Source organism: Odontesthes bonariensis, chromosome 20 (assembly GCF_027942865.1).
Source record: "Odontesthes bonariensis isolate fOdoBon6 chromosome 20, fOdoBon6.hap1, whole genome shotgun sequence".
In the NCBI taxonomy this organism is placed as follows: domain Eukaryota; kingdom Metazoa; phylum Chordata; class Actinopteri; order Atheriniformes; family Atherinopsidae; genus Odontesthes; species Odontesthes bonariensis.
The window spans coordinates 21612151-21683343 of NC_134525.1; the positions used below are offsets into that span (position 1 = coordinate 21612151).

General features: G+C 40.0%; 4 protein-coding genes across 8 annotated transcripts; 2 read left to right on the forward strand and 2 right to left on the reverse strand.

Moving 5' to 3' along the window:
* Positions 1–686: 686 nt before the first annotated feature.
* Positions 687–4575, forward strand: tyms (thymidylate synthetase). Its single transcript, XM_075452058.1, has 7 exons — positions 687–1405; positions 2137–2210; positions 2293–2467; positions 2675–2776; positions 3468–3643; positions 3746–3817; positions 3916–4575. Exons 1-7 carry the CDS (start codon positions 1180–1182, stop codon positions 4051–4053), a joined length of 963 nt encoding a protein of 320 aa, XP_075308173.1. The 5' UTR covers positions 687–1179; the 3' UTR covers positions 4054–4575.
* Positions 4381–8690, reverse strand: enosf1 (enolase superfamily member 1). Its single transcript, XM_075452057.1, has 15 exons — positions 8551–8690; positions 8359–8461; positions 7467–7582; positions 6995–7081; positions 6878–6904; positions 6720–6792; positions 6594–6632; positions 6340–6422; positions 6139–6261; positions 5924–6058; positions 5714–5755; positions 5476–5605; positions 5001–5100; positions 4829–4910; positions 4381–4730 (listed from the first exon to the last, which is right to left on the reverse strand). Exons 1-15 carry the CDS (start codon positions 8629–8631, stop codon positions 4638–4640), a joined length of 1314 nt encoding a protein of 437 aa, XP_075308172.1. The 5' UTR covers positions 8632–8690; the 3' UTR covers positions 4381–4637.
* Positions 8691–8804: 114 nt separating this feature from the next.
* On the reverse strand, positions 8805–34774 carry LOC142369775 (tyrosine-protein kinase yes-like). 2 transcript variants are annotated; one of them, XM_075452149.1, is made up of 12 exons: positions 34207–34774; positions 19982–20285; positions 18521–18620; positions 17895–17993; positions 17488–17591; positions 16338–16487; positions 15744–15899; positions 15107–15286; positions 14318–14394; positions 13937–14090; positions 11992–12123; positions 8805–10325 (listed from the first exon to the last, which is right to left on the reverse strand). In XM_075452149.1, exons 2-12 carry the CDS (start codon positions 20274–20276, stop codon positions 10117–10119), a joined length of 1656 nt encoding a protein of 551 aa, XP_075308264.1. In that variant the 5' UTR covers positions 20277–20285; positions 34207–34774; the 3' UTR covers positions 8805–10116. The 2 variants fall into 2 exon arrangements, with proteins under 2 accessions (XP_075308264.1, XP_075308263.1); XM_075452148.1 differs by having other exon boundaries at positions 19982–20288.
* A 5982-nt stretch (positions 34775–40756) lies between these two features.
* adcyap1a (adenylate cyclase activating polypeptide 1a) lies at positions 40757–46133 on the forward strand. Of its 4 annotated transcripts, XM_075452082.1 has the most exons (7): positions 40757–41031; positions 41287–41391; positions 41915–42040; positions 42573–42677; positions 43505–43639; positions 44154–44274; positions 45569–46133. In XM_075452082.1, the coding sequence occupies exons 2-7, from the start codon at positions 41294–41296 to the stop codon at positions 45575–45577; spliced, it is 594 nt and encodes a 197-aa protein (XP_075308197.1). In that variant the 5' UTR covers positions 40757–41031; positions 41287–41293; the 3' UTR covers positions 45578–46133. The 4 variants fall into 4 exon arrangements, with proteins under 4 accessions (XP_075308197.1, XP_075308194.1, XP_075308196.1 ...); XM_075452079.1 differs by having other exon boundaries at positions 44154–46133; XM_075452080.1 differs by lacking the exon at positions 40757–41031 and adding an exon at positions 41049–41132 and having other exon boundaries at positions 44154–46133.
* Positions 46134–71193: the final 25060 nt, after the last annotated feature.

The window sequence follows — 71193 nt, forward strand, 5'->3', positions numbered from 1 at the left end:
AGTAGGATACTCTGAATAGGTCGTGGAAAGAACAGTTCAAACGTTGACTTTATGTCTTGGGCGTGTGACACAGCGTATCTAGTAGGCCCTGGAGTCATTCTGAGGATGTTCTCCGTCGGTGCCCTGGCTTGGGTTTGAGGAGGGTTTGATAACCATGAAATGTCACCTTTTTTTGACTTGAAGACCTCTCCTTGAACATCTGTGACATCTGGGTCCTCCTCATCAGATGTTTGGTCTTGTTCAGGGTCATACTGAACATCATCCTCCTCAGACACATCCTCCTCAGCTTCACATTCCTCTCTCTCCTCAGGATCACCATCATTACCAAAGATATGATCTAGCGCCGCATGAACAGAATACCTTTTTCTCATGTTGACTGATGCTCCCACAGAATTCAAATAATAATATCCCACCCAAACCCTCTTTATATGTGCCGATGTTTATAAACAATGTATCAATATGCTGTGAGAAAGTTTTAGTTCACATGGGGGGTGGTGTGTGTGTGCCTGTATGCGTTTTCTATATGTCTCTGTCTGTGCCTGTGAAAGAAGCCTGTGTGTGTGTGTGTGTGTGTGTGTGTGTGTGTATGTGGGCCATAAATGGGCATATTGGGCCACAATTGATCCTCAGAGCAACCCATAGCTTTTAGGTGATGCATAAAACAGCCAGTATTCTCTGCTGGGTCAATTTTGACCCATAACACCACAAATGTAACTTTTTTTTTTCTTTAAAATTTACTAAAATGGTGAAAATGGATATTTCTGCATTCAATCGGGTGTGTCTGAGGATTAGATGAAGCCTCATTCCAGAGCAAAAAAGCAAATGGTAATTTTTACACATTTAAACTTGAAAACGGGTCAATTTTGACCCGAACACAATAGAATGGTTAAAAACAACCGTTTAGTTGTGCCTGTTGTGGTTACTATAATACATCCGAAAGGAAAAAAGGGAAAAGCAGTTCGCGCTTTTATCGGTACTCGCGCCCTATTTTAAAATCTAACGTATAGGCTTAGAGGCGTAAAAAAAGCAGCTGTCTCTGTAAAGGCACTGGCTGGCAGAGCTACAGAGTCTGTTCTAGCATATCCATGGGGCGTGGCCTGTAAGGGATGTGACGTCAAACAACCCGCCAAAAACAAAATTAATACGCGAGTTTCATTTCATTTCGTACATTTCGCTACAATGCCCGCGACTGCTGGGATACACACGGATGAGCTGCGGAGAGAGGCGGCATGTATGAAGGAGGAGAAGGAAGAGAAGCCGAAGAAAAAGTTCAGTATATTGTGCGATGAACGCGGGTATGTTGATCTGGTCGAGCACATCATGCACAACGGCCTCAGGAAAGGAGACAGAACCGGTACAGGAGTCCTGTCTTTGTTCGGTGCTCAAGTCAGATACAGTTTGCGAGGTAAAGTGTTCAGCTTTTAAAAAAAAAAAAATTTATGTGTATTAGAGGTGAAAGTGGCGGTAACAAACGTAAAGTAAAAGTCCTCCTGAATTAGAACGTGTTAAAGCAATGCGCCTTAAGATTTGGAGGGAAACCGTTAATGTATGGACGATGTTAGTCGTTTATTAAACAATGTTTACGTATTAAAGTGCACTAAGTGTCACTTTTTTTTTTCCACCAGAGATTTATTCATCACAAACATGACTTAGACTTAGACTTTCTTTTATTGTCATTGCACAAAAATCACAAGTGAGTTTTGACAACGAAATGTCGTTCCTCGGCTTCCGGTCAACATTGCTAGATATTCAAGCTATACAGACTGTACAATATAAAAACGGTATGGAAGTGCTATGTGCCAGCACTCGGAATAAAGAATATAAAAAATAAATAAAATGCACGTGCAAAAGTGTTGCTAAAATATTGCACTCAGCCTAAGGGAAATTGCACAAACAGAAGTGTGTAAAGTACACTTTGATTTATGATCAATCTAAATTCCAAATAAACAAACAGAAAAGCTGCGTTAGCTTTCAATTGTAATTAATTCAAATGTCAATATTGCTGACATTCTGAGAAACTCGTGTTTATTGGGGTATGAAATGTACTTTTTGGCATGATATCAGCAGAAGCAGTTGCTGTGCTTTGACAATCTTAATCTGTAGTAATGACAAGTGGCCCTTTGTTTGTGTTTGTAGACCAGTTTCCCTTGCTGACAACAAAGAGAGTGTTCTGGAAGGGCATCCTCGAGGAACTGCTGTGGTTCGTCAAGGTGGGGCTAATGCAAAAGCGCACCCATTTCAGCAGGGAAGCCTACATGTGTTCAGCTCTGATGTTACTCTGTCGTGTCGCAGGGATCAACAAACGCTAAGGAGCTGTCAGAGAAAGGTGTAAAGATTTGGGATGCCAACGGCTCTCGCGCCTTCCTGGACAACCTCGGCTTCACAGACAGAGAAGAGGGCGACCTCGGACCTGTGTATGGTTTCCAGTGGAGGCACTTTGGTGCGGAGTATAAAAACATGCATACAGGTAAAATTCAAAGAAGCGTCAAAGCTTCCCCCAGTGTTCTCCAAGGACAAAGTTTTTTGTTTATTGCACACGATCGTTGTGGTTCTACATTTTGTTTCAGCTTAACTTGCCTTTGACCCCATTTCATTCTTAGATTCCTCCTGTTTGTAGTGGGCCTGTTGAGCAACTGAACACACAAAGTTATTGTTTTCACACTTATTTCGGCAGATTACACCGGACAGGGTGTCGACCAGCTGCAGAACATCATCGACACCATCAAGAAAAATCCTGAGGACCGGCGGATCATCATGTGTGCTTGGAACCCCAAAGGTGAGCCAAGTTAACGTCGCCTTAAAGGGATAGTTCGCCTCTTTTGACATGAAGCTGTATGACATCCCATATTAGCAACATCATTTATGACCATTGACTTACCCCCCGCTGCGTCCTGTGAGCCGAGTTCCAGCCTCGTTTTGGCGTTAACGAAGGTAGTCCGGCTAGTTGGCTGGGGTCCCGAAAATAAAGCGTCTTGCTTCTCAAAACAATATGCGTTCAAAAGAGTAATACATTTGCATCACAAAATCGTCCATCCAGAAAAAGTCAGACCTCACACTCGCTTGGCGCTATTTCTCGCTACCTTTGTATCACTACGGGCTGTGTAAACCGTGCAGACTGAGCAGTCCCCTGCTTCCGAGCAGTAAACACCGTAACAGGTGCAGCTATCGGCAGGTGGCTGCAAATGTATTACTTTTTTGAACGCATATTGTTTTGAGAAGCAAGATGCTTTATTTTCGGGACCCCAGCAAACTAGCCGGGCTACCTTCGTCAACGCCAAAACTCGGCTGGAACTCGGCTCACAGGACGCAGCGGGGGGTAAGTCAATGTCCATAAATGATATTGGTAATATGGGATGTCATACAGCTTCATGTCAAAAGAGGCGAACTATCCCTTTAAACCACCTCGATGTGTCACAGACGTCCGATTTAGTGAAGAATTCTAACATTTATGTCCTCTTACGTTGCAGACCTGCCCCTCATGGCTCTGCCCCCCTGCCACGCTCTGTGTCAGTTCTACGTGTGCGACGGCGAGCTGTCGTGTCAGCTGTACCAGCGCTCAGCTGATATGGGTCTGGGAGTACCATTCAACATCGCCAGCTATGCACTTCTTACCTACATGATCGCACACCTTGCAGGACTGAAGGTTTGGGCACTGCTTTAGTCATAACTCTTGTCCTTTTTGTCCAGAGGTGTGTCATCCATCGTCTCACATGACCTCTTTTTTTGTGTCTGTTCTGTCTTTCAGCCTGGGGACTTTGTTCACACTCTGGGAGACGCTCACATCTACGTCAACCATATCGAGCCCCTAAAAGTGCAGGTGGGTTAGTTGTACACGTTTAAAAAAAAAAAAAAAAAAAAAAAATCTCTGTTCTATTTATTTTAAACTCACACCAGTTCGTGTGTCTAAATGTGCAGCTGCAGAGGGAGATCCGTCCCTTCCCCAAGCTGAAGATCAAGAGAAACGTGGAAAACATTAATGACTTCTGCGCAGAGGACTTTGAGATTTCTGACTACAACCCACATCCCACCATCAAGATGCAGATGGCTGTGTGAAACCCTAAATTACAAGATGACTCTGGATAACTGTGGCTCATTCTCTGCTTTAGATGTGTTATCTGCTTGACTTGAACATATTTTTAAAATTTTATTTTATTTGTACATATTTAAAAAAAATCCCTTTACCTCAATCACTAAAAGTGGCTTACGATGAGGTTTGTTTGGGTGAAAGTTCCTTGAAACTTGCTTTAATTTTTACAGAGTCTTTCATCCTCGACGTAACCGTAGAGAAGTTTTTTTTTTTTTTTTTTAAATGTCTTTTCACCAATAAATGATCTATATCTGTAAATAAAGATGGATGTTGTATAGAGAAAAATGACAAGAGCCGTCTGTTGCAGTTTAATATTCAATACAAGAAAATCAGAAGTTTGCATTACTGCGTAAGTAGGTGGTTTACAGGAAGCTTAATATACACATAAATTAATGCACATGTGGTTGTTGCACACATACTCATTCACAGTATTTGAAAAATATTACTTAAATGTACGTAAACCTCCTGAATGTCTTTGATATATAAATGTGGCTTTGCTGATTCAGGTGAAATAATTTCTTCTGAACTCAACATGTTTAGGAGGCTGTACTTATTTCTTCATGTTCGATTCCCATATGTCTCCTTCAGGGTATTGGTGCCTTTTCACTGATAACTCCAGCATCTCACAAGAGTAGCCTGGATCCTAAAATCAGGAGGCTCAGATTACTCAGTTACAGTGAACCATTTAGAATGTGCCTTTTATAATAAGGAAGGTTTAGTTGGTCTTAGTATACGTCTTACCCTGGGGGGCATGTAGCGGGCATTCTTTATCACCACAGGACTGGTGAAGTGCTCGTGAAGGTGGTCTACATATTCACACATTCTGCAATTTTAAAGAAAAAAAAGATGTCGAGTATCACACTTGATTCGGTAAATGGTAAATAGTGAAAGCAAAAATAAACCCCGCTCTTACCGGTCGCTGAGGTTTGCTGATACACGGATGAAGTCGAACAGAATCAGGTGCTGGATGAGCTCACACAGACCGACTCCTCCGGCATGAGGACACACGGGCACTAAAGAAAATCACAGACGTGTTTCCAGCACGACCCAAAACTGTTAAAATACTACAGTTGATGAGCGATGCACCAACGTCTAATTAACTGAAACAGCTTCACTCGATGATTGATCTTAAGACTATTTTCCTAATTTCCTCAAGGCTCTCATGGCAGTGTAAATGGAAGGAACTGGTTCTGAAAATAAATGGTGCGCAGACGAGTGGTGCCAAAAACCCACAATTTTGATTGTGAAACAAACTTTGTAATCAACTCGTGTAATCACTTATATTTTGCCGCTGGTTGCTTATCAAGTGAAAAAACACAAAAACAGATGTATGATGCTGCTGTGGGGCTCCATATGGTGCATGCTTATGGTCATTCCTTCGATTTTACCTCTGAACTTGTGGGCCATCAGCAGCACTGCCAGGTTCTCGTTGATGCTGCCCAGCCGACAGCTGTCTATTTGGACAAACTGCAACGCAGAAGCCTGAAGGAACTGCTTGAACATCACTCTGTTGTGACACTGCAAAGAAAACTATGACTACGACTATGACCCACAATAAGCACCAGTTGACAGATCTACTTTAATCGGTAACACTGTGTAAATGTGAAAAAAAACTTGAGCTCTGACCTGCTCCCCTGTTGCCACTCCAATCCCGAGCGGAGCCAACGCCTGCAACAAGAAATCTACTGATTCTTCAACCATGGTTGACTGTGTGCAAGTGCAATATTTATTTTTGAAGAGGCAATCAAATGACTCTCTAGACTATCTAAATGGATTCCTGATTTCATCCCCGACACGTGACAGACTTGGAAAATTAAAAAAAAAAATCTATCTCACCTTAGAAATCGCAGCATGACCCAGGATGTCGTCTGGAGACGTGGGCTCTTCGATCCATAGAGGTTTGACTTCAGCCAGCCTGGACACCCAGCTGATGGCCTCGGCTACATCCCATCTCTGGTTGGCATCGATCATCTAAAAAATATAAATAAATAAAAAGGCTTAATCAACACTGCCTCACTTAGATACAAGAGCGGGGGCAAAGGCGGCTTTACCAAGGTGTTACTGGGTCCAATCATTTGTCTGATGAGACGGCATCTGCGCAAGTCGTCCTCTAGATCTGCACCAACCTTCACCTTAAACTTGGTCCAACCACTTTTAAGTGCCTCTGTGCAAAGCTTGAGAAAACACAGCAGTGTTTAAAAGAAAGAGATGAGAAGGGCTTTGTTATGTGGTGTGCCTTATAGTCCAGAGACCTGTTTGAGCTGCTGGTCCGAGTATCCGAGCCAAGCGCAGGAGGTGGTGTACGCAGGATAACCCTCGCTCAGCATCTGATCCTCTGCCAGGTGAGAGAAACCATCCACATAGATAATACATCTTTAGGGAGAAATTCGCTTCAACAGAGCAAAGCTGGATCTATTTAAAACACTCAAGTTAGCTTCTAAAGAGGCTATTTATTTCAGCAAAGTCCCAGCCAAAGCTTTAATTAAAGACACTTGAGTGTACTTACCTCTTTGCTGCTTGCCCTCCTGTGCTTTCACAAGTATGTCTGAATAAAAAAAAGAGAAGTAGAGGGAGTTAGCTAGTTGGACAAAACTGTGCCCGACATATCTTTAACATCATGAACCAGTCTCACCCAGAGCTTCCTCCTCAGTGAGCACGTCAGTGATGTATCTGAAGTCAATGCATGAGACAATCTGCTTTGGATCCTGGATTGACCACACACAAGACAAGATATTCCCTCATCATCGCATCGTGGACATAAATCGATGATCTATTTGATCTGTGACTCACCATATCGACAAGCAGCTTCCACAGCGGCTACGGGAAAATGATGGCAACAGGTTGTGAGTCATGAGATGTCGAGGGAAATTTTGCTTTTCCAACACTGCCTCAAATGTTAAGTCCCACCTTGCCTTCGGCTCGTGCCCACAGGTCCCACACAGCATTCAGCAGAGCAGCAGTAGCCAGCTGGATCACTCCTTTCTCTGGGCCCAACTGTGTCAGAGAAGAATGGATTCAGCCACAAGTGGACGCACTTTAACGGGTGTGTGCAGCAGGTTATTTTTCTTTCAGTCACTAATAGGGTTTCTATTCACCGGCAGAGTGAATCTGAAGCGATCTTTCGAAAAGCCTCTAAAACGAAATGTGACTCAGACGTGTTTCCATAGCTGTTTTGAGGCGAATAAACTAGGCTGTGTAGTGACATGGTGGCAGAGTGGCCTTCGCTGCAAGTGGTTTTAATTCAGCAGAATCAACTCCCTTCTTGAACGAGGAAGTATTATAATTCATAACGTTCAACAAGAGGAGAAGCAAGGACCAGATTATCATGCTTCAGTTTTATCCATGTTTACATCATTCATTACCGAGTACCTGCTCTTACCCATCTCATCTGTCCATCACTGGTCAGCAAGCGGTAAAACCCACGGAAGTTGTTCACAATCTCCTGCAAAGATTTCCCAACAACCAGTCCTGCCAGGGCCTGGACAGCACACACCACTGCAGGGTTCCAGTCAATAACAACCATTAAACAGGATGAAAGCTTCCAGACAGCCTAATTAATCTATCAAAATTCATCTAAAAAGAGGTCTTGTTTGACTGCCCTCTTTGGTATATATGGGCAGAATAACAGAAACATCCATAAGTATAACGCAATAAAGTTCAGCAGCAACATAAACTGCTGCCTCTAGAACACAATACCCAACATGAAGGTACAGTTTACAAACAGGGCTGCCGTATGATGTTCCTTAAAAACCTGCCAGCTGAGTCTGTGGAAGGTTTGCTGTGACACTCTCTGACAGATCTCAAGTCAAGTCAAGTTTATTTGTGTAGCACATTTCATTTACAAAACAATTCAAATGCTTTACATTTGCATGCTTCCCATGCAAATATACTGAAGATACAGACTGACCACTAGATGGCAGTATAAGGTTTGTAAACCAACAAAGAAAAAGGAAACATTCCGAAATAAGGGAACTTCTCTGATATCGGCATGCAATTTTTATTGCAATGTCAAGGTCTTAGTTTTCATTGTTTTGTTTTTCATTTGATTTGTCTTTTTCTGTTTCACTTAACATCTTATTAAGTGCTGTGTTGTGTCTCTGTTTCTGACTATGCGTCACATTTGGTCATTTTCCATCTCTAAAGTCGTATTGATTTTCTGAGTTTCTCAGGCGCACCTGAACGCCTCACCAAGTTAGTGTTGTTGTGGTGTTCTTGAGAAGCTCCCCCGAGATTTCATTTCAAAGTGCACTGCCTCGGTGTGGAACTCTTACCAATTTCAGTGCCTTTCCCTAAAGTGAACGTGAGGCCGAAAGCTTTCAATCCGCTGTCCGTGTCCAGGACCACATATGCAGCTGAATAATCCGGGTCTGTGTGCTGCAGCCATGGGCAGATAAGAGGAAAGGCCTCAGAACGAGTGCGTCAATTAATAAAAATGCAACACAAACAAATCTGCAGGATCCTACCATCGCATCTGAGCCATGCTGCTCCAGAGATGTCGGGAATCTCACATCCCTCACTGACAAATTAATAATCTTGTGCGACATGTTGACAAAGATTAGTACATGTTTGAAGTTTGTTTCCTGTCGAAGTTGATCCCACCCACTTCACGTGGTCATTGGTTTAAACGTCGCCAAAAACAAGAGAACACTTTTAAGAGAAAAAACATCAAACCATGGCATTTGTAAAAAAAAAAAAAAAAAAAGAACAATAGACAGTGTAAAATCACGTTTTTTTTATTGTACAAATTTTTTTCTTTTCTGTTTTTCTTTTTTAATCAATAATCATATATAAAATGAGGATTTCATAATATACAAAGCCCTTCTTTACAAGCTCTGTGATGAATTCCCATTATCGTGCCGTCCTGATGAGTCCATACAGGAGCAAAATGCAAAGATAAATCACTTTTTTTTAAAAAAAGAAAAAAACTGCCATTCACTGCCTGCAAATGCTTTTTTTTTTGCAGAGAATGACTTTGATCACATGATCATGAGAGTCCCAGGGTTCTTCAGCGGTCACATTGTAGTGGATAAGAAAAGGTCGTTTCCAGCTTATATGGTAGCTTTGTTCACTTAAAAAGTAGCCGTTTTGACAGTAAAGTCCTCCTTCATGCTTGGCTGGAACAACAAGTCACGCTGACTTGGCAGGAGGCCACAAGCCCACGAGTTTCATCACTGGTTCTTTGTTGTAAAAACCAAGCCAGTGATACGTTATATATGGCGGTGAGCTGCAGTGATTGCAGTGAGATTATAATAACCAGAGGCAGTGAGGGACACAAGCGCAAAGTATCAAAGATGAGAGTTTGTTTGATGAGAGTGGACAGGAGGCAAAGTTTTTAAATGAGGCTGTAAGACAACATCCATGTCATATGAATAAAGTCTTACCATAATAAATTCTTGGGAGTTTTTTTTAAAAAGAGCACACACACACACAAAGGGCACTCCAAAGGATGAAATGTAAATAAAGTGAAGCTGTGTGGGATTTGCTTTTAAATTATCACCCCAAACGGACAGTGATAATAACCACCAACCCCCCTGAGAACTTTTCCTTACAAGGAAAATATATAATTTTTCTCAATAATTAAACGCCTCAATGCATAACTCACTAATATAAAACAGAAACTACAATTTGGAGGCAAATGAGCGTGGACTTTCCTCAGAGAACCACATGAAAGGTCAGCTTTTCTAAACGATGGGTTTTTCTTCTTTGGTGGCTTAATCAAAGCTTATTTCACAAAAAAAGCACAAGACTGTGTAGTAAAAATGCCACATGTAGTGCATTCAAAACATGAATGTGTGTGCCCACAACCGCAGTCATTTTCAACACGTTGAATAAATCAACATGGAGCGTTAAAAATTCACACAGCTAACAGTGGTGTGTAGTACCAGAAGTGAGAACTAAAGCTATAAAAAAAAAAAAAAACATGTGGATGGACGCTGGAAAGGGACACAAATTAAAGGGAAAGTAAGTCGTGGTGAGTGTGACTGACAGACTTTTGTAGACTTGTCTGTCTTTAAACAGGCCTCCTCTGGCTATAGGTTTTCTCCAGGCTGGTACTGTGGCTCCGTGGAGGTGAAATAGTCCTCCAGGAAGGACTGCAGATACTCAAACGTTGGTCTCTCGTCAGGCTCCTTCTTCCAACAGAGCTTCATCATCTCATGCAGGGACTCGGGGCAGCCCTGCGGGCAGGGCATGCGGTAGCCTCGCTCTACCTGCTCCAGCACCTCCCGGTTCACCATGCCTGAGGAGGAAATTGGACAAAAGGTGGAAATCCCACCTGGCTGCTTATTCATTCATTAACCTCGAGAGAAATAAGACTGAAGTTCTAACAACTTCCTGCTCAATATGAGATTATGGCTGCAACTTCTATTTTTAATGTAGCTTGTATTTTCAATCAATTATTCAATTGTTTTGAATATTATGTATCAAAAGGAGTGAAATATGCACTAAATTAGTGGGACCCATCCAAAAATCATTATTAGTTTTACACTCCTGGAAGTCCAGAATTATTGAGAGGCCTGAATTAACAGTACACATTTTAAATGTCCCTGGTATCTCAGCAATACAAACACAAAAAGAAAACTTGCACAACAGCCTCTACGTCTTTCTTGGAGCCATCTAGAAGCTTCTTGCACCTATTTGTTGGCGAATTCTGCCAACGTTCAAGCCATTTTGATTTTGAATAAGCACTTTTAACAATGCCAGATTTCAGCACTACCCAAAGTTTCACTGCATGTCATCTCAAAACAGTCCATCTTTTTCTTTTTAATCATTCTTCTGTGCTGTTGGCTGCGAAATTCAAGTCCTTGTGCTGCTAAACCTTCCCCTAAAACCTAGTCTTCTGACAATAGGTGACACATTTTGCTCTAAAATGCTTTGATGATCCTCTAATGTAATAATTTCTTTGATACATACAGCTGCAAAGCAGCTCCACAGAATGATAGAACCTCTGACATGTCTTACTGTGACCTGCCTGAACACACTGCATTACCAAAGAGCTCTACTGTGGTTTCTTCTGTCCATCGAACAATATAACGGAAAGACTGAACTATCTATAAAAAGGTTTTTCAAACATAATTATTTTCCTTTTGTCCCTCTATCTGTGAAGTAGTAACTGGTAATGAGCTCTTTTTATGCATGAAAAACATAATTAATTGGCTAACATTTTCTAAATTTAGAATCCAATCTCAAATCTCATCTAAATTCATTAAAGCCACTGATAATTCTGCTGATCATTCTCAGTGAAATACAAATACTGTGTGAGAGCCTTTTTTTGCTGTTGTTGGTGTTCAATCATTCCAGACATATTCAAAAGAATATTTTCATGATACAGAACCGGTTCATTTGCATGCATTTCTGTATATAGTCTTAATTCTGTGCCTTTCTTATAATGTTAATAATGAGCCAAATATGTAATTTTTTCTTGGCATTCAGTGGAAAAAACAAATGTGTTCTTAAAAAAAGACCGACTGTAAATGACTTCAATGTAAATTCCTTCTTTTAGTTCATTTTTTGTAGCTGAACCAAACTATCAATTGCGTCAGCGCTACATAAGATGTAGAGACGAGCCGAGTGAAGGTAGCACAGAAAACTAGAGGCACTGCTCCCCAGGGCAGTATTGTTATGGCAGATGGCTATAAACAAGAGTGGTGTTCAATCTCCTGATCGTCTCCCACCAGATGGTCTCTTCTAATCTCAAATCTGCCTCTGTGTGTGTGTGTGTGTGTGTGTGCCTGTCAGTATTCCGCCTGTAGAGGCATAAACAACGAGCATAGACAATGTCAGACAGCTTCACTTCATCCTCTGACATTAACGACCAGGCCAGCTTCATGTCAACTGACAGACTCTGGTTCTGAATCAAAGCAGGTGTGTGTAGAGTGTGTGTCGGTGTCGACCCTGTCGCTTACCTGGGTAGGGCACCCTGCCTTTGGTGACAAGCTCGGTGAGCAGGATGCCAAAAGACCAGACGTCGGACTTGATGGTGAAGCGACCGTACAGTGCGGCCTCAGGCGCCGTCCATTTGATGGGGAATTTGGCTCCTGTGTGCGTGTTGGAGAGGAGAGAGGCGAGGTGTTTCTATTAGTGTGTTGTTTCATTCTTTTTTTTTTTTTTAAATCCCTATCATTAAATTTCTCTGTATCATTAAATCTGCCTCCCGAATCCATGTTTCTATTACTTAAATGCTAATAGGCTGTAGCTTTTTTGATGGTTCAACTAAGATCAGCAGGTCTTATGCATATTAATTCAAGTTCAATAATAATCTAATGTGTTGTCTTTATAGTTATTTAAACATTCTCTTTTTTTTGCATGCTTACATTCATACAATGACTTTTTGAAAGACCACTTCTGTAGATTTTGATATTATGGGGTACCAGTGATGAGGTCTACCTGGACTCCACAGGGACGTTCACGTGCACCGCCAAACCGCCCAGAGTTATAATATAATATAATATATATAATATAATATTGTTTGTTTTAGTAACCCATTCAGACCAGACTCAACATCAGTGTTTATTCTGCATTTCAGACCTGGAGCAACATTTGCCTGCTGAACAATGATTTTAATAAACATACTGACAAACACAAGGGAAAAGACAATAGTTTACAACAAAAGTAGAAGGTTTAACATTTCAAGAGTTTTTTATGAAAGTTTATAGTTTTTTTGCGAAAATTAATAGTAACAAGAAATAATGAATTTTATTTAAAAAGGTCTGAATGGATTATAGCATTGAAAAGTCTCATAAAAAGATACCAATTATATACCAATGTCTCTTTTAGGACACAATATACAACATTTACAAGCTCTTTTATTAGTTATACCACCTAAAAATAAGGTTGTTTCCCTATTTTCTTAAAGAACTAATTCATGATTCATGGTGTCAACGGCATTCCTCAGAGTTTTTGCTCTCCACGGACATCCTGTCATCACACAAATGTGTCAGATTTGTGGGTCACAGCTTTGTCATGGAAACTTTGTCTTGTTCCACATCCCAAAAACCCTCAATTTGGTTCAGGTCTGGTGAGCCTGGAAGCCATGCGAACCCAGGGAAATCTGTTATATAACTGGAAGTGGCAATAAGAAGGGGGACATGGTCTGGGTCAATACTTAAATGAAGCTCAGTTGGTGCAGAGGGACTCAAAGTGAACCAAATAAATATCTGTTATGGCAATGCAGAACGGATTCATGTGTTCAGGTTGTTTATCCCAAATTGTGGCTCCCACATGTGATCGTTGCAGCAAATCAAGATTAACATGCAATGTTTGCCAGTCTTATTATGCCTGTTTAACATTAGCACGTTAACAGTGTAAATGGGAGCAAACCACACTGGCCTTGTACAGCCTCTCTGAACCATTAAGATGGGTGTTTTTGTTACAATACCTTTGGTTTAGCACATGTTTAGGCATCTCTTCCTTTCTAATTAGTCTACAATTCAGTGATTAAATATTTCCACAGTTTGACAAATATTTCCACTATAAACCTCAAAAGCAAACTGTGGTATTCAGCATTCACTGGAAGTGCGTCTGGCTTGCTGCACAGATGTGCTGGCAAAAAAAACATGAGGGCAAAACATGCACAAATGAAACTAAATCAACATGGGAAGATGAAAAAGATGGTGTTTTTAGTTGCTGATCCTTGACGAAGAAGACACGGCAGAGAGATGATTTCTCCCAGAGTGTGAAGAACACTACTAATCAGAGTGAATAGAAGGATCTGGTTTCCATTGTTACCCTAATTCACCACGATGGGAGACAACGGGGAGTCATCTGCGAGGTCACTGCGCTTTTCATTTCTATTCCGACACCTCAATTACCTGTGACTTACACAGTCTCTGTGTGTGTGTGCAGACCAACCTTGTCTGGCTGTGTACTCGTTGTCTTCTATCAACCTAGCCAGACCGAAGTCGGCGATCTTGCACACCAGGTTCTCGCCCACAAGGATGTTGGCCGCGCGCAGGTCTCTGTGAATGTAGTTCATCCTCTCGATGAAAGCCATCCCGTCAGCGATCTGAAATCAAAACATTTGACAGCATTTCATCGTCCTCCCTTTAGGAAATTATTTTTAGCTTCTCACTTTGAACATCTGTCAGGCATAAAAGGTAAAGGAACAGGCAGGGGGAAACGTGTCAGCTTGAGGCCGTGCTTCTTTTTATAAAACTCAGAGGCTTAAAATAGAGCTCTAAACTTAACAAAAAAATCTGTATTTGAGGAGAAGCATGCAGTTATTTGTCTTACCTTTGCAGCCATGTCCACCAGCATGACAAGATTCAAGAATTTGCCATCACCTTCTTTGATGAAGTCAAGCAGGCTTCCTGTAAAAGCAGAGAGGCTGTGAATGCAGGGCGGTCATGATGTGAGTGAGCAGAATACCGATATAATGCTATAGTGTGCGTACTGGTAATTTATGCATTAAGCCCGACTAATTTATTATTCAATTCACAGTGAGAGCGAATCCAGTTTTCCCTTTTGGTGTCTGTGGAAAATATTTGAACAGTTGCTTTCATGAAATCACGACACACCATGGATCAACAAACTGCAGGCTTTTAGACACGCACAGGGGCGTACGTCACATAGTTAACATTTACCCTCACATAAATCTAATTACTCATAAAACCCCAAGAAAAATGCGTTGCAGCTGAAGCTACAAAAAACCTCCCACAAAACTGCTGCAGTTTTCAACTAAACATCCGTGTTTCAGGCTTCGGGGAACCACAAGGGACTTCCAAGGACTTTCGATCCGTACAGCGTATTAATTAAAATGTCCATAAAATTTACATTTTTCCTTCAAAGAAATCTCCATCCAGAAATCTGACTTCGTTGCTGTGCTGACAAAATTTGTGCCCACAAAAGTCTTCAGTGTCGGACCTGATGTTTTGGTTTTCTTTTAAAAATAGATTTCATCGGTATTGTGTAACAGGAAACTGCTGAGTTTTCTTGCTCTCTGGGGATGAAAGCTCTTAGAAACTCTGTTTAATTGCTCAACAAATATGCCAGTCTACATCTTTTCAATTGGCTGTCAGGTACCTTTGGACATGTACTCTGTCACAATGTAGATGGGCTCCTCAGACACCACTGCATAAAGAGGCACCAGTTTGTCATGCCTGAGCTTCTTCATTATCTGAGCCTCCTGGAGGAATGCCTCAGGCGACATCGTCCCCGGCTTAAGCGTCTTTATGGCCACCTTAGTGGTTCCGTTCCACGTGCCTGCAGACAAAGACAGGGAGAAAAAAAAGCCCAGAGGCCACAGGGGGAATCAGTGTAGTTAATAGCCTGGGAGCAAGACAATATAATTAATTAGGTCTTGTAATTGCTCAGACATGTGCTGTCATGCGTGCAATCACTGCAAAAAAAAAAAAAAAAAGAATAAAAGACCTGGGATGAGCACCCAGTAGAAAAACTAGCAAATAAATTCAGAGGCGATCTCTGAGGATAAAGAGGATACAACAAACAAAGGAAGCAACTGCAGGAAGTGATTTCTCACCAGTTTGGACAGAGACAAACACAATAAATATAGACACATGGTCTCTGCATTTCCTACATAAATATGGACTTATTTTAAACATCCCCTTCGGGATAATTACAACGAAACACTAAACAGTTTAAGAGATCACAAAGCAATTTCCTAATGTTTTCATGCATGTCTCGTGTGTCTTGCTCTTACCCATCCAGACCTCTCCAAAGCAACCCTGGCCCAGTTTGAGCTCCAGTTGCAGTGACTCCCTGGGAATCTCCCATGCATCTTTAGCAAGCCCCTGGGTCTGAGGCTTGACTGTGGGGCAAACTGTGGTCAGCCTGTGGCAAAGTCCATCGGCATGCTCTGTGATACAGATAAACAGATTAAAAAATGCCACTCAGACAGACCATGATGGGTTTCTGAAGCAAACGTTTTTTTATTGCCAGCCTCTTTCACGCCTCATCTCTATCCATTTGATGAGGATGGATTGAGATACTCTTGTACCAGCTGTGGTAAAAAATAAATGAGGTGAAAGGACTTTTAAGCACAGCAAAGCCCTCTCTAGAGTCACACTGAAATTAAGCTGAATCACAAACACTTAACCTCAACCCTCCTCTGGATGAGAACGAGATGGGAGGCACAAAATCCTAAATTCACCATCAATTATGATCAAAATTAAAGACCATTCATCTCCCTTGGTAACACAGCAAACTGCATAGCATGGAGCAGCAGGTGTGACAGAGTCATTTTAACAATAATTCCTCGAGATGAGAAGAAGAATGAGATGAGTTGCTGACATACCTGTGTAGTGTTTGACGAGCTTCTGTAATGTGTCAAACTGTGCCCGTGTGGTGATGTAGTATCCGCCATTATCAAGCTTGCGGATCTTGTAATGTTTCACATTGTCTCCTTTGGCTTCATCCCAGTCTCGTATGGAAAGAGAATAAGCACCTGCAGGAAGATGAGGATATATTCTTCATCTGTGTCAGTGATTTTGACTGTGTGGTGCCTTAATATTTTTCAGAGTTGCAAAGTGGGATGAGAGGCTGATTTCCTGAGCAGTTTTCACAGAAGAATTATTTTGAAAATGCCAAAGACATAAGTCTCCTCATTCTTTTCTGAATGGTTGCGCTCTTTTGTCCATCTGTATACTTCAGTAAGATAAAACAGAGAGAAAGCCAAGATCAGACAAGATCAGTGGAAATGATGCACTGGCATGAAAACTGAAGGATTTGTAATAATCTTGATAATCCCTTTCCATCAATGCGTTCCTTTTTGATCGCCCTTAAACTTCTTATTAGAAAAGTGCTGCTCCAGTGATGGTTCCATGCTCTCTTGCCTGCTCTGAAAGCTGCAAACCTTGAACCTTCATCCAGATCTAGCTATTGATAAGAAGTCAGTCACAGAAGGAAATATAATAGGAGATATGATATGATAATTTATTTATTTCTACATCACAGCAGTGATGTAGCAAAATCCATCACCATTGACCAGAATCTAAAATTATGTAAAAATCTATTTCCTCTATCATTAATGAGTGTGAAACAGCAAATGAAAAAAAAAAAATAAATAAAATTTCTGCATCATGTAATCACAGCACACCACTTTTACACTAAAACACTTTTAAGAGCTTAAAATGTTATTGAGTTTTAGGATTTTTGCACAATGTCACACCATGTTGTCTCCATCTTAAATATCTTATAAATTGCCATCAGCATTCAGGGTTAAACTGAGTCAATACATCATTTATTCTTCAACTGCAAGATTGGCATTTAAATTCCCAGTGCCAGCCACTCCAGATGGAAAACTGGTATTTTCATTTGAGGTCTCACCGATTTAACTTTTCCAACGAAAGTGATCCAACTGCTGAAAATGAAAGCGACTTTAACTCATGCATGCCTGAAAACAACTCATCCAACTTTGCTGCTCTGTTCATGAAGAAGATCGTCACCTTTAGTCGTTTCACTTTCTCGTACCAGGAAAGTGCCCCGATTATTCCCAGGATTCAGCAGCAACCGCTCAGCATCTTTGCGTCCCATTTTACCAAAGTACCACCTGTGAAGAGATTGTACGTGATTAAAAAGAAGAACTCTTGGAAACACAAGCGCAATCCTCCCCCCCGGGCCAGTGCCATATCTTGCAAATTCAAAGGAAGTCTTTTGGATCTGCCCCGAAAATCAATTGACAAATGGCACTCAAAATAACACATTTGCCTGCTTAGACCACCCTAGCCCCATTATAAAGCTTCCCAGGTTGTGAATCTGTCAGTGTTCCTCTGGACTGAGCTATGAGCCACGTGAGACAAGATCATTCTACTGCCTTTGTACAGAGTAACAAGGTTTTTAGAAGCAGTCTTACTCTTCAGCCTGAATGGAGTCAGCAGGGGCCACATAATTACTGGGGATGTAGCCTTTCTTTCCTGTGTTGATGGAGCGAGCCTCCCACCAGTCCCCTTCCCTGCAGGAGGACAATGACACAAGAAAAACAAGATGGATGATTTCTTCATTTCAACTGTCAGCCAAGGACTGGTGCTCATATATATGGTTGCAGAATTGATACCAGGGAGGAAGCACTGTTACTGTTGGTTGATAATCTACAGGTCACCCCAGTCTGAAATGATCAATATTTTATGATTTACGAAAAGGGTTTGGAATTAAATCACTGAAAATCTTATTTGTTCAGTTAGACCTCCAGATTTGACTCAGAATTGGTACATGAAAGGTCTTTTTTTGGATTAAATGCAGCCATTAGAACGAAAACCAAATGAAAGCAATCGATTTAGCATTACAATGCTGCAATCTCAAGTGACATCTCTGCCATCGCTTAAACTCGTGCAGAAAGCCAGCATCAGCACACAAGCGTCAATCTAACTCATTCATGAAGTCATGAAACACACTGACAGGTGCTGAGGGATAGAAATGCAGCTCGTAATCGCTGAGCTGCTCCCGAGGACACGTTTATAAAAAGAGTAAATAGATTTTTACGTGTTGTTGATGATCTGGAAGCGATCTCCCTTTTTAAACGTGAGATCATCTGATGTTCGGGCTTCGTAGTCGAACAAGGCCACAAAGAAGGTAACACCGCCTGAAAATAAAGGAACAAGACACAAATGCATAAATAAATATAATGCGAGTTTGTGACAACAGACAGTGCAGTTTAGGATGCTATAATGCTGCTGCCAGTTTAAGCCAGTTTGGATAGATTAATTTGTCTCGCCATGGTCAGCATTGATTTCCTTTACTCGTAATTCTATTATACATGTACTTAGGCTGCAGGGAAATATGACTAGATAGTAATATTCATACATAAGCCAAAGAAGAGTCAGTATATCAACAGTTTCTAATAGGATCCTCTCTCTTAATGCCATCATTCTGCCAGATTAGGCTACTGGCAGCAAATTACTGGAGCATGAGCTCTAATGAATCATTAAAAGCCATAGTTTACTAATTTATGAGTAAACTGGGGATGTTAACATGGGATGGAATGAGCTCATCTTTCCATCCCGTGTTAACATCCTGTAAAACAGCACGCCTACTGTGCAGCCACATCTCCAGACAGATTACTTTCGCGTTCCCACTGACAACAATGCTGTCAACAATAATCCTATTATCACCTGCAGAAAGCAAACACCCCAGAAGGGCCACCTTCATCCCCCTCTGAGCAGATAATCCAACACTGAGGAGGATTACAACCTAAATCCCACCTAAACAGGAGGGTTCAATCCCGGCTCTTTGCTCTCAGGATCACAGTTGATAGCAGGACTTGTGCTAAATGTAACAACTTAAAATCACAATGACTAGCCTTAGCTGTTACGCAGAGAACCAGATCAGTGAGCTGATAATGCTGGGCTTCATGACGAGTGTGTTTCGATGCTTTCCTCCATTTATTGTTATAAAAATCCTGATCCTTTATATTGGACTTGGAAAATGTCACTGCAAACTGTAACTCGTGAGTGTTTTCTTTAAGTACGTTTGTGTTTGGTGAAATATTGTGCATTCTGAAACACTGCCGAGTTTCCAGTGTTGTTCTTATATTTTCTAAAATGTTGCTTTGTTTGACTGAAATGTGCAACTTGGATTTGTTGTTGTGTTTTGCATCTCAGGGTCATCTCAGTTTTCCACTCAGAACTGGATTCAGTCATTCCTGTCCTCTTCGAGTGTCCGCAGTTTTAAGTGCACTATTCCACAACAAAAATGACAGAACACAGATGAAGTCAGTGCTAGATCAGAAAGTCATTCAGATCAGCAAGACCGTTCCTCACAAATAAAGATTTTTCAGCATCCTTTCGGCAAAAGGAGACGTAGCAAACAAAGTATTTGTTTCTTTGTTATCCCATTAAACTGCAATTAGCAGCTAAGATAATTGGATGAAAAAGCACGTGCATAAGAGGAGATTATGATGGTTATAAGTGGAGTAATGACATCACAGAGTAAAACACTACTCACTGGACACAGCACCAGAAAAGGAGTTAGACATTGGACCGGTGAAAGAGGTTGATGTTCCTCCAAAGGGAGTCATAGCAGAGGATGAGCCCCCAAACGGAGCGATGCTGTGGTTGAAATTTGCAGCTGCAGAGCCAGAGGAAGAAGAGGGAGCTTGACTTTGCTGCAGCTGGGTTGGATCTGGCCCGTAGTAACCGACATGAGGCGTGGTGGCGGCATTGGAGTCTGATGCTGGAGAATTCTCCGGCTGATACTTCATTGTCGGGCCTTTGTTCTCTTTGCTCTTAATGCAGCCCATTGTCTCACCCTGCTGGACAGACATGAAAATAAGAGGTCAATTTAATGCAAACAGGACGGAGAGGGCAGCACAGAGTGGAGGGCTAAGGACGGAGTAGGATTTACGATTGCAACATAAGGTCTGTGGGCTCTGGAACAAATGTTATGAAATGAAAATGTAATGACCTGATATGATCATGTAAATCATTTTGTTGTCGTTTTCACCACTAAGACTATAAGCCATGTTGTAACTGGGACATATGGGTAAAAACTAAATCCGCTTTAGATCAGTCATGACTCAAACATGGCTATGTACATTCAACTGTACGTGCACGTTGAGGTACATGACAAACAGAAGGATAAATGGGTGAGTTTCGTTTTAATTGAAGGGCATTCAAGGAGATTTTTTTCAAATGTTTACCAAAAAACAGCAGATTACCTGCAGATTACACACGATACAGAGCCATGCTGCCTTAAATGGAGAAATTTCATCATATTCTTACATGCTCTTTCCATTTCCATTTTCTACCTTGTTATTGTTAAAAAAGCTGTCTTTGGGGTCTTAAATCCCTGGATGGTTACTGAATATGTTTAGAAGGCAAGAAGCCCTGGGTCCCAATGAGCCTCTGAATAAAATTATATTTGTTAAGAACCGAATCTAGAAAAAGTGTTTTTTATTATAATCTTAAAGATGGGTCATTAAAGTTAAAGTTAGACAGTAAAGACGGTTAAGATAATTAAGTCCATGCACCATTCGTTGATGAAGGGCGTTTTTACAAATGCAGATTTTCCAACACACAGATTTTTTTGGTTGCTAAAAACACATGATTTGGAAAACTCTACCCAGGGTGTCAGAGATTTGGCTTTTCATGTAAGATGATGCGCCATCATCTAGATGGTTTTATGTGTATGTGCTAACCTCCTCTTTGTTTATATGACAAAGGAGGGTTTCCATATAACACTGCTCAGTCAACAAGATTTATTGATTTATTTAAGAGTGAAAGGAAACAAGTCTGTTTCTAAAAATACCTTTGTACATGTGGACTAGGCCTTCAACAGTTACTGCAAAGCAACTGTGGATGCAGAGGGGCGTTAACAGTTGGGATATCAATCAAATGAACAAATACAGACACAATGACCCCAAACAAATGATAAAATTACCACAAAGCAATCAAACTAAATTACAAGAGATAAACAGTGACTAAGAAGAAAAGCAAAATAACCATGGAGAGAAAAAAGAAAAAGAAACTATTCACAAAATATGGCTGTAAAGATGTGTAGAAAAACTGGAAGAAGTAACAAAATGACCACTGAAAGACTCAGAATAACAACAAAAGATATGAAGAAAGAATACAAACAACCAAGACATTTGAAATTACCACAAAGACACAAAACAACCAAATAAATCAAACACTATGACAATAAAAAGCAACTATGAAGAGAGCTACAATCCCACCAAGGAATAACAAATTACTAACACATGAGAAGTAATGAGAGCAACAAACTGAATGAACCATCGTGGCTGTAGCTGTTGTCTGTCGATTGGAAGGTCGCTGGTTCGACTCCTGGCTCCGGGTGTTCTGTGGGAAGATATTGAACCCCACAGTGCCTTCTGATGTGTCTATTGGTGTGTGAATATGTGTGATAGAAAAAAAATTTAGCGTGTATCGTAAAAGCACTTTAAGTGGTCAACAGGACTACAAAAGTGCTATACAAGTAAAGTCCTTTCATCATTTATATTTACTATAAAACCACAAGCTCACAACAAGTCCATCTGTTCTTTTTGGTAAAGAAAAATGGATAAATGACAGCAATGAGAGGCAATATAAGAAGGCGTAAAAGTTATAGTATGCAGCAAAACTATAAGCGGTCTCAAAACAACAACAAATGACCACAAAACCATTTTAAAAGATGAGAAATGGAAACAAAAAGACCAAATGGACTCAAAGTAATTCAAAACAAAGCCCTATAAATCCTGTTGTGTAAGAGTGTGTGAGAGTTTTGTTTTTTCACAGTCGGCCCTCTTTAGAAGGAGCACAGACGCTTTGACATGTCTGTGCCCAGAGACCCATTGTTTCACAGTATGTCCAAGCCTGAGCCTGACCACGCTGGGAGCTTTAAAACATTGGTGTTTCTCCATCTGCATGATTGTCATTCCTCTTTCTAACATAATTTGGACAGAGTCACGCCGAGGCATTCCTCTGTGACGTGAGGGCCCGGAAAATGTGGAGACAATCAGACACGCTCGTAAAGAAGTCTAAGCTTGGGGAGATCAGAAGGCTTTCATTCTCCAACAACAACGGCTGCACAAGCTGGAGCTGGTTAACTGGCACTCACGCAGCACAAATCAGTGCAACAATAGATGAGTGGCACAAAAGGGAAGGTATAATTATGAGCAGTGAAGGTGTTCTGTATGAGAGCAGACAACTCGAGCAGCACGGCTGTACATATGGTGACAAAAGTGACGAGGACAGCAGCTCACTAAATTACAGGCTCATTATCATTCAGTTATCAGTTAGAGAGGATCCAGTGATGTGGTAACACATTGTTCTTTGATTTTGGATAAGTGGCCTGGACGTTGAGAGGTGGGACAGATTTTTCCTCATCCTAGAGGGAGGTACATAATCAAGAGTTCATCGAGTTCTCCAGCTGAACTGCCAAGGAAATCAACAAAATGGGGACAAACCACGGAAAACTTTTAAATATTCAGAGCACTTAGCACAAATAAAACTGTAGACATGATTAAATTGCAGGTTGAAACTAATGCTGAGCACAAGACGTCCTCAAGAAAACCATTTCAAGAGTGGCCCGTCACTGGAGATGCTCCAAAATAAAACTGATTTCTTTACAAATCGCTTCAAATGAATGCACCAATATAAATCAAATCTTGGACGTTGGATCTGCAGCCAGCATGCCGAGAACGCTGGCACGGAAAGGAGACTTTCTATTTTCAAACCAACCTTTCCTTCAGCCTCTGGATGAAACCATTGTCATGGAAAACAGGGCTTCGCTCAGCGGTAGACGGGAGTGGATTCTGTATTTCATTATTGGACAGATGAGAGTCTGGCTCGTCTAGTCATGGGTGAACTTACCACAGTGTAAAACAGGAATATTTGCACTTTAACTGACCGTTAGATTGCCGGTTTCAGTGAAGTGACATCACTCTTTGAAAATTACAGCGAACACGCAAATATTGAACTGAAGCCTTTAGAAGCTCTCTCAATATGAAGCACTTCTCTACTTTAATCTCCACCAAGTAAGACGGCTGCTTTGAAATGATTTTTTTCCAAATAAGTTGTATGGCTGATGCAGACTGAAGACTTATTTGTTACATAACTTCTATTTTAATAGATTGGTAAAAATCAATCTTTTGTCATGTCTGTGACAAGGCAATGGCTATTGATAATGAACTGTAATTAACCCAGTTAACATCTGACCTTTGTTGCGTTTGGTTCCCATCCCTCTTATCTCACTTCCTGTCATCTCCCACCACCCTAACCAAAGGCATAAAGAGGGCTCTTTGAAACAACATAAAATAATTTTAAAAATTAGTAGCCACAAGTAGTAGTATATGGAGGTAGATTTGTTTCTTTATTATTCAATCAAAAAAAAGGTTGCTTCAATCAAAAAATATATTTTCAATCAAAAAAACCCATTTCAATCAAAGAAAAAAAGTGTTTGAATGCAAAAATATATTTGAGACTCAAAAAAATGCATTTGAACACTATTTTTTTTTGCTTGAAAATGTTTTTTTTGATAGAAGTGAAGGTTTTTTTGTTTGAAGCAACTTTTTTGATTGAAGTATTGTTGTTTTGTGTTTGGGCCATATTATGGGTAGGACATTTGTGTCTTTATAATTCAATCAAAAAAGAAGTTGCTTCAAACAAACAAAAAATATTTTCAATAAAAAAATCACTTCAATCAAAAAATAAACCTTTTCAATCATAGAAAAAATGTTTTTGAATGCAAAAAAATATTTGAGACTCGAAAAATTGCACTTGAACACTTTTTTTTTGATTGAAAATGTTTTCTTTGATTGAAGTAATCTTTTTTGTGTTTGGACCATGTTATGGGTAGGACATTTGTGTCTTAATTATTCAATCCCAAAAAAGTTGCTTCAATCAAAAAAAAAACATTTTCAATCAAAAAAAAATATTTTCAATCAAAGAAAAAACTGTTTAAATGCAAAAAAAAAAAAAATCATTTGAAGTGTTTTTTTTTTTGATTGAACTTTCTTTTTTTTTGAATGAAGTGAAAAAAGTTTTGAAGTCGTTTTTTTTTTTAATCATTTTGACACAAACGTACCGCAGTGGGCGGGTGCTTCCCCATTGGTCAGACATGTTTGAGTGACAAGTGTCTACACCAACGACGTCTTTCTGACAAGCAAGTCATGGTCGCCACTCGCCAGCGAGCCAGGAAGCAGTGGTCAGGCAGTGGTGGAGTTGTTGGTAAGTAGATAAAACCGTATTAAAATGATTGGTGTCACGTTATTAGGTAGGCTAATAACGTGACACCAATCATTTTAATACGGTTTTATCTACTTACCAACAACTCCACCACTGCCTGACCACTGCTTCCTGGCTCGCTGGCGAGTGGCGACCATGACTTGCTTGTCAGAAAGACGTCGTTGGTGTAGACACTTGTCACTCAAACATGTCTGACCAATGGGGAAGCACCCGCCCACTGCGGTACGTTTGTGTCAAAATGATTAAAAAAAAAAACGACTTCAAAACTTTTTTCACTTCATTCAAAAAAAAAGAAAGTTCAATCAAAAAAAAAAACACTTCAAATGATTTTTTTTTTTTTTGCATTTAAACAGTTTTTTCTTTGATTGAAAATATTTTTTTTTGATTGAAAATGTTTTTTTTTTGATTGAAGCAACTTTTTTGGGATTGAATAATTAAGACACAAATGTCCTACCCATAACATGGTCCAAACACAAAAAAGATTACTTCAATCAAAGAAAACATTTTCAATCAAAAAAAAAGTGTTCAAGTGCAATTTTTCGAGTCTCAAATATTTTTTTGCATTCAAAAACATTTTTTCTATGATTGAAAAGGTTTATTTTTTGATTGAAGTGATTTTTTTATTGAAAATATTTTTTGTTTGTTTGAAGCAACTTCTTTTTTGATTGAATTATAAAGACACAAATGTCCTACCCATAATATGGCCCAAACACAAAACAACAATACTTCAATCAAAAAAGTTGCTTCAAACAAAAAAACCTTCACTTCTATCAAAAAAAACATTTTCAAGCAAAAAAAAATAGTGTTCAAATGCATTTTTTTGAGTCTCAAATATATTTTTGCATTCAAACACTTTTTTTCTTTGATTGAAACGGGTTTTTTTGATTGAAAATATATTTTTTGATTGAAGCAACCTTTTTTTTGATTGAATAATAAAGAAACAAATCTACCTCCATAGTAGTAGTAGTAGTAGTTTTTAGCAAAGATTGATAACAATGTAGGTCTGTGGATTAATGGAAAAATCATTCAACTTTTGAATGGACTGCTGTGAAATTTGCTAAATAAACTAATACATTTCAACAAACCTGGTGATGTCCTGAGCTTAACAAATTGCCAGGTTCCAGGTGCCTAGTCAAATTTAAGCAACATACTACCCAGACTTCCTTCTTCCCAGGCACCTCCTCCTGCTCCTCTGGGGTTGGGCAGAGAGAGTTCTTAAACCAGCCTAGAGATATAATCTCTCCAGTGAGTCATACATCTGCATCGAGGCTTCCTCCTGGTGGGACATGCCCGAAACACCTCCATTGGTAGGTGTTAAGAAGGCATCCAGACCTGATGCCAGAACCATTTCAACTGGCTCCTTTTAATAAGGAGAAGCAGCAACTCTACTCTGAGATCCTCCCAGATCACTGAGCTCCACACCCTATCACCCCTCAAAGCGAGGCTAGACCCTCTTTGAAGGAAGTTATTTGGCCACTTTATTTCACAGTCACATTCTTCCAGTGCCTGCCCACAGCTCGTGAGCATAGGTGAGGGATGTAGCAAAGGTGAGGGATCGACCTTCCTTGGAAAGGAAAAAAAGTCTACTTTATAGTTTGACCAAAAAGTGTTGCTTTGAGTCCTGACTTCTCTACAACGTCCCGCTAATAAAATTAGATCCGGAGATACAATTAGGTCATATCCTGCTGCTTTTAAAGCGCTCTTTAAGAAAACATCATAATCCATTTGTACATCCTTGTCTCCCTCTTCATCATCTCCAAGCAAGACTGTAACTGTACTGTACAGACTGTGCGCTCGTTCATTGACGATACATCAGACACTGCCAGTTTTTGTTCCATTCAGGATTACTGAGACTATAAAATAAGTGATTTCATTTTCTCTGCTTCACTGATGAGTGTCTCAGTTTTACATTCTGTAATATTATGCTTCTTCTTTCTTATTGCTGTTATCTATTTAGTTGTGGTGCAGCCAAAGCCCTGATTTGCAAATGACTGATCAGGGGAGTGACTGCATGCATTCATGAAAATGGGCGTAAAAATCAAGTCTGTGCGTGTGCGTGTAGTTTCACAATGCGATTTATAAAATAAAAAGAATAAAGAATAAAAGAATGCGTAAGCACATGTCTACCTTTGTGTGTAAACACAGTTTTAGTCATGAATCTACACACAGTTTCATGCATCTGCCCCTGAAGTTGGCAATCCACCCTTTAACGACTGAGGACCATGGCCAGTGCCAATTCTCCAGCTTCAGGAGTTACCCCCCCTACATATGGAATATGTAACGGAGTGGAGAGATGGTCTTGAATGATAGAGAACGTATGGTTGTACCGTAATCTTGGTTCTCAGAGTGAAGAAACTATCTCTCCAGTTTTCAAGCCGCTCTGAGCCAAGTTTCAATCAAACTCTAACTAATTACACACCCACTGGTGCTTTATAGGTAAGCTATAGGGCGTGTCCTGGCAAGACGGTGTGTTTTAAAGAAATATCCACTCACTCTGATAGACACGAGGATCATTCCAGCTGCTTCAGATTATGCTGCAAACTGTCCCAGTGTGTCCCGGAGGTCTCCGCTCAATGAAGCCAACAGGACCATATCAACCACAAAAAACAAAGATGCAATCCTAAGCTGATTTGTGGCAACACAAAGAAATTCTGACCATAAAAATGAATAGAATCCAGCCCTGCTGGAGTACCTACCAGATTCTAGTCTGATTTACTGCCAGCAAATACAATTTCATTTAATTTTATTCATGAGCAAAAGGTCATCTTAAAGCACTTTATATAAAGAAATCCAATGATTCCATTTGAGTAAGCCTTTGGCGACAGTGAGGAGATAAACCTCCCTTTTAACAAGAGGACCCCTTCTGGAAACACACGGATTTAGGAAAGAAGCATATCTGCCTTGAAGGTGGTGGAGAGACAGGAAGAGAGGAAAGGACAACAAGAAGGTGATTAAGAGAAAACAATTAACAAGGCCATGAACCAGTAGCCAGAAACAGGTAGCTCTAAAACCAAAACTGAAGAAAGGCACGGGCAGAGAGGAAGCACAAAGTTTACAACCTGCAGTAGTGGCAAAGAGAGACAAAGAGAGTGTAGCAGAACAGCCTTTTGGCTTAGAAAGGCTTCGGACTGAGTGAAATGACCCAGACATATCAAAGTAGCAGCCATAATAAGAACTGGTTGAATTCTCTTAATGCTAAAAAACAACATCTGTGATTCTTTCATTATCTCCTTTAGCCTTGGATACAAAGGAGGATCCATTACAAAAGGAAAGCGAATAATTCCTTCCCACAATTCTTTATGTTCCATTCTTTATTCTCCAGTGGACCAGGGTAAGCTCAGAGAGCCACACAGCCTCTCTTTTCCTGATCTTTGATGTTTTAATATTGTCAGTTTCAGCTGAATTTATGAACTGCATTTGCAGGTTCTTTATAGAACCAACTTAGAAAGGCGTTCACATGCACACTTGTTTTTCGGCTCGTGTTTTAGGAACACTGAAGTATGAAATAGGAGATAAGGGTCTGTCGTGTTCAACTGAAAGCTGAGCTGAAACCGCACCACAGCCTGGAGTGAACAGAAAATATTTTGTGTGCTAGAAGACTAACATTAAATTGTATGAACCACAATACCTAAGTCTCACAATTCCCTCCAAATCCAGGATGATAGGTACAGCGCTAAAATGAAAAACTCAGAAAAGAAAACTATTTAGAATTAGTGCGTGTAGAGTAAAAAGAGAAAAACAACGAGAGATAGCAGGTTAGCTGAATCAGAAGGGGGGGGGGGGGACCAGCCACACAGTGCCAGCTCCACCAGCTGGAACGACAAGGAAGATTATGAAGACAGAGGATTTACCGTAAGAGGATAATAAAGAAAACCAAAAAAAAATTTTGTGACCAGGGACTGTAGCTGAACCAGTGAACACCCCTGACTCTACAGTCATTTTGGCCCAGTTCAGAAGGCTCCAAGCAGTGATGATGCAGAGCGAACTGGCTTTGCTCGGATCTCAGTCCAGTTTAATCTCCATCAATCGGCTAAATCAGCCAGCCATTACATAATGACACTGTGAGGTTTGTCTGCACATGCAAGCACTGCACAGCGCAGCCCTAAAGTACGAATTCAATCACCCTGAAAGAGATGTAAAGTGATGCAACAAAAACAATACGCCTTGGGGGGTATTTAAAGGCCAGGACGGGCAAATAGTTCTAATGAAAACGAGCGATCACATCCCAGCATGTAACCTCCATGATGAGATGCGTGCGGGAAGACTTTGTTGCAGGGGATCTTAAACATTAAAATGTCCCACTGACTTTTATATTGACGTCTACTCAGCTCAGCACAAGATCTATTATGAACAGCCCAGCAATGAAACCACAAGGAAATTCGGCCTTGTCGCTAATTATTGTAACTTATTGTAATTGCAGACAACATCCTACTGCCCCAGGACGATAACATGACCTACAACTGCAGATTGCATGACAAACCCAGAAGACATCCAGATTCACCAGTTAGAATCACAATGAAACAGGAAGGTGAAGAGTTTAAAGTAGGAAGTTTACATGTCAACAAGCACGCACATTTACATACTGAAGCTCCTTCACTATCTGATCGGAAACGTGAGGTGCTATTGTCTGAGCGCTGCCCTATTTGGCTTGACAGAGACAGAAAATCAGAGGTAAGTAAGCCTGACATTTCACTCAGCCTGAGTCCAAGCAAAGCAATTAGAAAGACTGTTTGAAATGCTCTTCCACAGGCAGAGGCTTCTCGTTCTGCAGCCAAACTCGCTGTAAAAACAGACGTGCATGTTATTGTCCTGGCATTCAGGTTAAACTCACTCAACGCTTTCAGAAGCTTTGAGTTCAATACAAAAAGATGGAAATATTTGCAATAAAAACATGGATATGTTTTCTCTCACTGCTCAGTTTCCTGGTCTTTTTGCAATGAAATGTCCCTTTCCAGTTTTAAATGCAACACACTAGACAATATCTGTTTAATATTCCTCTTCCAGCGAGGTCAGACTGCCTGGTGAGCTGATAGGGATTCAGTTTCTCGCTCAAGGACACTTGAAAAAGGGCAGATACTTGCTGAACTCTGACTGCGTTTGGAAGCATGTATGAGTCTTCAAGACCTGGCCCATTATCTAGTAATACACACTTTCATTGTCAAATATTCCAGGAAATATATAATAAACAAAAAACACCATTTGTTTACGGACATCTGAGCTAGCACCAGATGTTCCCCTGAGGGATAAAATGCTTCTATGAATATCTGAGATTTATAGAGGACGCTGGATGTTCAAAAGTTCGTGACTCTTAATCTTTTGTCTTTAGTGCTTCCACCAGTTTCAGAGGCACGTTCTCACACTCTCTCACTCGTACGTTTCTCCAGGAGTTTAAGTTACCTGGGCTGGATAACATAATCCGCATTTGAGTCAGTGCACAGCTACAGAGTTGGAAGTGTTTAACAGAGGCTCAGACAGGGTTGCGCACACTAAACCAAAGAACATACTGCGGTGAATCTACATCCAACACCAGCTGTGGCAGAAAAACACTCACAGTGGCTGTTCAAATCACCTCTCTGTGCTCTAAAGCTATAAAATCATTCTTTGCATTTTCTTTCGTTACAGTCAGAATTCAAACCTGCAGAGGGCTTATCGACAGCCTTCATACAGTTTCATTCCCCCACTGCACAGTGTGATAGTTCCACACAGGATTCGCAAAATGCTGATAAGACAGTGAAGAGCTCAGTCCCCCCCAACACTCACTGAATTTTAAGAAAGGCTGAAGTTAGGAGTCAGCTGAGTAAACTGCAAGAAGATTTCTTAAATGAGTCTAATTTGTGTTTAGAGTCCTGGGGTCAGAAACTGGGGCACAGTTTTACTGTTAGTTTTACTGTCATCTGTATGTCCTGTTTCACATCTTTTTAAATGCTCACCTTTGGCTTTTATACTGTCAAAGAGACTAAAAAAAGGTTTTCGATTAATTGAACATTAAGAATCTGTAAAAAAGCGTAATGCCTGGCAGCCAACAAAATCTATTACTTTGAACCCGCTTTAGGAATGAAGTTATCTACAAAACAGAGGTAAATTAGCTGAGGCAGAACTTGAAATGTGGCTACATGAGTCAATTGTATCTATGAATACCAAATTCATACAGTAAGATTAGCCTCAAAGTATTTTGAGTACAACTTGAACAGAAAAGCAACCCCTTTGTCCTCAGACCCTGCTTCAGATGAGGACAAACACCAGCCAAAAAGACCAAATGAGGGATTTCACTCAAATCAAACAGCATTGTGTGTTTCATTCAGGGCTTTGGATTATTAAATTATTTTCAGTGGGATAACAGGCACAATAATCAGAGGGCGTGAATCAAGCTAATGAGGCTGTAATGACTCATGGGAAAAAATTTACAGAGTATTTCCTGAGTGAACTTGCCATTTTGTCTAATGGACATGTTTTGGACCCAGTGTCTAATGGCTGTTGGTGGTATTGCACTTTAAGGCACTTCTGCTTTGGCTTTATGTCCAACAGCAGATAACTTAATCTATCTTTTTATATAGGCAATGGGCATGACCCATATGGAGTCATTTCCTGCATCTGTGTCACATGGGTTTTGCAATTAGTTCCACCTTACAAGAGCCACAAATCTTCCAAAGATTCTGACAATAAAATTGTAATTTTTCAGCTTCGCAAATACGGAGCAAAAGTTCAATCAATCGTGTTGGTAACGTTACTACAGAACTGATTAGCATTAGGCTGCACAACACCCCCAGAAAAGTATAAAACACCTCAATGGAGCCATTTGAATCAATCTTTTCCAATGAGCAACTTTAAAGTCTGCATGAAAATTGCTTATCACTGAACTTTTCCTGAGACGTTTCACCAGCACCTCATTAGCCTGGTACAGAATGGTTGACTGACTGGCTTGCATTTTTCATTTCTTTTTATTGTTTTAATCCATATTTTGGGGTGATTTTGTTGAGAAAAATAAAGTCAGAAATTCCACTCATTTATTCTCCCCATATCCTTGTAAATCACACTAAAACACACTCTTGAATATTTTGGAATGCTTTAAGGGTTAAATGACAGATACCATTATACCATATGCAAAACAGTGTACAAAGATGTGGTAGTGAAGCATACCTTTTGAGATCATACTGTAGAGGCATTTCAAATCTCTCTTTTGCATATCATGCATTATTAATGAACTGAAATCTGATCCTTAAATATTGCTCCTCTCCATTTCAGACAGCCTCCACTGCTCTGTGGTTTAGATCAACTAGATATTTTGACTGGACGAAAGCCAAGCAGCTGAGCTCAAGGGAAGAATGATGGTGGAGTTCCTCCATCCATCAACCAGCGGTCTGACTGAAACCGTGCCCTGCATCTTGCTGGACAGCTGTGAATGCAGACCGTGGCGCTTTACTGGGCTTCAGATCAGCAGCAGATGCTGCCTTCCACTGTGCACCACATTCCTCTGATGCCAAATGCTTAAAACTGGGTCTGGAGAGTCATGTGACCACAAGCATGTGAAGCCTCAGAGCATCCAGAGAAACATCAATAAGTGGCTCATCATGAGATTCACACTGTAATGAGTTGGGAGCTCTGATGTAAGATGATCCTGAGGTTTACAACAGATCGGATGATTTTTAAAAACAGCTTGAAGATCTTTCTTGTGCTTGAGTGCTCCACTTAGAAATATGGCTGTCTAATACTTCATCTCTCTTTGATATTTAAACTTCATTGCTGAGGTGAAAAAAAAAACTGTACCATCGCCTGCTTTACTTAGCATGCTTAGTGTGTAAAACACAAGACCTCACTAAACAGCTCGTGGTCGAGCTGCTCCAGTTGGATTTGACATGCAGATTTTAGCACTAAGGGTTCAGATGCTGATCTGTTCTTTACACTCTCTTTGGTGGAGAGTTTTGGTCAAGCACAGGGTATCTAAACACACCGTCCAACATGAACAACCACTATAAAAGGTCATCAATTAATACATAAGCTATGTGTCACACATAGCACAAGGCGAGCATCGTTAACATTTCATTTCCATGCTGTGATGTACAGTGATAAGTAATACATATCAGAGCAGATATCCTCTCTTTCAGTCTCTGATTTGAGCCCTCAAATTTAAATCGACAAAACAATTATGGCTCTGATTTGGGGATATTTTCACAATTGACTGAAATAATATTTTCTCTTTCAAGAGATGAATCTTGTCGCCTTTAAAGCAGGAGAACTGGGAAAAAAATTCCTCAACCACCAAAAGCAGAGGTATCTGAACCCAAAAAAAGCGTATTGAATTTGTTCTAAAGTAGGACCAAGAGGGAGAGTAAATCTTTTACGTTAAAAAACGTGGAACCATTGAATGGTGGCATTTATGTTTCCAACATGAGCGGCACAATTACGATCAGTTTACTGATACTCCGTCTAATTCTTGCTGCTTTTCAAATAAACTGAAAACCTGCTATTTACATTGGTAAGAGATGTGCCGGTAAAAGACTCGTCAAAAGTTAGACAGGTCAACAAAGCCGCTGTGTTCAGATCTGTAGAGCGTTGCCCCATTTTCAAATCATTAGAAATACAGGAACTCCCCTTTAACTTCACCCACCCTTACAGGGTTTCAAGGCAGCTATGATTCAGTTATGGTTGTGCAAAAAGGTGCTGAGGTGTTCAGGATATGACATGTTACTTAGTCACTTTGAGCCTGGCAGTTCACTGTATCATAGAAACTGAGCGAGGACTCTGGACAATCTGTCCAGAAACTGGACAAGAGGAATAAAGCAACAGTTCCAGCTGTGACTCTGTGGTTAAATTGACAACTTTGAATTGAGAGGGTCAAAGCTGGCAGTATGACCAGGAAAGCCACCCCCCTCTGCAACTCCATCCTGATCTCCTGATGATCTGAATCAGAATGAGTCACACATTAGGTTAGATATTTGAAATGATGAGGAGGCACTTCAGCCTTTTTCAATATGGGGCTTTTTTGTTGTTGTTGTTGGAATCGAGTTTTTGTATCAATATAACCAAGATGAGGTCAAAGTGCATCAGAAAATAGCGTTTACAAGACAATTAAAAAACAAGTCTGAAGTTCCGTTTTACAACTCGAGTCATTTAACAAGTTATAACTCGTGTTAATGCTGATAAAGAGCATTATGATAAAATGATGGTGACAGCACAGCCTTCTCTGCTTGTCCTACTTTGAAGTATTTATCTTTTTAATTCGTTATGCCTCTGTCTCTCTGGGATTTAAGGCACTCTCCGTGGTGTTCGTAGGTAGTCTATTTAAAAATGACTTACTACAGCGTAGTGCCTGTTTTATTGTGAAACGGCAGCACAAACTCTAAGCAGCCATGTGTTAGTTGTCTCAAACGGCTTCATTCCTTTGTTGATGACAGGTCAGACAGACTGCTGAGCAGCTGCGCTTCGGCCCATCTTGATCTGATTCTGCTGCTCTGACAAAAGACAGCTTTCTCTTGTTTTTGCATTTACCTTCTCGAATCCACGTCCTGCCTGTGTGTTCTCTCCTTATTGCCCGCCAACTTCCCCTACGAATCCGATCAGGTCAAAGTAAAATCCCGAGTTATTCCAACCGGGACCGAGCCGCTTTCATCATCACTTCACGCATCCAGCGGAGCGGCTGAGGTCTGATTTAAGTCAAATCAAAGCGGCTCAAGTGCTGCAGTCTGGCAGGCTGGCGGAAGCGGCGGAGGAGGCAGTCATTGTCGTCAGAGAGGATGAGTCCTGCAGCGGCATGCCCCTGATTACGAACAAAAGAAGGAAAAGTGAGGTCCTGAAGTATCCCAGAGCGCCGAAGCCTACACTTCCTACTACTAAACTTCCATCAACCCCCACACAACAACATGGCCGACCCAGCCTGCGGGACCGGAGCCACACAGCTGGAGATACAGACACAGATCCGTCTGGTGCAGCTGGTCTGAGAACAGCCGGGGCGTCAGGCAATCGCGGAGCGAGAGCTGGCAGAAAATGAGATGTTAATAAAAATAATAAAGAGGAGATCATGTGGGAGGAGAATCAAATGGCAGACTCGCCCGTGGAAGATGGTTTTACGGGCAAAAAAAAAAAAAGAGGACACGAATTGGTACAGTTTTTACTCACAAATGCGAGTATGTGGCGCCCCCTGCTGGTTGTTCTGCTCAGGTTGAAGGTGATTTCACACAGATGAAGTGCAGCATTTAGAGTAACATAGGAGTGACTGGAATTGAAGAGCCGATTTTTAGAGTGAGTTATAAGTGAAAACAAATGCCCACATTTCTGTTGTAGCAAAAATATTTCCATTTGAGGGGTAAATAAGATTCCGTCAAAGTCAAATTATTGTCAAATCTACTATATATCTGCAGAACTTACAAAGGATGATTTCCTCTCAAACACGTGGTACGGTAACCATTAATTAGAAAACTATTAGATACAAAAATGTATAGAATACTGTTCACCTCTAACCCTCTCTTTGACAGCACTGTATTCTGCATAGATTTATCAGGACTAAGAGGGATGGATTGATAAAAACAAAGTTAAACTTAGCAGAACATACACGGTGGTTTTATGTTGCAAGACTAATGATTCAGTTCCAAATATGGTTTGGGATATATCAGTTGATGGGACTGTAAATATCAATTATACAGTATATATATATATCAAGTATAAAAATTAGATTTGAACACATTATACAGTATTTTTGTTATATCATCAATGATTATATGTTTTCATCAAAGCTCTGGACTATATTTTAGTTATGATATTCATATATGACCTTACAATGAAAACTATCTAAAGTTTAGGCCAATTTGTTAATCTCCTCAAGTTCACGGTCACCTTCCTGCATGTTCGATCCTTGTCACCATCACCATATGTCACCTTTTACTTTTACAGCTCAGGCTCACAAATAGTTTTTATTCTCACTCAAGAGGAGTGAAAATAAACCCAAATATTTATACTGTCCCAGTTAACTTCATTAATCTCCCTTAAGTCACACAGCTTTGATTACCTTCAAATACATCACAGATCACCTTTTATTCTATGCCTACTTATTTGTTTTATTCTTTTCCCATGTTAGAGATTATACTACAAACAGTATCTGAAGGTCAAAGAAAGATGGTTTGTTGATGTTTGGCAGGAACATTTAAAAACGTACGGTGATTAAAATCTACGGTGTGGAGCCTCCTATTGAAGCAGAATTTACACAACACTGGAAGACATCTGTTGGGTTACTTTCAGTTACTCTATTTTTGACTAAAGAAACAGGCGTAAGGGCCTCCCTGAAAAGAAAAGAATGTGTTTTATGTGAGTAAACCTAAACGCCATTTTATGCTTTATTGCCCATGATGATTTAAACTGAAAGAACTCAGTAAAAAAATAAATAAATACTTAGAGAACTAACCGATACTGGCAGTTAAAAGTGACAACAACCACAATTATATTATAAACAATCAATTATAAAATCTTTTTCTGTTTCTGTCTTGTATCTTGTAACCATGGAAATTTTAAGGAACAATCAATGTGAGGACCCTCTGGTAAAAAGTTCCTTATGGTGGAGGTGAAATCTGGAAGTTTGTCTGTAGTGTAGAGCAGGGACTCACATGCACTAACATCTGCACACAGCTGGACCAGCTGCAACAGCACAGAACGCAGCAGCTCGGATCACAACACACACTCAGGGAGAGGGACTTAGTCCTCTAGTAAGGCTACCAGTGCAACAATGCGTACAGCAAAGCTAACAATCATCCCGATCTCATAGATCAATGGCACAAAACACTGCAGGTTCAAGTTTTCCTGACTCGCATCAAAATCTACATTTCTTTATCAATTCTAAATACAATGAAGTTGGTCGGTGAAAACACTGAAAAACTTTTCCCTTGGACTTGTGTCCGCTATATAACGAATGCAAAATAAAAATGACAGGTTTCAGGGTTGTGCAACATCATTCTTAACAAGAAGCTCAGAGGTGCTTACACGTCGTTCAATGATGAAGCATTTCTGTGCTGCTGGAACAGCTTTGTGTACCATTATCATAATGTGTTTGTAGTCTGTGAAGTTTCACTAAGTGGTTCTTGTGTTCCTCTAACTATATCCTCCTCAGTGTACTACACTGTGCAATAGAATCGTTCTTCCCAACCTCCACCGACGGCCCAAAAAAGAGGATATCCTTTCTGTTTACTCTCTCATGCGCTCTAGTTATAGCCTTTATCCAGAACTTCTACTTATTGGACAAGTAAAAGTGTCATTTTTACCATGTAATCTAATAAACACTTGATGTATTCTATTATCATCATGATTTATTTTCTCTAAACCTTGTTTTAAATTATACCAATCCAATACTCTTGATATTAAGTTACTTTACTTTTGGTCTGGTCATTTCATATAAATGAATGAATCTCAGTGGAGATTCACCCAAAAAAACTTTCTTTGGTCTATGCTTATTATGAAAAGTTTTGAACATAAGTGTTTTTAATGTGTACTACAAATCAAAATAGCTGGTTGTATTTACAATAACAAGGCATCATCAGAAATGACTGCTTGCAAAAATATAATATGAAAATTCAGACAAAATCACTAATTAACTTTATATTTTCATGTTCATAAAAGTCGCGTTTCCATCACTTCAAAGGACCACACTGACTCACATTCATTTCCTGGAGATGTACACTAACCTCTAATCTTCACCCTAAACTGTAATGATTTATATTATGAGGAAAAACATTTACATCCTCACAACATGAGCATTGCGAGTGTACACACACCCACACACACACCTTTCAAATTAGATTAACAAAAGCAACGTTCTGTCAACACATGAGCCGTGAGACGGTGACTTCAATAAAAGTCTTCAAACACAACATGTCAGTGCCGGCAGGTTCTATAAAAAGCTAAATTGGCTAAAATTAGAATGAGGCATATGTTTTCTCTCCTGACTTGTTTGGTGCGATAAAGCTCAGTCATCCTCTGCTCGGTCTGCTATGATTACTCACAGCTCAGCTTCCGAGCATGAGATATGAAAAAGTGTGACTTCAAGGAAGCTCCTGTTTGCAGACACCTCCAACCAAACAAAAGCCCAATTTATTTTATTGTGTTTTGTTTTGTCAGTTTTACTGCCAAGTTAATGTCATGTGTCACCCATAAAACTGACAGTGTATGGATTTTATGTTCCATATCTCATCAATCTTGATGCTACTTCACATCTGAATTAGTGATAAAAGCTGGAAATATAAAGATTGATAACCAGCTTTTAACTGGAAATGAAAACGCTACATTGGAACTACCATTCAGGTTTATTGATATCCGTCGTGTTTTTTCACAGGAGGCCATTAAAAAGCTGCGATGAATCAAGCGTCAGGTGATTAAAGATAAACATTCGTATCTACTTTATGCTCTCAGTAATTGGACTTAGATACCCTGGTAACATCAGAAGAAGAGCTTATTAAGAGCTGATTGAAGCTGAATGAGTAATCACCACTTTACAGTGATTGCTCTAATTCATTTCATGGAAATGTTGTAATTTCCTTAACTGTGTTATTCGTAATGACATAGTTAAAAGTGCAAGAGGCAGTTGACCCATTTTAAAAGCGGGGGCATTTAATATTTAATTCTATTTTACAAATAATGACAAATGCAGTCAATTGAAGAGGCAATTTAATTGTTTAAGATTTTGGTTTTAAGTTCAGGCAACTATCAAATCCTCCTGATCTTTGGATTTCTTGTGCATTAGACCCCAAACTTTAATCTGTCATCTTGAAGTACGTGACATTAAAAGCCTTGATACCCTCTGACATGATACTGTGCACTTTCTTCTTACAGCCACTGGGGCGCAGTGCTCACTCAGAGCAAGAATGGAGCTCCGTTTGAGGAGTCATTGTAATATTTTCTTTTCGCCTTTCTTTCATCTCTTAAGTATTCAATGTGAATGTGAAGTGTTCCTTTGCGCTGAGCAAATCGTCACAAGAAGTTAGAGAGCGAAAACGGTTGACTGGTCTGAATAGCCCTCTAAGGATGCAACACATGGTCCTGTGGAGGGAAGACACGTCTAACTTTTGATGAATGGGATGGAACAGCAGAGAAAAAACGAAGAACAGCAAATCAAAAGTTAGATTTAGAATTTTCATCTTATGCAACTTTGTACTTCAGGTTCAAAGTGCAATAAGAGCAATATGTTGCACATTTCAGTCCGCTAGATTTTTTCTGACAGATGACAGGTTGATCTAAAGATTAAGATGTAACCTTCAATAAACATTTGAGCTTTTGCCTCAAAAGTAAACAAACAAACCAAAAAATTGTGCCTGGATGTTGATTAGTACTTTCTTAACAGTTTTGTCTCCAAACTTCAGTTTCTGATGAGATTCAGATTTACTTTATATTTCATTCAAGCCTCATACACTGGGTAAACTTTTTCTTATACAGTAATCGCCATCACTTTTCGGTTTAGTTTCTCGGATTGATTTCAACAAGCGTTTAAGGTTTAAAGAGATAATAGCATTCTAAATTTGAAAAAGAGTAACAGCAACATGATATCCAGCAGAATTACGCTGCACTACTTTTAGTTTTCTTCCCTCCTGTCTTATTATCTTGTGACCTTTTGGGACAGTCTGAACCCTATGATGAACAAAGTCCTAAACTCACATGATGGAGCTTCACACTGACATGTTGCACCATAATAATGTTACAGAATAATGGGTAACAGGATAATAGATCAGTGGGCTGAGTGCATTCATACATTTTTGCCATTGTACTTTGAAAACAGGGCTTTTGTTTTTGCTTTTTTATTGATGTTTCAGTACATAAAGGAGGTGACCATTTGTTTAACCTCTTGATTCGGTTAAATTAATTGTGAATTAATTATTTTTTCTTAAAGAACGAGAGCAAGAAATAACAAGAGATGTAAAATAATTCTAACTTCATACTCGGCCTGTTAAAACCAGTAAAACCAGTTATTCGTGGAAGCTGGAGCATTTGGTACCAGAAGAGAAGGTAGAATGTTGGAGAAGCTGAAGGTGTATACTTAAATATTTGTAAGCTGAACATTTTTGTACAGAAACTTATAGTCAGTTAGTCATTCTTCAGCACTGGACAGCTCCATGTTACAATAGGTACAATGTTACATGGGGGAAAAAAGGCTAATTTTACAACACGTTTTCACCACTTTCTATTAAAAAGTTAATTTCTTCATATTAGCTGCGTCATTGAACCAGTCATTGCATCTTGTTAGGTTGGGGAATTTCCAGATTACCCACTGGATTATCCAAACATGTGTAATCACAAAGATAAAAAAATATAATATGCAGTGTTCAAACTGGCTGACTTTGACTTGTCCCTAGGGCCTCAAGTAGAAAGGGAGACAGCTCCGTGAAACATGAGACAAAAGATAAATCATATATATATATGTATATATGTGGAGAGATATTTGCCAATGATACAACTTTATTGCTGCAAAAACCCAACACTGATCAGGTTAGAAATAGATCTAAAGCATCAGAATGTAGAAGTAAAGGTATAATCTGGATCATTCAACCACCTCAGGTTCATTTGCTGAACAAACTTCCATATCGGGTTGTATAACTGTGCCTGATTTTAGTAAAGGTTCACAAGTAAACAGCAGGAATAAAATCATTGATGCGTATTGTTACTTTGTCTCTTTATGTATCCATTTATTCTTTCCAGATATTATTTCTATAATATCATTTAAGCACTGGACAGCTCCATCGCATGTTTCAGCACTAGACAGCTCCCACCCTTCCCACTGGGGTTTAGAAGGCCAGTCACATGATACTATTAATGGCGTGACGTCAAATGTTGACATTAATGCAGAGTTTAATTAATGATGATGTTTGAATTCAAGATCCTGTCTTTTTTTATGACTTGGCCCGGCGTCTTTCATTGACGCGGAAGACGGCTGTACTCCAATGGGACGGGGGCCAATGACGCAGCCGCCTACTCCCCCCTCCACTCCCTACCTCCATCCCCTCCCCCTTACCTACGTGCCAAGTGATAAAGGCATGTCTTTCGGATTCATGAATAAAAAACCAAAGGGAGTTAACTTCACAGGACGCAGGAAAGTTTTCCACAGACAGATGTTTGTGCGCTCTTTGTTCCGTCCATGAGCGAGTACACGTAGAAGTCCCCGAGAACTGAGCCGCAGGCGCACGGAGGGCTGCACACTCGTACTAGCGCAGATACACTGAAGAAGCGCTTCACTGAGGGAATCGAGAAAGAGGAGAGGAAGGGAGAGAGTGAGAGACTGAGATAGAGATCCTATCTCACTCTCCCAGTTGAGCTGTTCAGCGGATCGCGTCCAGCATCTCGCAACTGGTAAGAAGAAGCACTTTTCGGGGGTTTTACGCTGCGTAAAAGTGGAGAGATCTTGGAGAAAGTCAAACGTAGCTGTTTGTTTGACTGTAGAGAACTCTCAGGTGGGGTTTGAAACTAAATATCATGAGAAAAAAAAAGAATCTCAGTGTTTCACAGAACTGTTTGTATGAGCAAATTCGACTGATAATACACCTGTTTACTCACTGGCTACTACTCGTTTTTTTGTTTGTTTGTTTTTTGTTTTGTCTTTTGCAGCAGGACAATGTCTAGCAAAGCGACTCTAGCATTACTCATCTATGGAATCATAATGCATTACAGCGTCAACTGCTCACCTGTGGGGCTTAGCTTTCCAAGTATTAGGTACGTACACCCTTACTTGCCTTTTAAGTGTCTTTATGATTCTCATGACTGTGCTGGGCAGAAGCAGGGAACTGGCTAAAAAACACATCTGCTTTTTAGTTGGTTATGTCTGTGAGGATAATAGCCTATTGGGCTACTGGATAACATCATCTGACAGCCAATCCATAGGGCTGGGACATATTCACCAGGGAGCGGCGGTAACGTAATTTAGGCTGCTGTAGTAGTGAAGTATAGAGTTTGACCTGTAGTCATTAACTGACCAATTTATATAATTGGATTATTAACAGAAATCAATTTGCGGCAAAAAGGGAGCCCTGACTGTTAGAGTAACAATTAAAGTTGATGGCAGCAAGTGACATTTCTGGATAAACCAAGATGGAATGCTTGAATTCAAGAGTTAAAAAAGTGTCTTGACATAATTAGGAAATGGTTTCAGTTTCAGTTTGAAATTGATTTAAATAATGTCAAATGTTACCGTTACTGGGAAACCAGTTGTTCATATTTCTTTATTCTCACTTGATAGTGGGGTTTATGACGAGGATGGCAATACTTTACAGTCCCTGGATTATGACGGGGACCACCTGGAGGTGAGAAGCCCCTCATCTGTCGCTGACGACGTCTTCAGTTTGTTTTACCCGCCGGAGAAAAGGTGACTATCACTGGCGTCTTACAAAAACTTTTTGTTTTCACCTCAACGTTGGAGACATCCATGTTGACCAATCTCATTGTTGTATCTCTGTCTATGTTCGTCGTTCGTTAAGTGTGAATCAGCGTACCGTCGAAATGTTGTAATTTCCAATTCACACATAGTTTCATTTTGATTTTTGTTTGAAAGTTTTATTTATTTATTTTTTTTTACGAGATTATCCTTTCAAACAGCATTCCCAACGAGAAAACCCTACTTACTTCAAAAGATGGATATGACAAGAATCACTTTCCAAAAAGGGGAGAGAGAAAAAATAAGTAATATTGAAACATAGAGAAGATCCTGGAAAAATGTCGAACACAAGTGGCATCATTTCATTATTTTAACTTTAATTCAGAAAAGGGGATTTTAGGCTCAAACTTCCACGTTAGATTATCTTAAGACGGATATTTATTGCAGTGTAGCGAATTGATATTTGTTGCCTCTTGCGCTGGGTGTGTGGTGATTTTTACTGTGTGGCTATCTATCATCCCAGAACGGAAAGGCATGCAGACGGCATGTTTAATAAAGCCTACAGGAAAGCGCTGGGTCAGTTATCAGCAAGGAAATACCTTCATTCTCTGATGGCAAAACGTGTAGGGTAAGAACATCTTCTTGGTTGACACCTTTTCTGTTTTTATCTGATGTTCTCTGTTCTTTGTGCCTTTTTGTTTCTGTGGTATGGTCCTTTAAAAGTCCATAATTCATGCCGTTATACGTACTGTATCTGTCTGTGGTCCCATTATAATTCAGCATGCTGCCAAATCTGGCGCCCTTGCCTACTGAATCAGCCTTTAATAATGCTATAAAATCGTCAGGGAGGGCACAAACGGCCACTTGATTGATTTGGGATGTATCATTTTCTTAGCAGGCTGCAGAGGGAAGAATTAACCCACTCAGGTTTAGATTTATTTCCATATGAATAATTTATAGGACTAAATCCCAGTGGTTCCCAATAGAGGGAGGGGGCTGCAGTTGTGAACAGGCCTATCAAATCTTAGTGGAAAATCCACACTGAAATTCTCTTGGGGAGGGTTAAAGTTAAGCAGAGAAAATCTGAATATGTTTTCCCAATTAAAGGTTTCATTTATCTAATATTCTTCATGCTAACTCTTATAATAAAATCATACTGCACTTCCACGGTACTTGCTTTGTCATTAAATCTAATTTCTTTCCCTAAAATGCTCTCAAAGGAGGAACTCTGCTAGCACTCCAGGCTGCATTGTTCTGAACAAAATGGGGAATCTGATTATCTAATGATTTTCCCTTTAAGATGGTGGCACAGTAGTTCAAGAGCCCAGGCTCTTCACCTCAGCACCACAGGCTGGTGGTGGTGTGTGTGTGTGTGTGGGGGGGGGGGGGGGGGTTAATATGAATACACCTGTTACAATGTGATAGTAGAGACCTGTATCAACTCTTCTCTTGCAGTGGAGGGAAAACGCTGGATGACAGCTCAGAGTCCCTGTCCAAGCGACACTCAGATGGGATCTTCACAGACAGCTACAGCCGCTACAGAAAGCAAATGGCAGTCAAGAAATACCTGGCAGCAGTCCTGGGGAAAAGGTATAGACAGAGAATTAGAAACAAAGGACGGCGGCAGGCATATTTGTAGCATCCTCCTCTCCCCCTCCTCAACCTAAAAAGAAAAGAAAAAAAAATGTGTGTGCTGCCGCAGATGATCTGACCAATCAGTGGATCACTTTTGTGTTCTTAAACATGTATTTATGTATGACGTAAGCCATTAAATGAATATTTTGATAATAATATTGTTTTTTTTATTTTTCATTTTGTACTTAAAGCACTTGAGGATGCACATATTCCTTTGTGGACCAACATTTCTTGATTTAGAAAAAGTCGCCTCTATTTATGCATTCATTGATTTTCTTTTTTCAAAAGGCTTTATTGAGAGGATACAATTGTTTAAGATGATGATCTGCTCCAACAGCCCTGTCTTTTAAACATTTAGTGAAGAGATACAAATGAGAAGGACATAAATCGTTTAAAAGACAATCAATGCATTAAAATGCTGCTTTTTGTAAAGTGACTTTAAGAGTTTAGTTGTCTTTATTCACAACAGCCTTGAAGACATTGATTTTCACCAAATCCTACAAGAGATAAACTTTGACGCCCTCCCGGACGAGGAAGAGTTTGAAGCTTTTTTGGGAGACTGGCTGAAACAGTTCTCTCCCGAATTTGCGGTGAGTTTTCCGGCTCTTTCCCGAGGCCGTTTCCTCGCAGGGGTTTCTCATGCCCCCACCCCCTTTTTTTCCTCTCACCTCGTGATCTTGCTACAAATACTCAAACACAGCTCTTTTCCCACCTCATCTGTGCTCCTGTCTCACAGATTCCACCCGTAATGCAACAAGCATACAGGCTGAAAGTGGAGCGGCTTTGCTCTGGCCGATATACTACACATATCATTGCTGATTGATTCAAAGAAAGAAGAAGATAGTAGTTGTGGCTTTAATAATGCCTGTCTTAAATTAAGTTGGGGAGATTTGCGAAAGAAAAAAACCCAAATCTGAGATGAGGACCAGAGTGCTTTTGAGGTTTTTCGCACCCTTTTTTCTTCCACATTGTTTACAAAGAGAGCTTACCCCTTTTGACTCATGTACAGTGCCAATACTGTGTTTCTATGAACTGGATTCTTTGTGTTTAGAAACCTCTATCAGTCACATCCCTAGCACCATCAGGCAAATTTTAAAAAAGCAAAAAAAAAAAGGAAATAAAAGAAATGATACTTGTTACATGGTGACTTATCCATCAGCTTGTTCTTTGTGAGAGACGTACGAGGCAGTTTAAACTCTTGTGTTTGATCCCTCTGGGTCTATTGTGCTTCCCTTTTCTGTCATGTGAACCAATGTACAAACTACAGTAGACTGCATGATTAAAGTAATTGCACTAGCCACCGCATCTGTGCAGACAACTAGATGGTTTTGCTTGCTTTCTGACTACTACAAACATACATACCTGTCATTTCTGGCTGTTGTTTCGTGTTCTGTTCTCCTCGCCTACATTTAGCTGTATGTTGAACCTTGTCCTCCATTTGAAGAATCACTCTGAATGTACAGTACTTTACTGCTGGACCGAATTTCTCACTCTAATGTCGTGCTTTATAGTTTCTGCAGAGTTTTGTAACCTACTTTTAAATTGTATTTTCGAGGGAGTCTGTGGAAAAGTGCAGTGGTTATTTTCTATGATCTGTGGTTGCAGTGTAGCACAAAAGCTGCTACAACTGATCACATGTGAAGATGAAGGAGAACGTAAGAAGAAGCACAGGGAGTTAAAAAGATGAGCCAGCTGACGTTGAGCATGTTGGTTTTGAAAATGAAGGGAATCGGGCCAAATTGATCCAACCAGCACAGAAAACTCACAGCCTGCACACTTTTTACCAAATTTCTGAGGACAGGAAAGGGATACAAACAACAGGGTAAAGTTCTTCGATTTGTGTTTTTTGTCATCAATCTTTCTTTAATTTTGCATTCCCTCTAGGCTTTGTGACGCAGGGAGCAGTTTGCGACTGTGGTGCCTTGCATCGACTTAAAAATCGCCATGAATCACAGATGGCTATTTAGTGGCCCTACTATGCTGCACATCATCAGCTCACATTTCATCCCTTTTTGTTGTTGTCTTTGTGTTGCACCAATGTTTGACAAGAGCTTAAGCAACATCCAGTTTAGACATCAAGCGTTCTTGCTTTGACTGCTTTCTTTTGCACTTTGTCTTAGAGCATTAGATTTTTGTGAAAAACAGCGAGAAGCATCAGCTTCTCCAATGAAACACAATATGTATAAAAATGAAAGCGCCAATAGCCTTACAAAAATGAAATAATCTTCAAAGATTTGTATATATATATATATATATACATATATATATACACTGTGTGGAAAGTGAATATTAGATTACTACTTCAAATGGCGGTCTGCAAGGATCAAGTCAATAAATGTCTAAAAAAAAGTGTTGTAAGATTTGTATGAATAAATTTTTGTAAACAACAAATTTTTCGTCTAATCTTTGAAGCTGATATCACCATAAGTCTTAAACACATTTAAGAAGATGAAAATGAGTCATGAAAATCCGAACAATTCCAAATAGACACTCACTCGACAGCTTCGGTGGGATGTCAGTAGGGAAGGCAGAGCAAGATCCGCTTTTGCACACCAGAAAAGGGACAGTAATGACACAGTAAATAAACTACCTTCAGTCCGAGCAATGTACTGTAAATCAGTGTCAAAGAGCACACATGCACGCTTGATAGCTGGAATTAAACTCATGTTGGAAAAATGCCAAAAAAGTGTCCACCCCTTTCTTCCCCTCATCATTGTGGGTCTTATGTGTTATTTGGATGGTCAGTAACCTCGAGATCCTGCAGAATAAATCAGCAAGCCACACAAGCAAAGGAAAGCTGGGAGTAAAAGGAGACTTAGAGTCTCTGCCCCATTTTCACAGTGACTCAGTGGGTTTGGCGGAGAAGCAGTGACACCAGTTGGCCGGGTGTCTGCCTCCCCTCGGGACAGCATGAGTAAAGAGACGTGGGAGGGATCACCCAGCCCGCGCCACACACTGCCTCGCTGCACTTTACGCCTCTCCATGACTTCAGCAGTTGCCACCGACGGCCTGTGGGGCTTCTGGAACAGTTGGCCAGGATCAACACTGGTACTTGGATTATGTGGATGCACAACAAAAAAAGAACTGATGCGCACAGATAAGAGGGAATACATAATTCTGCGTGGAAGAATCTTTTTTTCTGAAACACAGAAGAAAACTAAGATAAATGACCCATTTTCCATTCTGAGGCTGCTAAATGTGCCTTAAATGGCAGCAGGCTTGGAGAAAACAGAACTTTCCATGACTGATATGCATTATTTACACAAAGACAGACACTTTCTCACATCATAACACATATGAGTTTGGTGTTTGTGTTAAGTCTATATGTTTAAATATCACTTAAATGTATTCTCTTATGCACATTTTGTTACCAAACAGCCTCAATACAGTCAATTATATCCTACAGGGCACTGAATAAAACTGTTTTAATTATGGTCAACTACTATCACAGCTATTTTGATAGTGCATTTTAGCAGTAGCACATTTTGTTTCTTCTAATTTTATGAAAACAAATGAAAATTAGATGGAAAGAACTTTAACTCATTCACTTTCTCTGAAAAGTGCCCTCAGATGACTTGTCCTCAAACAGTAAGCAAAAGGGATGGCATTAAAACGATACTTAGAAAGGGATTGGATGAGATATCTTCTATCAAAGTCAGGAGCCAACCTCAACCAATAAGATCAACAAAGCATGACAAGGGAAGTAATTCAGTTTGTATGAGCACGTTGCTGACTGCTGTGACACCTAAATCTTGCCAATAGCAGACAGCATAGGTCACTAAACTTTGGTGTTTTAGCCAAAAAATTGACAATTTGGAGCCTTGTGAGATGGATTGTCTCATGATTGCGATTTCATGAAATCGCCTCACTTTGTAATAATTCTTGCCCCATAAAGACCTGGTTTATTTGCCAGTTTTGATGACCTGATTCAAGACAAAAAAATAACCAGGAAAGACTTTACAATAATACAGTTATATGTCAGTTATGTAAAGTGTCTGTCCCTGGAAAGACATTTTAAAAAATGTTACATATACACACACTCTCACACATATATGTATAGTAAGCCTGACTATGTTATTTTATTTGATTGAACACAATGCATTTGAAGCACTCATGCTGATCAGAGATCATGAGTCAGTATATCTATAATAAAAGATTTGCCATGATCTTGAAATCCATCAAAATCATTGTTGTCTTTTTTTTAACTTGTAGTGGGCATGTATAGTATAGTATAGTTTAACAAATGCTCATGAGGAGTAGAAATGGAATTCAAGGTACATGCATACAAAAGACACCCTTAGAGTAAATGGAACTACAACAAGATGTCTAAACAAACCTACCTACAACTTCAGCTTTGCATGCTTAGACTGTACCCTGTATGTTGCTCAGGAGGCATGATATTTATCCACAACTAAAATCATCGCAACTCACTACATTTCTGATTGAGTTTCAGGAGGTTTAGTTTGTTCTAAAGGATTTTATCATTTGTCGATGATAATGATAATTTCTCTGATGTAGTATTTAGATTGATTTACCTTGCATGGTAAGGTTGTAAGCATGTTCGTTTGTTTCTATATTGCATATTTCTTTGCCATGAAAATTAAAATACAAGGCAAGTTTTAAATGGTTTGACCTGAATCAAATCTTTTAACTAACATTTATTAAATTATTTTTACTCAACCTTTATTTAACCAGGAGGATAAAACTGAGATCCAGATTTTCTTTTTGTGAGAATCTTCCAAGACAGGCAGCAGCTCTGTAAGCATGTATTATACTGTTGTACACACACAATTTGCATACAACATTGGACATATACAGTGTGTTTGTGCAGTATGGATACAGAGACAAAAGAAGGACACCTTAGTTTTAAAGGAAGGGCAAGATCTTTTTTAACCAGGTGCTGGAAATGAGGCATAAAATACCTGGATATTTGTATTAAGATATTAACACAGTCTCAAAGCCTTGAAAGGTAGTAACAGATGGAAAATGAGGCATTGTTTTTTGCAAAGGATTTTTTCTTCTCCCGCCACCTTGTATAATGCGTCTGTTTCGGTGCGTTTGTTGTTATGTTTGTTTGTTAGGCAGCCAGATCAGTTGACATAACCGAGAAAGAAAAAAGAGACAACAGGCCACTTTTCAGTGAAGCAAAATACCAAGTTGAATGCCAGCAGTGGTATGAAAGGCAGTTTGACAAAATCTTCATGAGAATTGAGGGAGGTGACAATGGAAATGTGTTCTAAAGGTGTCATTAGGAAAAAAGCAACAAGGAGAACAAAGCCGGGCTCAGAGACGGTCTTAGGTAAGTTTGGTGAGCTAAAATCTCATTTATGAAATATGTAGCATTTTCCATATATAGAGCAGTAAAGTTGGAATTTTCAGTATGGAAAACAGGATCGGGGTCAGGGAGAAAGCCTGAGACTTGACGAAATGACAGCATGGTGAATATCTACTGTCTGCAAAAGTGTGTCCGTCAAATTTTCTCTTCAAGAAATTTGTCTGTTTATTGTCCCACCCAACGCTAAAATGAATTTTTCTGCCCATAAGTGTGTCTACCTCCTGCTAAGACGCCCACTCTGTGGGGGCATCAAGCGACATTTAAAATACCAGCATATCTTGCTAATTCTGTGTATTCTGGAAAAAACAGCACACACTCTGCAGCCCTCCACTGTCTTCTCCTTTTCCACTTTTTAACAAACATTAAATAAATCCCCATATTTCATAACATCTGATATTAGGTCATCAGATAGCAGGGTCTTTCCTGGACAAAAACACTTTGCTTTTTTTCACTTACCTACGAAAAAAAGATTATTTGTATTTCTTTTGTTTGTTTGTTTCCTTAGGACAATGATATTGTCAGTCAAGTTTTTTTTGTTTTAAAAATGTTTAGGGTGACGTTTCATGGTAAAAGTATCAAAATTTGAAAAAGTAATGACATCACATTTGTCACTTTTAGGATTACATACCTTAACCCAGTGATATAGATGACTAAGCTTGCTTTACCTTGTTGTATTTTTAATGGGATACAGTATATCAATTGTTTGAGCAGAAAATCACAGAGTTAAAGACTTTCTTGGCCACCCCCTGCCCTGTGTAGAGCCTGAAAACTCTTTAAAAGGCTTCAAGGCTTACAATCACATCCCATGCGGCTGAGTATTTGCTACAGCACACCTCAATGTGTGGTATGGGATGTTTGGCTGCACAACCACACAAAGCCTGTCATGTCTCTCTCTGCTCCCCTGTGTGCGTGTGTAATAACCCCCTCTCAGACATGAAGGCAGGGCTTTGATTTTGTGGCTGAGGCCTCAGCTCTCGGCGGAGCGCGTAGAGAGGATGATCAATGGGAGTGATCTGATTCCTCCGGCCCGTGCCAGACCCTTCCTTAACCCTGCTAACCCAATCAGCCTGTGTTGCTAAGCAACCAGTCCCAGGAGGATGCGTTGGGAGTGGGTGGGGTGCCGGTGGCTTTCGCGAGTACCAAAAGATCACAGAGGATATATTTCACTCAAATGTCTTCAGTCTCAGCTATGTTGTCTTCTACAGGATGAAATGGCAAGTTGCAGAGAGGGGCGGATAAACATGCTCTCATAGAGGAAAACAGAGGCTGAGTAATGTGAAATGATTCATAGCAGTGTACAGACAGGCACACACGGTGTAACTAATGCTTTCACAAATGAATCACAGAGAAAAAACACATGACAAAAATCTGCTAACGTTAAAAAATATGCACAGGAATGATAAATTATTTCGTTAAGTATCTGCATGTCAGTGAAAAAAAAATCTGCTAAAGAATACAAGCTGTGAAAGTTTTGTGATGACAGAAGTGATCAGGATCCATGGAGTGTGAAACAAACCAGTCTGTATCTTATTTTCAGATCATTTATGCGGCACAATTTGAAGTATTTCGCAAAGTGAAATTTTGATTTTCTGGGGATGTTACATAATAATCGACTTCAGCAACAACTAATCAATCCAATTGGTTTCATTTAGTTAAGATTATACAAGACATACTGGACTTCATTTCAATTATGTCTTTAACATTGGCCAACTTCAGGTTTATAATTCCTTTATTTTCAAATAGAAAAAGTGAAGATGAACATTTTGAATAAGTTCCCTCTATTATGTTACTGTAGCAAAGTCCTTAATAAGGCCTTTTATTTATAAGAGCACCAAAAACACAAAACAGCATCCCACATGGTATGGCATAGACACAGTACACTTATGGTTAGCCTGAGTGATGCTTCTGTATTAGTACTAAGCATACATATGTATAGCTGAATAAACAGAATGAATTATATACACAGAGAATTGTTGTGGCTGTATCCATGTTTGTAATATGTTATCAAGGTTTTCAAGGTTTGATTCAGAACTAATGTAAAAGTATTCAGGTTACATTTCATCTTTGTGAACCAGCTAGCAAGCAGCTACTCAGAAAAATTGCCTTGTAATTTGTTTTTGCCTACTTTTCATAATAACCTTCTCTTCCCTACTCAGTAATTACTGCGAGGCTTCACACCTGTTGAGTCAGCCTTACACCACCATCAACTTCAGATAAACTCCTTCAACTTGACCTGGTGAGGTTTGTGCAGTCAACAGTTCAGATAAAGTTTCTGCTTTACATGTTGGAGTGTCGTAAGCCTGAACAATAAACTATGTTTGAGATCAATCTCTCACCAAACTGGAGCTCGAAATAGTTAGCTTGTTTCTCTCACATATTCTCCTTCTTGTCTGCAAACCTGAAGGAACTCAAAGCACCAGGACACCACCAGGACACCAAGACCCCTTCCTTGCTCCTCAGGTAGGGTTACTGGGGGGCACATCAGTGGGCTGTGAACATGAAAACCTTTCAGTGTCACCATTTGGGCTCTGCCAGACTGACTGGAGCACAGAGCAAAAGTTCAGCCTTAGAAGAGCTTTGTTGCTGTTGTATTCTGTAAATTCTGTTTTTGCAAGTGGACATAATCAGACTTTGAGTCCCTAATTTTCTGTCTTTATGATATGAGGCATTTTTGTGAGTTTGATGCATTTGGATTGAGACCGTCGATGAAAACTGACCCCTGACTTTGACACGTTTTTAAGGCTTCCTGATACGGTAAAAGATATCTACACAGACCAAAGGAAAACATAATGACTGACCTTGGGCCCCAAATAATTTGTTCTAATCTTGAAGCCCAGTTATGGTGATAGTATTTGTCTTACGACACCATAGAGTGCTAATAAATTGAACCAATCTTTATTTTTCTTATATTCACCTATGTTGACATCAGGAAATCATTTTGCCGTGAAGGTAAAAAAGCTTCTGAAACAACTTGCAGAGCAAACACGAGATTTCTTTCAACGCCTCTTCAACATGACACTTCTTTTGAAGGACAGAAAAACAACCCATTTCTTCTTTCCAAAATGAACATTTTCGGCAACAAAGGGAGCCTTGGTCAAGTCAATACACTCTGGGACTTTTCAGCTGGAGCTCATCTGGCAAATCAGAAGGAAATTGGCTTGTTGTGTAACTGTCATTACAAAGACTGATTGATGGCTTCTTGACTGTTAAAGGGATAGTTTGCCTCTTTTGACATGAAGCTGTATGACATCCCATACTAGCAATATCGTGCATGAACATTTTCTTACCCCCTACTGCGTCCTGCGAGCCTATTGCCGCTATTTTCTCTCCCTTCGTATCACTATGGGCTGCCGTCTGGCGACAGGCGCGCCTGTTTCACGGTGTTTGCTGCTTGGAAGCAGGGGACTGCTCAATCTGTACGGCCTACACCTTGAAACAGGCGCGGCTGTCAGCAGACGGCAGCACGCAGTGGTACGAAGGGAGAGAAAATAGCGCCGAACGATTGTGAGGTCTGACTTTTTCCTGGACGATTTTGTGATGCTAATGTATTACTCTTTTGAACGCATATTGTTTTGAGAAGCAAAACGCTTTATTTTTTAAACCCCAGCCAACTAGCCGGACTACCTTCGTCAACACCAAAACTCGGCTGGAACTCTGCTCACAGGACGCAGCAGGGGGTAAGTCAATGGGCCTCATGCAAGAACATTTTCGTATTTTTATTCTAAATTTCTCTTACTTTTTTCGTAAGAAGGTCTCGTACGAACACGCCACGTCAGATTCAACAAGCGCTCTTAACTTCGGAAAAAGTGTGTAAACGACCTGCGTAAATGATGAATCACACCTGTGCGTATCTTAAGTTCACGTGCACGAGGATAGTAGATTTGCATACTCCACGCCCTAAATGATACCATATAAGGCTGTGCTTCCTCTCTCCTGTGCCAGGAAGTGTTGAGTGCTGAGAATACGGGCTCTGAGATTAAAGTTCTGCTTTCAGAGATCCAAAAAGGAAAATCTGTCATTTTTAGCAGTGTCAGCAGTGGACGGGACCTGCTAAAGTGAAGAAATTGGAAGCAATTACGAGTGCTGTTAATACCATGTCAGCGAAATAAAAAAATAAATGGTTTGATATGAAAATGGCTTAAAAAAAAACGTCTCGCCATGGGCAGGCGATCGATGACTGCAACTAAAGCCGTGCAATCAGTTGTTGCCTCATCATGATGGCACTTTGATGGGGTGGTCCATGAGGGGGGTCTTCTGGCACCACAGCTTCTTGTCTGCCTGGGCTGGTTCAGGTTGTAGGAGACCCTCGTTCATGGCAATATTGCGCAAATCTGGCATGCCTCCTCTGGGCTATTTTGCCCCCCAGCTGTATCGAGACACACCCACCTGGCCTTCAGCAGTGCGCTCCACAACGGCACGGGTGTTTTGATGCGTATATGTCTCGTGCTCCAATTATGATTGGCAGTCCAGCCACGGCATGAAAGTCCCTCTTAATTTGCACTTGTTGGACAGCGGTGTATGGGAATTTGATGTACCATGGTTGATAAACTGATGAGAGCTTTGATGACCAAGGGGAGCGCACGACTCACAGAGGACTGGGACACCCCCGATCTGTCTCCAATCTCCCTCTGAAAGGTTCCCGTGGCCAAAAATCCAAGGGTGGTGAGGACCTGGATGTGTGGTGGAATTGGGTTTGATCGGCGTGTTTCTCTCTGGAGTTGTGGCTCTAGCAATTAAGCTGCATATTTGCAGCAGCACAGTCCTTGGCAATCTGAATCGCGATCTCAGCCATTCGTCTGTCTCCACACGCTCTCTTCCAAGAGCCTGACGCGCTGAGGCATCCAAAAGTCGCAAGTCAGCCGCTGGTTACGCTTCCCGTTATATACAGATTCAAATTAACCTTCGATTAGTGCATATTTGAAGTCAAACAGAATAATGTCAGCATCATTGTTGGGTATAATGTATATATTTATTTATGTTTTCTTCAAAGTAATTAAATATACAATCCATTAGTCAAGCAAACGTGATTTGAATAACAGCGGACTATTTTACGAAACTCCTACGACAGCTCTGGATCACTCGTAAATTCTGTTCGTACCTGAAAGAAAACGTAAAATACGAAAAGATTGGTGAATGCGCAAATTCTCTTAAATCACTCGTACGGACGATTTAAGAACAAATCTGTGCGTACGAACGCTTCTTGCATGAGGCCCAATGTTCATGCACGATATTGCTAATATGGGATGTCATACAGCTTCATGTCCAAAGAGGCGAACTATCCCTTTAAAGGCAACACACACTCTCTGTCTTACATGTCTTGACACCTGTGTCACACATTTATTTCTCTTTAAAGAAGTGTTGCTATACAGTACAAGAACACCGCCATAAGGACAATTGAATCCTTTTCAGAATTAATTCAACAGAAACAAAGAGTGATATAGAAATTGTTAGCTAGATTAACAGATACACCCTCAGACGTTTGAATACCCCTCATTTACTCGAAATCACTCATTGAAACTATTTTACTTAAAGGCGGGGTAGGGGATCTTTTTCTGGAACATTTTTTTACATATTGCTTGAAATACTCTTCACACCCCCATTGCAACCAATTAATTAAAAGTTTTGACACAAATATGAAAAGTTTTAGTGGCCTCTAGAACGTACAATCTAGGAAAAACAGTATCCAATCATTGTGAACGGACCGTTCACAATGATTGGATACTGATGCCGTCTATCAAACTGCAATCTGCTCCCCCTCCTTCCCCCTGTGCGCGTACCCTGCTCCGTGAACGTCCAGAAGCTTGGCAGGAAGCTAAACTAGAGCCAGCTTGGCTAGCACCTAGCATTATTAAACGTATAGTTAGCATAAACTAAATACTAAATACTAAATACGGCAACGATCGATGCTTGCTGTCAGAACAGCGTTCGTGCACCTTCGTGCTCGTGCGCGTTCATGTACTCTAGAGGCGTGCCTTCGGGGGGAAAGTGAAGAAAAGGGTTGGGACTTTTGACCTGTGTATTTTCAAAATGCAGCTTCGCTGGACTCAAAATCCAGGATCTCCTACCCTACCTTTAAAGGTGGGGTCTGTGATGTTTTCTGGAGCATTTTTTATCATATTGTCTGAAAACCTCCTCACAACCCCATTGCACCCACTAAAATAGAACGTTTGGAAAAAAAACTAAATCTTTTAGTCCATTGTAGAGGGTGTAGCAAGAGGAAATGTCTGACCAATAGAAGTAATGATGAGAGTTACTTCTATTGGATTCTGACACGCCAATCAACAGTCAGCCCCCCTCACCCCTCCCCCCCCTGCGCGTTCACAGACTCGTGACTCGTTCATGTGTTTTGAAGGCGTGGTTTCGAGGGGTGGGCTGAAGGGAGAGGCAAGGTTGTGTATTTTCAAAAATATAGCTTGCAGGAACCGTTTTTCCAAGATCTCAGACCCCACCTTTAACTGTCCAACAGTCACCTACATTAAAGCTAAATGTTTTCAACATCTTTAGAAATTCAATATTCATTAAAAAAAAAGGATGAAGGAGGATGAAAAGCGTCCAACTCAATCTTCCCTGCCCACACACACAGAAAAAAATCTCTTTCCTGTTTAAAATCTGTAAGAAAATGATACGTTTCACTTGTATACATACTCTTTATATGAACTAAAACCAAAGTGAAAACTAAAACAATATAAAAGACAGTCTCTCAGCCTGAAAACTGAAGCCATTTAAAGAGTATTAATCTCTTTATGGGAGAAGAGCCGGTAAGTTCATTCATGAGTCGTACAAATTCTGAAGTATTAAAGACATAACTATTCATTGAGCAAAGCGACTAGATGGATTATGTAATCCATATTCTCTCACGGATCTCTTGAATCATTACACACTGCTTCTGATAAATATCCCACAAAAGAGACTAATAAAAGCTAAACAGGAACTAAACATTTAATCATTCAATCTATCTTTTTTGAGTACAAGGAATACAGAATACCCACAGCACTACAAAGCCTGTGGTTGGAATTTCTGCTTTTCCACCTTTGCACCTGAAGGCTTTTAGAGTCTGAAGGCATGTAGTTTTTTATTAACCACCCTGAGATCCCCACAGAGCAAAGATCCATCTCTAAATCATTAATTCATTATATTCTATATCCATATTCTTTTTGAACCTGAATCTACACCAAACACCCAGCCCCATTTATCAAGTTTCTTCTCCACCTTTTCTCGGTGTTCATCTCTCTGTAGACATATACAGTACATCAGAGCCCAATTAGCGTTCTCCAGCCTCAGACGTCACGGTCGTCTGAGTTGAGAGGCCAAAGATCAGGGGGCATGTTCTTGGATTTGGGCTGAGCGCTGTATTCATTATTGAGCTTGTCAGGTGACCTCTGATGTCATTTCCCTTACATCGTTAAAGACACTGTAGGACTCAAAGCCTAACTGGACTCATAACACTCACATCACATCGCCATTAATATGCATCCACTGTCGTCACACTATCGATCTGTCCATTAGCAGACGCTATTACCGCATGAAATCAACACTGAGAAGGGCTGTGGTTGTAACTCAGCTAGCATACGGGACAAAGAAGGTCCCAGACACTTTGGGAGAATTTGGCAGATATGAAAACAATTAAAATCACTTTCCCTTTTTCCACTCTTTCTTGCACAGAGTTGGGAAGACAAAACAAGACTATAAAGTGCTGTGTTGTTGCAGTTTTCAGATCTAGATGCCCATCATTCACCTGACACCAATGAGATGGTGGTAATAAATCAATTCAGCTGCTTGCTCAAAATCCTGTTAAAGATAGAAGTTGAGTTAATTTGTCTCACTTGTGCTGACATAGCTACACCTGTCTTCTGCTGTTGCAGGAGGTACAATGCAAGCATAAATAAATCACCCACTACAAGAATAGAGCATTTAATTGTCTCTTAAAAATACAGCATCAAATGTATACACCTTTTAATAGCCTGATATTTTTTCATTCTTTGGAAAAGTATTCTTATGCAACAATAAATCATCAGCTGCATCATTCAATGAGAAAAGTTTTTATCCGGAACATTAAATTAAAGCCAAACTCAGGAACACCACACAACATCCTATGACACATCAATATTAACTGTGGCACCAGGACAGGAATCAAACAGTCACAAGATTTGAACTACAGATAAAAAGAGGTTCAGCAGATGAAAAATAGAAGGTTTTGTAGGACGACACAAGAGAAATCAAAGTGTATGAATTGACCCCAAAAATTTTAGGAGTAGACTGTGAGTGACAGATACAATAAAAAATGTGATTTTGCTGATCTGAGAGTGCCATGTACAGACACATGATATGCTCTACACCTCCATGTGTAAAATAAGCTGCATGAGAGTTGAAACAAAATGGTGTCACGGCAGGAAAGCAGCACAACCGGATCTGTTGGAAACAAGCGCTGATTAAAGTTATTTTTGTTTTCATTCAATGCTTGGTTAGGTTTTGGCACATAGTGCTCTCAATACATGTGTGTTTAGGTTCAGCAAGAAGTTTCCGATTGGGTTCAGGAAAATATACAATTTGGATTTTCTGACATTACCACCAAAGCTCAGCTTCTACTCTCCTATGAGGAAATAAACTACCAACCTTTTCACAGAAATGGTGGTGTCCTCACGACAACCTGGGGCGGGACTTGTCACCCTGGTAACCAAGGCAGTGGAGGTCAGTTGTTCTCTATGGTGCCAACATGTGCATCCGTGAGACCAGCCTGCCAAGAATTTTGGGGCCTGAATAAACCCATACATGTCGGGAGAGAAAAACAGAGAAGACTGGTTTAACACGGTGCCCACAAAAGAAGATCTGTGGGATATCCATGACTTAACTAAACAACAGTGGCCTCAGTTACGAGTCAGACTCCAAATTAAAGCCTTGCAACTTCCTCCACTACTACGCCTCCAATCCTATAAATGTGGACTGAATTGCTTGTTAATGATGCTAAATTTACTCTGTAGTGTCTGATACTTAACAGATGTTCGAAATAGCGTTGGGGATAGTGTGTCCCAGGTAAGAGATGCACATAGTAAAACACAGACATTTTGAGGAAAACACATTCCTCAGTTAGTGCGTCCGAGGTTCACCAGATGTGTATACATTATATTCTGGCAATGTGCCTGTTGACTGGGACAGCATCTTCAGGGTTACCAAATATGGGAAGGTTTTACTCTACTTAACGGTAGAAGCAGCCACAGTGCGGGAGAGATTGCATTGGACTTTGGGGCATTGAAGAGCTCTCCAGATTTGATGCATCAATCTGTAATTCTGATACGGACCTGGTTGGCAATAAAAGGTTTCTGTCTTCGACCAAGTCTGTGTTAGCAGAGTTCTTCCTGCACCATCTACACATCGGCTGTTTGAAGGTGACCATCCACCACAACTCCCATCGGCTTGGCTGGCATTCCATCCAGTAGCATATTGAGTTTGAAGCAAACTTTTAAAATAGTGTTTCATATAAAATACACATCATGCTCAATTGCATTAGCTGTCTTTGGGTGAATATAATTGTCTGAGCATCACTGCAATTAATATTTAGGTAGTTTCCAACTAGAAGCACATTGAGTTGCCTGTGGTATGAAATGCGCTATATAAATAAAGATGCCTTGCCTTGCCTTGCCTTGCCTTGCCTTGCCTTGCCTTGCCTTGCCTTGCCTTGCCTTGCCTTGCCTTGCCTTGCCTTGCCTTGCCTTGCCTTGCCTTGCCTTGCCTTGAAACAAAACTTGGAAGAAGTAGAACACAAAGACAACCAAAATCTCTTGGTCATAAACGAGAGAAATATTGAGCAAAAGCTTCAGGAATATATTTCGACTGGGTATATTGTTTATGCGTTCATGTCCACTCATATTACCCATGTTTACCCTCTAGATGGATTCAGTCATGTGAGTAACATGTTCCATTTCAACAGAACTGATTTGTATAAGTGCAACTTCAAAAGTCACATCTAAACGATGATGCACACCCAGCTAAAGTTATTACAGGGCACCTTTCATGAATCCCAGAGATGCTGACTTGAAAACACTGAACTTTTTGATGTCGTCATATAACATCGCTACATCTTATCTTAAAGGTATACATATTTATATATATATACGGTATATATATATATATATATATATATATATATATATATAAATATAAGAGTCAATTCATTCCTTTTGCTTTGCATCAATCCAGCAAATGCTCAGAGCTGCCTTTTCTAAAAGCTCCTTTTATTAATCTTTCAGAGATTTCCTTCATCAGTTTTCCAGACTGGCAGAGTGAGAAGCAGCCTAATAAGGTTTCACGGATTGTTTTAACCCCTCTAAGTGGCCACCATCGTACTGACACATAAACAGGTGACGAATAGAGAAGGTAATTAGATTTGACTCAAGCCTAAACATATTTCTAAATTAGCTGAGCGATAGCTTCATGACTGTTACAATCTGCTTTGTGGAAGAAATTAATTTCCTGTCATACATGATTAGACAGCTTGTTCAGACTGTTATCCTGGTCATGGTCGGGCAAATGAGTCATTCATTCCACTTTGCATTTTACACATCATTAACATTCCTTTGCAATATAGTCACGCATTTTGTGATACCACTCTCTATATTTTTGATGTTATAGCTTCTATTAGCATACAGGATGTAATGTTTCTTGTCTTGTACAGCTCTTTTTTTGTATATACATAATGAGTCAGTAGGCTAATGACCAAAAACAGATGTTGAGCAAATTTGCACCTGATCACTAATCAGGAACTTTGTCAACAAAACATGCATAATTACACTGGTGCTCGCTGACTGAAGATAACCTCTGAATGTTTCATTAAAATTGCTTCATCGTCACTATCTGAATGAGTGTGCTATCATTCTTGTCTTCTCTGCTCCCTGTTTCATATGTATCTTTAATATCTCCAGGGACTAAAATAGAGCCTCTATCTTTAGCTGTTCACAGTTCATCTCAGCAGACAGTGGCTGCTCCTCAAATAAAGTCTCTGTCTTCTCAGATTCTTCCTGTAGAAGTGTTGATGAAGCATCAGGAAGCAAACTAAAACACTTTTAACAACTGAAAAACATTGACATCATAGTTTTGCAACTGATAAAATATTCCAAATTAAGATATGAAATGGGCAGACTACGAGGAGGAACTCAGCACAGCTGCTGAAGGATTTAAAATGTGGGTGGATAATAAAAGGATGTGTTTTCTCACATAAAAGCAATGGTTTGCTTTAAGTTTAAAGTCTTGAAAAATGATGCTGTTTGTTTACTGTCTCTTGCACTAACTGAAAAATAGCTGCTGGGCAACAAACAGCCCTCTTTGTCAGACCATTACTGTCTAAGAGTGAAATGTACAGTTAAGCTCAGAGCTTATTAAAAAAGACCGAGCACGCCATATCTGCTGACAGCACAGAAGTGTTTGGGAACATGTCGAACGGCAAAGCTGTTGAGTGTCATCCAATGTAAGTTGGGTCTTCGTCATGACCATGTGCTCTGTTTGGGCTAGTTATATCATATATTTTTCCAAATCCATCTACAAGAAATGTAGTAACTCCCAAAAATCCATCTACAAGAAATGTAGTAACTCCCAAAAGAGTACTATTCTAGATAGATGTCTCATCTGTCTCATGTTGCAGTAAATTGATTTTGTAAAGACATAATCAGAGGATAAGGTTATCCATTCTGGTCTCACAACAAATCATGAAAAGTCACCGAATTAAAGGTATGCTATTTGTGAAAGAGTTATTATCTTGTGACACAAGGTATGACTTTCAAAACACCTTCTTGTTGGCCTTAACTTAAAAATGTTTGAGTTCTCATTTGTCACTGATCTTGTGAAAGGGTCTGTTTCCAAGCCTCAATGTTTTCCTGAAGCAAACCAAGAGGCAAAAACCTATCAATAACAACTGAAAGCGAAACAGAAGTGTGAAAATAAAACAAAATTAGGCAGAAGATCTAGTATGGGAGAAAAACCTGTAACTCATGGATAGAGGTGTGTGGGATCATCCCAGACTCACGGCATCACGGGAACATGTGAAACCCTCTTGGAATAAGAAGCGTTGCATTTGTGCTGAGAGACAAAATACATCAGGCAGTTTTCAAATGAATGTATTTCAGTGGGAGTGAATGTGTACTTCTGCACCATGTCCGTGGCTTTTGCTGAGTGGAAGATACTTTTCACCTGTTAATCCAGAAAAAGGAGGTTTGCAACATACAGTAGTATCTGTGCTCAGGAAACTCAAGATGTCTCTCCTTTTTTTTTAACCTTTTTAACCTTTGACAAGTAGTTTTTAAATGCCGAAACATAACCAGTGTCTGAAAAAAGAACAGAAAAAATGGATTTTTAAAACGAGCCCGTGTAGTATACTACTTTTTTTTTTTTTACCCTGAATCTTTCAGTTCCTCCTTCATGTTTTGTTCAATTTTTTTTTTGTACAGCTGCCCAGTCTCACAGGAAAATGTTGAATGGTTAAGTGGTTCATGTGTCCTAAATATAGCAGGGTCACAACAAAGGCGCAGAAATTATGAGATGGTAACATGTAACTTTGCATGTTTTTGTCGATGTGACACCTTTCAGGTAATTTCATACCGGCCCATATTTATTGCCCTAACCATGTATTTAATGTGTTGAACTCTTGGACAACCGAAAAAAACTCCTTGGACAAGGACCTCGCTCTAAACATTTTTTTTTAACATTTTACAGATGTGCAATATCATTTTTATGACAAAATGTAAACAATTTACAATTTGAAAAATATAACATAGCCATATCATGTTTTTGGAGCCCAGAAATGTTGTGATATAACAATTTTGAGCCTTTATTAAAACTGACAAACTGCGTTGTCGAGCAACTTAACTATTATACTAATATCTTCTCTGGAGAGTTGCCACCTTGTTGTGGTGGTGAGAATTTAACCCCCTAAACAGCAAAATTTAGAGGGTTGGGCCAGACAAATCGTGACTCAAGATCTCAACAGCAGAGCAGGTGAAGGGCAGTGTCTGGGCATGCAGGTGGATCACTACAATGGCTGTGAAGCTGGAGGTGGCATCTCACTTCTTCGTCATTGCCCACATTGTCTAAAAGTCTCAAAGGGGCAGCTATGGCTCAGTGGTTAGAGTCAGTTGGCCAATAATTGGAAGGTTGGCAGGTTTGATTCCCACTCGCTGCTCAAAATGATTGGTAAAACTGAAAGCTGGAGGGGAGGCACCGAATCCCCATGTTCCCCGGGCACTGTGAATGGCTGCCCACTGCTCCAGGTTGGCATCTTTCTCTATGAGTATGTGTCAACAGGTGCCAACCTGGATAGGTTAAAAGCAGAGGACAAATTTCGTGTGTATTCATGACCAATAAATTTGATCTTAATCTCAGTCAGTATTACCACCACTATCTTACAGTTTTTCTCTATTGGTTTGGCTCATTTCTTGAAACAGAAATTACATTCTCAAAACTCTAAGATCATTTGGCATAACACTCTTACAGTTCAGCACAACACCATAGCTAACCTGCAAAAGCACATATCTCTCCCAAAACTGTTCACCCATGCTTCAGACCTGATTTCTTTCCCATGTAGAGTCAGTGCCACCCAAATTGCAAAGATCTTTCTCAATTGCCTAGGCTCATTTCTTGAAACAGACCGGACGTTTTCAACACTATTTAGTACTTTTTGCAAAACTAAACTGAATGGTTCAGCAAAACACCATGGTTCACCAGCAAAAGCTCATATCTCCCCCTAAACAGTTCACCCATGTGTCAAAATGAAGTTTCTTTCTCATTCAAATAGTCAGTGCCCCCAAAATGCATTTTCCTTTTGGCATTGTGTGAGCACTACAAGTCAAAATGTTTAGATGTTTTGTCACCATGGCATAGGACTACCTAACAGAATACAATAGTGTATACAGTTTTTCTCGATTGCTTTGACACATTTTGCACATCATGGGTCAACTTTATCTAATGCTCACACCTTCTTTGCACAGCAAGAGTCCTCTCTGGTGAATCAGTTAACTATTTCTCATTGCTTTCACACAATTTTCTTTGACTTTTAATACACTTTTCAAAACAGTTAACACACTTCTCACAAAGAGACACGAAACATAACTGATTTACCATGGCAACACATTGCAGACACTTAGTAGCAGCCAATTGGAACTGCTCTCTCAATTCTAAAAATTATCAGCACCTGTGTGAACTCTCTTTGCAAAACAAAGCAAGTAGTTCTCAACCTATCAAAGAGGTCAATAGCTTGAAGTTGACACCAAGCATGGATCGAGGAGGACGTGGACGAGGACAAGGAAGAGGAAGAGGTCGTGGGAGAGCTAGACAGGCCCCTGCCAGGGGAGGTGGCCCTGGTGTTAGGAGTTCCAATGAAATTAGGGCAACAATCATTGACCATGTTGTAAATCATGGTCTCTCCATGAGAGAGGCCGGACTAAGGGTCCAGCCAAACCTGAGCAGGCATATGGTGGCATCAATAGTTCGTACTTTCCGCAATGAAAATAGGTAAGTCACTTTGCTGGTCAATTTACGTACTGTACTGTGTTTCACTGTATTTGCACTCTTGGCAACAGCCATTTCTGTACTATTGTAAAGTGTTGCCATACAGTTTTACAATGCATTACTGTAGTTTTACTAGAGTCATTTCCAATAGAGTCCTGTAACTGACTTTCAAAATATACAGTAGAATTCGGATTACTGTACATTTACAGTATTTACAGTCATTGGCACTATTTTCACAGAATCAACACATTGGCCCACACTGGTGGCAGGGGAAGAATTTTCTCTGCTGAACAGGAGGCTGCCATTGTGAACATGGTAGTTGCTAACAATGCCATCAGATTGCATGAGATAAAGGCAGCGGTCTTAGCTGACCAGGTGACTTTTATGAACATAAACAGTGTCAGTCTGGCAACAATAGACCGCATCCTGAAACGCAATCTGGTGGCAACCAAGCAGCTATATAAGGTGCCATTTCAAAGAAACAGTGACCGCGTCAAGGCAGCACGTGCACAGTATGGACAGGTATGGATCTGTCACTGCATTTGGATTTGTCTTGCTGCATACTGTAAAATTCAAATTAAAATTCAATTACAGTAGAAAACAGCATCTTCTGTATATGTTACTGTATGATTTACTCTGAATTTCTTTTTGAATGTAGAGAGTAATGGATCTGGAAGCAGACGAAAGGCAGTATGTCTTCATCTACGTCGATGAGGCTGGATTCAACCTCTCCAAAGTTAGGAGACGTGGCCGAAACATCATTGGTCAGAGGGCCACAGTAACCTTGCCTGGAAAGAGGGGAGCAAACATCACCATGTGCGCTGCTATTTCCACAAATGGAGTCCTTTGCCATATCCCATCTATAGGCCCATACAACAGTGATCGCCTAATCACATTCCTCAATGCATTGCATGAGCGGCTGGTACTGCCACAGGAGAGAGGCCTGTTCAGGGCAAACATGTCCCATTTTGTCATAATTTGGGACAATGTGGCCTTCCATCATTCAAGGTTAGTGAATGACTGGTTCACGGCTCACCCACGCCTGATGATATTGTTTCTCCCTGCATACTCTCCCATGCTAAATCCAATCGAGGAGTTTTTCTCCTGCTGGCGTTGGAAAGTATATGACCATAGGCCTCATGACCAGATGTCATTGCTCGATGCAATGAATGCTGCATGCTTGACAATCCGTGCAGAAGACTGCCAGGGGTGGATTCGCCATTCAAGACGTTTTTTCCCTCAATGTATTGCAATGGATGACATACTCTGTGACGTGGATGAGAACATGTGGCCTGATCGTCAGGCCCGTGTCGACAATGCGTAATTTTCCTGTATTTTTATTTTTTTCATATTTACAGGGTTTCATTTCATTGTGTTTCATTTACAGTACTTTCTTTTTTGAGAATTGACCTTTGTTGTATGCATATTGAACCCTGTCATTTTGATTGCTTACAGTATGTGCATGTGACAAGTACTGCAAAAAATATTTTTCTGTCAGAATCTTGTCAGAATCTTGCCATTTTGTACACAGTAGAACAAATGTAAATCAATGGTGTTGACAGGTACTTCAGCAATACAAAAACAGATCTACAATATTTTACTGTATACACATTTTCTGATTTTACTGTAAATACTCTGTGACAGTATATTTCTAAGTTATATAACTAAGTTAGAGTGCTCAATACAAACCCAAATTGTAGTATGTTGTCAGTTGTAAAATAGTCAATACTATGAGGGTGTTGAACAAAAGTTGATATTGATAGCTGTAGTTTCAATTTTGTTATCCATTATTAAATAAATGAGAAAACATACATGTTCAATTGAGCACAAATTGTAGGTTTTGATGGAAAAGTTTGGTTTTGATGGATGTGTGACAAGTTTTGAGAAAGTGGTGTCATTCTGCAAACATCATAAAGTGTTTTGGTTATTTCAGCTTCTGTTAAGGGCTTTGTGTGAGCTGTTTTGAAAAAGTAAACTGTGAATGGAAAAATGGGCCAAAACGATCGGGAAAAACTGTAAAACTGAAGGAAAAAAGTTTCACAGTAAGAGTAGCCTCAAAGCACAAACAATACACTCATACCAACCATTTTTATTCACACAAATACTGTGAAGTACGTAACTTCCATATAGTATTGTAGAAGGAAAAGAAAAATATACATAGCACACATATACTGTAATATAAACACAAACAAAAAACAAGCAAAATTATGTGGCCTACAGTACTGTAAATAAATCTGCAGCTTACAGAAAACACTATAGCAACACTTTACTGGTCGCTGTCGTCCCCTTCCCGCTCACCCTCCCGCTCACCCTCACCCTCCCCCGCCCCCGCCCCTCCATCATGACCACCGTCCTCACCCTCCTGGCCGTCCAGATGTTGCTGTCTGTCTGGCCACAGATTCTCATCAACATCGCAACGAACATTTTCCTTTGCAATGCAACGCGGGAAGAAACGTTGTGCATGCCGCAACCATCCCCTACAACTGATCTCTTGTAATGTCTAAACATGCAGCGCCCATTGCATGGAGCAGGGATCTTTGGTCTTGAGCATGATGCTCATACACTCTCCACCTCCAAGCTGAAAAAACTCCTCAATAGGATTAAGGAAAGGGGAATAAGGTGGGAGCAACTCCATCATCATTCTTGGATGCATAATGAACCAAGCCCTGATGAGTGGACCACGAGGGAAGTTGACATTGTCCCACACAATCACGTAGCGTGGTAGGTGAGACTCAAGAAGACCTCGCTCATATTCAGGGACCAAATTAGTATAAAGTTGGTCCAAGAAGAAGAGGAGCTTCTGTGCGTTGTATGGGCCAAGAGTGGGGATGTGAGTGGCCACACCATTCTCAGAAATGGCAGCACACATAGTTATATTGCCCCCTCGCTGGCCTGGAACATCCACCGTGGCCTGGTGGCCAATAATGTTGCGGCCACGTCTTCGCCCCTTGGCCATCTACAAACACGAGCATGTGAAGGGTCTCATTTGCTTCCAATCCCATTATTCTCTGCAATAGTTAGAGTAAAAAAATTGCACGTACCCATCATGTGCTTTTTAGCTGTTTTCACACACTGTTTTTATTTACTTCTTTTACTCTGTAAAGCACACTGAACTGCTTCTAAGCATGAAATGTGCTATATACTGTAATTAAATTTTGCCTTGCCTTGACTATCCTACATGTATCTAGGGATAGACCTACACAGAGGTACTGCAGGGGGTATTTGACAGAAAGGAGAGGGAAATACTGAAGATTTACTGTACTGAAATGTTGTATGTATTACAGTAGGCTACTGTACTTGGGAGACATTACAGTAATTGCAGCTCCTTGACCCTTTTCAATATAAGAATTATAATGATAATTGTATCATACAGTAAACTCTAGTTTTCTGCTGCAGTTTTTAGCCAAAATGTTGATGTCAGATACAATAAAGCAAATACTTGGAAATCTGAAATCAGGTAAAGGGGGAACAGAAGCCCAAAAAGTTTAGGAACCACTACTTACAGTATTTACAGTTATTGTTATCAACTGATTGTCAATTACATGAATATTACATGAATTACATGAAAGTCATGAATTTATCAAATTTTACATGAGATTCTATATGGTTTTGATGGTATCATGTTCTTGGCCCATTTTGACAATTGAACAGATGATTGTGCATGTGATGACTTATACAATGAAATCATGCTGACATATTTTGGATAGAAGAACCATTAGACCAAGAATCAACTAATCAGTTCAGATCACCAAAATCTATTCACTTGGAAAATGTGCTAAATGTAGGCAAACTGTGCAAATTATAGGCAACTTGTACTTAATCTTTTGCAGAGATGCACTGAAACAATTGACACATGTATTAAGACAATTGCAATTTGATGAAAGTAATGAGAAATGCCATTCTGTTGTGAACAATTGCGAGGTGGTTTGGAGATTTGTCCATGTTATTTTGATAATGTAATTTCTGTTTCAAGAAATGAGCCAAACCAATGGAGAAAAACTGTAAAACACCAGTTAATATGGACAGGTTATGTAACAGACACGCCTCCCAAAATAAACCTTCTATTCAGAGCTCTCTGCTGGCCACCTGGCAGACAGAAAAAGTGTTACAAGGACAACATCAGAGCCAAACTGAAGAAATTACAGGTTAACATTTCAAACTGGAGAGACGCAGCTCAACATAAAACCACATGCATCGGTCTACATAAGGGTGCCCCTCTACACCATCAAACAGGCTGCCCCACACTCTACACCCACCATCTCATATCCATGCCAACATTGCAACAAGGTTTGTGGATCCAGAATTGGCCTCTTCAGTCATCTGAAGGTCCACAATAAGGAGGGCCATTTTACTCAAGTCCGAGTGATTGCCGGTGATGATTGCCATTTTGGGTATGCTTGTCATCAGTCCTCTTATGCAGTCCTTTTGCCCATTGTTGTTCAACACAAAATTATTATTCACTTGTTGAATGATGTATTCTAAGCTTTTACAGGTGCCATTCTTATATTCACTTAACATTTTTCCCTAAGTTGATGATTGTAACGTATCAAAAAAAGAATTGTTTATGGTCTAAAATAAGACTACTAGAAACTTTTGTAATACTTTATGAAAAAAAGCTTGAGATTAAATGTTTCAAAGTCTGAATTTTAGCTGAAAAGGGAAATCACGGTTGATCGTTATCAAAGAATGTCAAACAATTAAGAAAGGAAGTCACTTGAATGCATATGTTTTTTAACTGTATGTACAGTCAGGAGTGTTGTATTTATTCCTCTGACAGCTAGAATGCAATGAAATATGATACTCTTATTAATAAGGAGAGGGTTAAGTGACAGTAATCAGCACTGCAGTTATAAACTGTCCTCTTCTGACTGCAGCTGTGTTGCAATCTTCAAACTTCATTGTATAATTATCATGTAAAGTATAAGTTAATTCCAGAATGTGACCCCCAGGTTCTGTGAACCGAGAGGTGGATGTCCTTAATAGCGCTCGTTAGAGCTTGTGCATTCTTGGGGAGACATTTTCATTTGTGCACAGTGGTGCTTCTCTAATGACAGTCAGGGCACGGAGGCCTGAACTCACCTGGCATTTCATCAGCTCATATACCCAAGGGTATCCGGTCAAAGAAAAATCTGCCAAGAACAGAAAGTCCAACATTTTACTATCAGCTGTTGAGTTAGCCTGTCATGTAAAGTATTCGGCATTACCAGGGTTAATTAAGAGTTATGGAAAAATAGCGGGGAGATTGCCATAATTATGTGAAAAACTTTTCATCATCCAATGTTTAATTGAGAGGATGCATCACCAAGATGAGTGTTTCCGCCTTCTGTCTTGTATGAACGATGCCTTTGCTCATTATTGATCCATTCAATGCAAGGGTGTTTTAGTGTCAAATGAGATTTGTCTCACCATTAAGAGAAGTAATTGGCAGAGGCTCTCTCTGTAATTTACTCCCAGCCAGCGCCACGTTGTTTTGTGGTGAATGATTGCTCCTGTCTGGCTCACTACTGTTATGGGTAACATGTGTGGAGCCCCTGCAGCTGAGGGGACACTGATCTTCAATTAACAGGGCACAGGCTCTCCTCTTTTTCAGTCTGTGGTTGTGTCTTGTTTGGAGCTAAGTATCCCTTTGGAAATTTCACAAATTTATTGGGAATGCTAGCAATTACATGAGAATGCAAAGAAAATGAGTAAATGTTTGATGTGATGAGGATTGTTGCTTGTTTTATTGCATACTGTGAAGATATTGTCTACCTATAAAACCCTGATCCAAAAGTTAACTCTTAGTAAGATTATGTTCATAAAGCCAACTTTTAAACTACATTGCAGTCTCTTGATGATTAACAATGAAGTGGGAATGATTCCACAGTCTCATTAAATGGCCTCACAGTGTGTTCATAACACAAGCTTGCAACACTATAGATAATACAGGCGCACAGACATTTTAATAATATGGAACTGTAGTGTTTTTTTCCCCCCAGAGAGCCTGCTTGAATAAGCTCACAGTATACTGATGAGCTGATGCGAGTCTTGCCATTCATATTAAAGTGGAAACTTTAATATCTTTTGAAATCCTGAGTACAGTTTAATCTAGTCTAGTATACCATCATTAATCACCATGAGAGTTTATTGCAGTAAATAATGACCTTGTGTTATATCTGAAGACAGAATTAAGATCTTTGAGAAAAGAAACCGTAATATTTCTAATTTAGAAAATAGATATACAATTTTAATTCTAGATAAGGTTTCAGAGTTCAGGTAAAAACACACAGAGAGGAATAAAACCGGTTCACTCATTATTTTGGCACCAGCTTTCTTTTATAGCGATTCAATTTGAATGCAGACAAGTCAACATAATAAAATACCTCTGAGGCTTCAGAAGAAGAAAATCTTTCTTCATTTGGGCTTAAGTAGTGTACAGATTTGAAATATCAAACAGACCAGACCTGTAAAATTGATCAAGTTGTAATATAGTAAGATCTAACTTATTACAACCCCATAATATCTCATCAGTGAATATTTAAGGATATTCACATAGTGACCATTTCTTTAGGATGTGTTCCCTTTCAAAAGCTGCCTTATTAGAACATGAAATTATATTGTTGAACACACCATAAAAAGTTAATGCAAATTAAAAAAGACTGTCTTGTTTGAAATTAGTTACTGTAAAATTTACTGTAAACGACTGAGCTTTTCAAATGGTGAAAGTAAATTATTGGATCCAATCTTTAAAAGTTTACTAATGCAACAGCATTATCTTTTCTTTCTGCATCTTACTACATATTTTTGTTTTCAGAAACTGGAACCTGTGCATCGAGTTATTCAGTGTACAGTTTCCATATTTGAACTATGTTTGCATAGTTGCTCTGGCTTCCTCCCATTGTATAATGACATGCTTGGTAAATTAATCTGGGATTCAGATTTGGCTGTTGTTGTGAGTGTGCATGGCTGTTTGTCTTTCTGTCTGAGCCCCGTGAAGTACTGGTGACATGTTCATGTCCCTGCTTGAGATTTTCTGTGAGATAGATTGGGTATAGCTGATAACTCCGTTTTTATCATCGTTATTAACACATAGCAACAAACGAGACATACAACCATCCACGCTCACACTCACTATAGGGTCAATTTAGAGTCACCAATTAACCTGACATGCATGTTTTTAGGCGGTGGGAGAAAGCTGGAGTACCCGGAGAGAACCCACGCATACATGGGGAGAACGTGCAAACTGCACTCCTTTGGGGGAAAATGTTAAATTAATTTTATTATCTCCACATATCTGCATGGGTGCATGTGGCCGTTTGTGGCTGTAATGCAAGTCCATTGACTGAGCATGAATCTGGAAAATAGGATGAGATTCACACACAAATAGACAATAATGGCTTAACTGCGGGTGGAAAAATCTCCAGAAATCCTGCCCAAACTTCTGGCCCTTACTGTGCTTGAGATTGGAAGGTAACAAACTCTGGCTGCAGGTATTCTACAGCACTTTGTACACTTCAGGAGGCATGCTTCTGCAAACTGCTTTTAAAGTCTCATTTGGTTTTTGAATGTTTTTATAGTCTTGTTTGTCTTCATGTGGCTCTGTGATGGACTGTCAACCTGTCCAGGGTGTACTTCCTCTTTTGCCCAGTGGCAACTGGGATAGGCTCCACCCCCCCTGTATTCCTGAATTGGATTAAGTAGGTAT

What these genes read in the sequence shown, in the direction of transcription:
- tyms (XM_075452058.1), top strand. Translation starts at nt 1,180, where the DNA reads ATGCCCGCGACTGCTGGGATACACACGGATGAGCTGCGGAGAGAGGCG. An exon ending in AGTCAGATACAGTTTGCGAG is followed by an intron (nt 1,406 to 2,136) that starts GTAAAGTGTTCA and finishes TTGTGTTTGTAG; the next exon opens with ACCAGTTTCCCTTGCTGACA. An exon ending in CACACCTTGCAGGACTGAAG is followed by an intron (nt 3,644 to 3,745) that starts GTTTGGGCACTG and finishes TCTGTCTTTCAG; the next exon opens with CCTGGGGACTTTGTTCACAC.
- adcyap1a (XM_075452079.1), top strand. Translation starts at nt 41,294, where the DNA reads ATGTCTAGCAAAGCGACTCTAGCATTACTCATCTATGGAATCATAATG. An exon ending in CTTAGCTTTCCAAGTATTAG is followed by an intron (nt 41,392 to 41,914) that starts GTACGTACACCC and finishes CTCACTTGATAG; the next exon opens with TGGGGTTTATGACGAGGATG. An exon ending in GCAGCAGTCCTGGGGAAAAG is followed by an intron (nt 43,640 to 44,153) that starts GTATAGACAGAG and finishes TATTCACAACAG; the next exon opens with CCTTGAAGACATTGATTTTC.
- LOC142369775 (XM_075452149.1), bottom strand. Translation starts at nt 20,276, where the DNA reads ATGGGCTGCATTAAGAGCAAAGAGAACAAAGGCCCGACAATGAAGTAT. An exon ending in CTTTTCTGGTGCTGTGTCCA is followed by an intron (nt 18,621 to 19,981) that starts GTGAGTAGTGTT and finishes CTTTATTTTCAG; the next exon opens with GCGGTGTTACCTTCTTTGTG. An exon ending in CGAGTACACAGCCAGACAAG is followed by an intron (nt 12,124 to 13,936) that starts GTTGGTCTGCAC and finishes ACACGCACACAG; the next exon opens with GAGCCAAATTCCCCATCAAA.
- enosf1 (XM_075452057.1), bottom strand. Translation starts at nt 8,631, where the DNA reads ATGTCGCACAAGATTATTAATTTGTCAGTGAGGGATGTGAGATTCCCG. An exon ending in AGGGAAAGGCACTGAAATTG is followed by an intron (nt 7,583 to 8,358) that starts GTAAGAGTTCCA and finishes GGAACCCTGCAG; the next exon opens with TGGTGTGTGCTGTCCAGGCC. An exon ending in GGGCACGAGCCGAAGGCAAG is followed by an intron (nt 6,905 to 6,994) that starts GTGGGACTTAAC and finishes ATTTTCCCGTAG; the next exon opens with CCGCTGTGGAAGCTGCTTGT.